We start from the raw sequence: 72,089 nt of genomic DNA, 5'->3' as shown, positions 1-72,089 counted from the left end.
ATTTGAGAATTTTTGTCAAATTTTACTGAGAGAAAAATCATGCCTTAAATACTTTAATTCAGGCAAAACCACGTTGCTTATAAGAAATGTCAAGTATGTGACAAACAAGCCAGTTTCCATGCTGATCTACCTAGTTTTACAACTCTTCTATGTGCCAACCCTTTCTAAATATAGTCTATTTTATCAATTTTCTTCACTAATCAATTCTGATTTCTCATCATCAGTTCTGAGGAATAGCTCACTTACTTTTCTAATCCCTTTTGTTTTGATTTTACCTAGCCGGTCCCTTGTCTCATAGATGTCAAGACTGTGTTTGTGTCACAAATTATCACACAATAACATATACTTACATGAATATGTTTTCTTGTAATACCATATATCATTAACTTTTTACTTCTGAAAAGCATTAAGTACTATGTCTGGAAGAACTACCAACCTAAATATGACTTTAAGCAAATACAAAAATGTGGAAGCAATATTCTGAGGTAGGTGATGCAATATACCCAGAGAAATATTTTAACGAACTGCCCAGAGAAATTCAGAAAAGGAAGCACAGAGTGATGATACTCTCATTTGGATTTAGAACTAAGTCTCACTGCATTACGTATTCAATTCTTGGACTTACAGAATAAAAGGAATTGATATAAGGAAAAGCATAAGATAATTTGGGTTCTAGCATCCTGACACCCCATGAAAGGTGCAAACCAGGAAGGGCTTGTTCCATGTATGGTTCAGCACAGTTCATTGCAATTTGGTCAGCTCTTGTTCTGAATGACACAAATCATCTTGAATGAACATGTTCATAGCAAACTCAGGAGAGAGCACCTATGTTTCTAGCTAGGAAATATATTTTAACTAAAGGAAACTCGGGTATTCATTTCACTGAAAACAAATTTACATAAAAACAAATTTTTTTTTTTGCAATTTAGCTATTTTCTCAGTAAGAAAGTTAATGACTTTTCTTTGACTGCATGAAGATGAAAGGTTGAATGCAAAAGAACATGCTGAAGTCCGATAGAAGTTCCATGATATTTAACTTTTTTATTGACTTCAGGTTTTATAGCCATGCATGCAATTTTATCATACAAATTCTTATACAAATTATCCTGTAAATAAATTAATCAGAGACATAACCCTTAGAACTTAATAAGTTTATGGTTTTTGCTTCTTTTGGGCAAATTATAGAATCATGGTTCTGCTCGGCTCATCTCTACATTTCTATTATCTGATAATTCCCCATTCTTGAAAAAGAATTGAAATAACAGAAATATAAAGGACACGATTCAACAAAAAACAGTCACATGAATCTTAAATTTCTTTTTCTGTATTGCTGTGCAGGACAGGATATTTCTTTGTTCTAATACTTGTTGAATCACGATACCTATGTGATCTTCACATTACAATAATTACACGAAGGGAAGAGGAAAGGGCAATCTCAAATCTATTCTACATTAAAGCAAAAAATTTTGAAAGTATTGCTTTCCCTTGCAATCTCATATAGCCACCAACAAAAGCACCATTTGTGGTGGTGGGGGGGGGGTTGTTTTAAGAAAAGAAAATAGCTTTTTCAAAGGCTGTTTATTGCTTTAAATGTTGTTTAAAAGCTTTTTAGAAAGCAGCTTTTTTCTTCTCCTTAGGCATCAACAGGGGATAATTGCCTTAGCATGCTTTTAAATAATCCTGTTTAAGACACACAGTAGCATGGAAGCCTGTGCTTAGCAAACTTTTTACTTAACTGGCTTGTGTGGGTGCGGATCTGGGGTCAGCCACAGAACTTCTCTACAAATAACAACACTTTAGATTTTGTTAGAATGTTTTATGTTTTGTTTTTTTTGTCACACAGTAAAATTGATTTTTTTTGGTGTACACATTTATGAATTTTAACACATGTATAGATTCATGTAACTACGATCATGATCAGGATGCAGAATAATTCAATCACCCCAGAAAAAAATCGCTGTGCTAACTCCTTTATAGTCACACCTCCTCTTTCCCCTGAAGCCCTGGAAACCATGGATCCATTCATCACTACACTTTTGTCTTTTTGAGAATGTCAGACAGTCTGCAACACATTTTGTCTGTAACTAGGAAAACGACCATCTTAGGAGCTGAAGGGGGACTTAGGACTCTTTTTGCACAGAAGATGAACCGAGGCAATGAAATCAGCTGTGAAATACAAAATTCTCGAGCCATCTGTGGCAGCTGCTCACCCAATGTCCTTTAAACTCTCTCAGCCAAGTAGTTTGTTCATCTCAGAAGGATATATTGGGACCTCGGCAAATCAGAATGGGTGAAACCTTTCTCCAGAGAAGGAACATTCAAATTCTGGACTGGCTATGAGTTATGACATCAGGACTAGAAGCACCAGTCCCTTTCCTTTAGAATAACTATTATATTAATAAGTAGAATAAACTCTGGGGTATTTTTGTCACCCAAAAGTGAACTAAGCCCTGTCTTATCCTCAGCAAACCGGAAAATGTTAGAGTGCTACATGGATACGAAAGGAGAAAATCAAATAGTTTCATCTTAAAGCTGAAATCTAAACTTCCATCTCATTTAAATATAATTCACCCTGGGATTTATTCATTCTATACTTTGAGAAATTTTAGGAAATGATATAAACCTAAATTAGCAAAAGATATTCAACTATTTTTAACATAATGAAAGAGCTGTTTGGGTTACCTCAACAGTATTTTATGATTTGAAAGTGAAAACATTTTGGATTCTACTTGACATATGCTTCCCCAAAAAAAACTTAATAGTGTAATGATTCTAACTAGCCTGTATGAATTTTAGCATGATAAAACGTTATGCATTCCTTGCTTTAGATTGTGCTATGGTAAGCAGATGTTCAACAATTTGAACTCTGTTTAGAATCTTCCTACCTGCTGGGTTTAATTTCAGAAGCAAGCAACATTCCTGATGATAGACAAAATGTTATTTGTTCTTTTATCCATGCACCACGTTGCACTAATTTTCATCACTTCCAGCTCTTTTCATGGCAGGTCATTTCTAGAATACATAAAACCTAATTGTAATCCTTAGACAGAATGGGTAAATTTTGTTCCTGTGTCTGGTAAATAAAATATTATAAAATCATTTGAGATATACACAGTGTACATACTGATGCCTGATTTTGAAAACAAAAACTCATAGATTTTTCTACTGTATTCAATAAATGCTAAGAACTTGGGGAAAGTGTATATTCACCTTCTTTACAAGTTTTAAAATATCAAATAAAATTACTTTGTATTAATTTTATATATAGTTAGATACCAGTGTATTCTAATTTTCTGTGCTAAAATTGTTGAAATAATTTCTATGTACACATTCATGTTAACAATGACTAATGACTTCAATGTCTGCATTACTCGATTGGTTAAGTTCTCCATTACTATGTTGAATGAAGGGATGATAGCAGGCCTCCTTGCTTTATTCTCTTTCTCAGCATGAAATCATTCAGTATTTGAACATTAATGATTATTTAGGATTTTGTAGATTCTATCATATTAAGGAAGTTCCCTTCCACTGATACTATGCTAACTGTTCTAAACCATAATAAGTATGGAAATATTAAATGATTTATTCATCCACTGAGGTGAGAATGACACTTCTCATTAAGAATGTCAAATCAACTTTACATTCCTGGAATAAACCTTACTTGTTCATGATATATTGTGCTATTTATAACCACTTGATTTGATTTACAAAATAATTTATTTAGAAGTTTGCATTTATATTCATGAAATATATTTGTCTATACTGTTCCCTTTTCGTAATATTTTTGTCAGGATTTGGTACCAAGAATATACTAGATATGATTTAGGAAGCATTTCTTCCTTTCCTTTTTAATGGAATAATTGGCATAGAAATTGCAATATTTCTTCATTGCATGTTTTTAAAAACTGGTGAAACTATGCAGGACTAAAGACTTTTTTACTTAGGGTTTTAATTTTTCTAATCATTACTGCACATGCATATTTCCTTTTTGGTTTTAGTTTTGCACATTGTATTTTTCCAGGGAAAATTCTAGAAAATTTATTTTACTTGAATTCTAAAATTTATTGCCATAAAGTTATTCATAATATTCTTTAATGAAGTTAAAGACATTTTCATAATTAGTTATGAACTTTCCCTTAGTAAACTTGGAAGAATGCTAAGGAACCAACTATTATGATAAATAAAGGAAAAAATATAAAGTTTTTCCTATATAAACCATATCTTTGAGTAGCCAAATAGTTAACAAAGGAGATTTTCCCCCTTCAGAAGTATTTCAACTAATGTTTGGAAAGGGAATAGCAGAATTAAAATATCACTATTTTGCATGTGACTGCTAACATCAGGGAGAGGGTGAGAGGGGGAAGAAGTAGAGAGAGATTTGTTACCTTGTAATGGAAGTACACAAGGCCTTCTATAAAGCAATTTTGCCCAAAACTTCTAACTTGAATTTGATCACACCTGTAGAGCTCATTTCCAATTTATAGAAACACAGAGAGGGGAGGAACAATGTTAAATATCAACAGAAATATGCACTATTCAAAATCAAGACTGTGGAAAACTCTACAGAATAATTACTTGTTACTTCCATTAACAAGTTGCATGGAAAGAGATAGCATTTGTAGATTAAAAGATACTTGAAACTATTTAAACAATCTGCAATACTTGAATCTCATTTGGATCCTAATACATAAAGTTAAAAATTATACAGTTGGTACAAAATCCCAGCAAGCTATTTTAAGGATATGGACAAACTAATTCTATTCTAAAGTTTTTATGGCGTAGCAAAAGACCTAGAATAGCCAACATAATATTGAAGAAGAATAAAGTTGGAGGACTGACAATACCCAACTTGAAGACTTACTATAAAGCTATAGGATTCAAGATAGTGTGGTACTGGAACAAGAATAATCAAATACATCAATGAAACACAATAGAGAGCTCAGAAATAGACCCACATAAATAAAGTCAAGTAATCCTCGACAAAGGAAAAAAGAAATACAATGAAGAAAAGACAGTCTTTTCAACAAATGTTTCTGAAACAACTGGATAGCCACATACAAAAAGCAAACTCTAAAATCTAGACACAGACCTTACACCCATCCCAAAAATTAACTCAAAATTAATCATAGACATATTCGTAAAATAAGAAAGTATAAAACTCCTAGATGATAGCATAAAAGAACATCTAGATGACCTAGGGTATAGTGATGACTTTTTAGATACAATACCAAAGCATAATCTGTGAAAGAAATAATTGGTAAGCTGGACTTTATTAAACTAAAAAATGTCAAGAAAATAAGAAGACAAGCCAAAGACTGGGATAAAATATTTGCAAAAGACATCTAATAAAGGACGGTTGCTCAAAATATAAAAAGAACTCTTAAAACATAACAATAAGAAAATAAACAACTTGGTTTAAAAAAAAGCAGGGGGCAAACACCTTAATAGATACCTCACCAAACAAGATATATAGACAGGACGTAAGCATATAAGAAATTTTCAACATTTCAACATCATATGGCATTAGGGAATTGCACATTTAAACAATAATGACGTACCATTATACAACTATTAGAATGGCCGAAATCCAGAACACTGAAATCACGAAATGCTGGTGAGGATATGGAGCAACAGGAACTCGCACTCATTTCTGATGGGAATACAGCACTGTTGAAGACAGCATTGTTGAAGACACTCTGTCAGTTTCTTACAAAACTAAACATCATCTTACCATATGATCCAACGATTATGTTCCTTGGCATTTACTCAAATGAATTGAAAACTATGTCTACACAAAACTTATGTCCTACACATACCATTTCCCCAAAAATAAGACCTAGTCAGACAATCAGCTCTAATGCATCTTTTGGAGCAAAAATTAATATAAGACCCGGTCCATATTATATTATATTATATTATATTATATTATATTATATTATATTATATTATACCAGATCTTCTATTAATTTTTTGCTCCAAAAGATGCATTAGAGCTGATTGTCCAGCTAGGTCTTATTTTCAGGGAAACACGGTCGATGTTTATAGCATCTTTATTCATAATTGCCAAAACTTGGAAGCAATAAAGATGCCTTTTAGTAGCTGACTATATAAATAAACTGGTACATCCTGACAATGTACCAAACACTAAAGAGACAATAAAAAAGAAATGAGCTATTAAGCCATGAAAAGACATGGAGAAAACGTAAACCCATACTACTAACTGATAGAAGCCAATTTGAAAAGGCTACATCCTGTATGAGTCCAACTATGTATATGATATTAGGGAAAAGGCAAAACTATGGAGAGAGCAAAAATGTCAGTGGTTGCCAGAGGTTTGGGGGGAGGGAGAAGTAAGCAGAGCTCAGAATTTTGCGGGGTGGGGTGGGGGGTTGTGAAACTACTCTGTATGATACTATAGTAGCTGACACATGTCATCATCGTACATTTGTCCAAATCCATAGAATGTACACCACCAAGAGTGAACCATAATATAAACTATGCAGTCTGGGTGATGATGTATCAAGCAGGTGCATCAACTGCATCAAAAGTACCACTCTGACTCCGTCTTGAATCTGGGGGTAGAGGCCTGGAGGATCTCCATGTTATGTTTCCGTCGCCCGGGACAAGCCTTGTATGTAAAATTCCTTTAATACACTCTTAATGTAATGAGGGAGTTGTCAGCCTCTTTCTTTGCTCTCTCGGCCCCAGGAAATTTTATGTAACACTGGTTCAAGACGTTGATAGTGGGAGAGGCTGTGCGCGTGTGGGGACATGGGTATACGGGAATTCACTGTACTTTCTGCTCAACTTGGCTGTAACCTAAAACTATGCTAAAAAATAAAGTCTATTTAAAAGGAAAAAAAGATATATTTGGGGATATTGGACTATTTTTGTGGCATTTTTCATGATACTACAGAATTAATGTTAATTATTTTATATTTGGTAATTTGCTTGTTTAGTTCCCAGAGCATATTTATGCACGAGCATATAAGGATATACATATCTATATATGTCAGTATTGGACTGAGGTGGGTGCTTCATTTTTTAATAAGATGAAAAAGGTACTGCTCATTGTACTTGACACAAATGAGGTGAAAATGGTAGAAAATATTGATGTAAATAGCACAGTTTTACCAGTTAATAATTGTCTTCATTTGTTTTTAAATATGTATTATTCTTCTGAAGATTCTTTTTACACTTCAAGTTTCATCCTTTTCATGGAATACAAAGGACTTGTTTTATTTCAGTTCTCTGCTGAAATGGGTATAAAACAATGTATATTCTTCCTTTGAAGAATATGTATCCAGATTCTAGGAAGAATAAGTTAATCTCCTTCCATTATCTTCATAAATATCTAAAGATTATGATACCTATGAAGTGTCATAATTGTCAAAAGTATAACTGCTCTTAAGAAATCAAATGTATAAAGAAATCTCTTTGCATTTTGTGTTTGAATGAGTTCAATTTCTCCTTCTCTTCCTCAGCTATAAGGGACACCACACAAGGTCCTGGTATGTTCTCCTGGCAGATGCCATTGTTTGTGTCTACTTCTGTGAATGTCCATCCCCAAATAATAACTCATTGTCTGAATTCTTGCTTAGACATTTATTTTTCATATCTGAAAATAAGATGCTTTCTTTTTTAACGTTTATTAAACACTAAGGTCTGCAATTTGCTGCAGCTGTCATATGCTGCCATAGCCAAACTGTAAATCCCCTGACTGATGTTTAGCTGGGACAATACCTCGTTTTCAAAAATAAGGACACTGCACTATACCTTTTAACCAGGCTTCAGTGCCCAGGGCCCTAAAACACTTATGGTAAGGAAACCTCTTTTATTATGTTAAGGCTCCCTCATCTCAATCAGTGTAGGTGAGAGAAAACCAAAAACCCAGGGTTTGTGTCAATCCATCTCCTTATTCATGAAACATCTAGACTGTGTAAGAAACTGAAACATTAGACAATCCAAACCAAAATGTTAGAATTATATCTGAGTCCTTTTCTCCCAATCCAAGAGTTCAAATGTCTAGTTTGAAATTAAAATGAAAACCTTTAACAAACTGGTGGGATACGAAAAGGGAGTATACATTTGAAATTAGGAACTTTCACCATTGAGTGGAAATACAATTATGTTATTGAAACTCCAAAGAGGGAAATGTAATTTGATCATAATGACTGGGCTCTATAACAAATGTTACTTGTAGATACAAATTCATCTAAATAATATTCATTTTTATTCCAATACTTGTAACAATTTCTGACCTAATTTGTTTTGCCTTCACTCCTGCTTACCACTCTTCTTCTCACCTAAGTCTTGCAGCTATCATTTTACATGCCACTATGAAGCAAATTTAAAATATTTGTCCTTGGGTTTCTGGGAAAGACACTTCCCCTATATTACCACATCAGGTTCCTTCTCATCATTCATATTGCAGCCTAACTATCACCTTTCAAAAGCATGTCATTCCATCTAAAGCAGTTCTCATCCACCACCAGTTATTCTGCTTTTAGTACACTGTTTTATTTACTTAAAAGCACGATAATTTTCACTTATAATTTTATCTATTATATAATATATGTACTATCAACACAAAATGTGAATATCAGGAGAGCAAGGACCCAGTCGATTTGTTATACCTCTCACTCAGAACTCTTTACTCTGACAGGCAAATAACACAAAGGAAATATTTGTTAAATAAATAAAATAATTTATACGCATAGTACAGGAGATGTAAAGAAAGGCACATAACAATGTGATTTTTAAAACTTTGCCAAAGAAAAATTAAGGTTACAGCCGACAGTTCTCAGAAGGTGGAAATTAGTAAGGAGAATGAGGGAATTATGGGGCCAATGACAACACCTCTTAAAAGAGGGCATCAAGGAGGCAGGACTCCAGGAACGGTGCTATAAAGAGCTCAGCAAAACCTCTTCCCAAAAAGAAATGATACAACTGGACAAAATTGACCAAAGCAATTATTTCAGTACTCTGGAGATTAACAAGAAGCATACAAAAAAATGAAGAAGAGTACATTCAAGAAAAACTAGCAAAACTGAAGCGAGAACAGCGGGAGTTTATGGAGTTTTAGCTTGGGGCTCTTTTCATCTGCCCCACTCCTTACCCCACCGGCTGGCTAAGCAGGAACCAGCACTTTCCCAGTAGAGGACACTGACTTAATTTGGATCAGAGTGTAGGTAAATCCCAAACTCCTAGACATTATCCATAAACAGTAGCAATCCTAGTTGCAAGCAAATGGAGAGACTAAAATCACAGCTAGCATGAGGTTGCAATTCTAGTTCAGACAGGTGATAGACTACCAGAGTAGCCAGAAATTTAACAAGGATCTTGGAATTAGACAATATTAGTTGTCCCTGATAAGCTCCCGCATATCTCCAGCCACCTGCAAGCCTGTCTGCATGTGCAAAACTGCACAGACACTCAGGATAGACCAGAGAGGGTCCTAGCTATCCAAATATCACTATTTGGATCATGATGCCTCATGTATTCTCAGGAAAAATACAGGGGGACCCAGCAGAAGTAAAAAGCCAGGGTCAATTTATGAACTGCCTAAACTTTGGCTCCATTCATGCAGCCAGCCCCCGCAATAGGTAAACAAATGAGTGTGTCTGTGTTCCAATCAAATTTTGTTTACAGAAATAGGTAGTTGGGCCAGATTTGCCTGAAAGGCCATTGTTTGCTGGTAAATGTTCTAAAAACTGTAAGCTAACCCACTATGACATAAAACAGATCTCTGGTCATGGGGGTATGATGGGGACAGGAGTGAGGGATTATGAAAGGGCACGAGGAAATTTGGGAGGATGATAGAAATAGTAATTATCCTGATTGTGCTGATTGTTTCTCAGGTGCATATATGTATCAAAATCTAATGAATTGCGAATTTTAAATATGTGCAGTTAATTATATGTCAATTATATCCAAATAAAGTTATTAAAAATCAATTAATACATTTTGCCACATTAACAGAATTAGAACAACCATATGACCATAACAATGGATGCACAAAACTTTTTTGTTTTCAAATTTGACACTTCCTCATGATATAGGATACTCAATAAAATTCTTGACACATAGTATATTCAGTAAAAGTAGTTATTATTAGGGAAGACAGTGGCATAACAGAAAAGTATAATGGGAATAACACTGGCTTTTGAAACAGGCAGTCACTTGTTCAAGTTATTTACTAACTGTATAAATTAGTGTCAATAATATTTACCTTACTGGCCTGTTATAATCATTGGAATAGCTTACATATTGTGCCCAAAAAATGTATACACATTTTAAGAAAGGAAAAAACAGTATTAAAATTACACTGATGGTAACCACTCTTGAGCACCTCTTGTAATTGCAGAAGACAAACGTGACTTGTATTCATCCTTTGTTATCGATGTATATTAAGTATTACAATTTTAATAGTTTCTCACTTAATAAAATAGGTATAGAAGGAAAATACCTTGCCATATATGACAGGCCCTCAACTAATCTCAAAATTAATGGTGAAAAATTGAAGCGCTTTGCTCTACGTTCAGGAACGTGATAGGGCTGTCCCCTGTGACCTCTGCTTTTCAACAGTGTTGGAAGTCCTTGCCAGAGCAATCAGGCAACAGAAAGAAATAAAAGGCATCCAAATTGGGAATGAAGAAGTTAAATTATCACTCTCTGCAGATGACATGATGCTATGTATAGAAAACCCTAAAGACTCCACCAAAAAGCTATTAGAAACAATCAACGAATACAGTAAAGTTGCTGGCTACAAAATCAATGCACAAAAGTCCATTGCATTCCTATATACTAACAATGAAATCTCAGAAAAAGAAATACAAAAAACAATTCCTTTTGCAATTGCAGCAAAAAGAATAAAATACCTAGGAATAAACTTAACCAAGGATGTGAAAGACCTATATGCTGAAAACTATAAGACATTTTTGAAAGAAATTGAAGAAAACACAAAGAAATGGAAAAACATTCCGTGCTCATGGATTGGAAGAATCAACATAGCTAAAATGGCCACATTACCCAAAGCAATATACAGATTTAATGCAATCCCCATCAAAATCCCAAAGGCATTTTTTAAAGAAATAGAACAAAAAAATCATCAGATTTGTTTGGAACCACAAAAGACCCTGAATAGCCAAAGCAATCTTAAGAAAAAAGAACAATACTGGAGGTATCACACTCCCTGACTTTAGCTTGTACTACAGGGCTACAATAATCAAAACAGCATGATATTGGCAGAAAAACAGACACATAGACCAAAGGAATAGAACTGAGAACCCAGAAATAAAACCACGTAAATATGGACAGATAATTTTTGACCAAGAAGCTAAAAACATACAATGGAGGAAAGACAGCCTCTTCAATAAATGGTGCTGGGAGAATTGGAAAGCCACGTGCAAAAGAATGAAACTGGACTGCTCTCTGTCACCATGTACCAAAATTAATTCCAAATGGATCAAAGACTTAAGCATAAGACCTGACACAATAAACTGCATAGAAGAAAACATAGGTACTAAACTTATGGACCTTGGGTTCAAAGAGCATTTTATGAATTTGACTCCAAAGGCAATGGAAGTAAAAGCTAAAATAAACGAATGGGACTATATGAAACTTAAAAGCTTCTGCACAGCAAAAGAAACCATCGACAAAATAAAGAGGCAACCAACTGAATGGGAGAAGATTTTTGCAAACAGTGCCTCCGATAAGGGGCTAATTTCCAAAATATACAAGGAACTCATGAAACTCAACAAAAAAACAAACAACCCAATTGCAAAATGGGTAGAGGACCTGAAGAGACATTTCTCCAAAGAGGACATACAAATGGCAAATAGACATATGAAAAAATGCTCAACATCACTAACCATCAGAAAAATGCAAATAAAAACCACAATGAGATATCACCTCACCCCAGTCAGAATGGCCATCATCAACAATACAAACAGGAACAAGTGTTGGAGAAGCTGTGGAGAAAAAGGAACCGTCATACACTGTTGGTGGGAATGCAGATTGGTGCAGCCGTTATGGAAGGCAGTGTGGAGGTTCCTCAAAAAATTACGAATAGAATTACCATATGACCCAGCAATCCCTCTCCTGGGTATCTACCAAAAAAATCTGAAAACATCTACACATAAAGACACGTGTGCTCCAATGTTCATTGCAGCTTTGTTTACAGTGGCCAAGACATGGAAACAACCAAAATGTCCTTCGATAGATGAATGGATAAAGAAGTTGTATCTATACACAATGGAATACTATTCGGCGGTAAGAAAAGATGATATAGGAACATTTGTGACAACATGGATGGATCTTGAGAGTATAATGCTAAGCGAAGTAAGTCAGACAGAAAAAGCAGAGAACCATATGATTTCACTAATATGTGGTATATAAACCAAAAACAACAAAAGAACATGACAAACAAATGAGAAACAAGAACTCATAGACACAGACAATAGTTTAGTGGTTACCAGAGGATAAGGGGAGTGGGGGGTAGGAGATGAGGGTAAGGGGGATCAAATACATGGTGATGGAAGGAGAACTGACTCTGGGTGGTGAACACACAAGGGGATTTATAGATGATGTAATACAGAATTGTACACCTGAAATCTATGTAATTTTACTAACAATTGTCACCCCAATAAATAAAATAAAATAAATAAATAAATAACAAAAAAAAAAAGTTTCTTCCTTTCTCAAAATGTGTATACATTTTTTTGGCACCCTCTGTATATTGTAGAACTCCTGGCTTTCAGTGTGTAGCCATTACTATTGTTATGGTTATCTAAATTTAACATTTTAAAATGCATACAGATCTTGGCATGCTATGTCCAGTAGACTCGTCAATAATTAATAATAATGAGTTAGTTATATTGTAAAACTATTATGTCAATTTTCAATCATACTCTAGAGAGAATAGATAATGAATTTCATGTACTCAAAACACCTTCCACAGTAATCAATCATTTTTGCCATTCTTTATCATTATCCTCTTTTTTTTTTTTGGCTAGAATATGTCAAATTAAATTCCAGACATCACAGCATTTTACTTGTAAATACTTAAATATGTCTGAGATGACATATTTAATAAATATGTCTTACGTAAAGACTTTTAACTGTTAGGACCTTGTATTAGTAGCAATCCTGGTGACAAGCAAATGGGGAGACTAGGTTGCTAGAGCAGCCATAACAAAGCCATAACCATAGATGAGGTGGAGGTGGCTTAAACAACAGAAATGTTCTCACAATTCTGGAGGCTACGAGGCCAACTTCAAGGCGTTGGCAGGGTTAGTTTCTTCTGAGGCCTCTCTACTTTGCCAACTGGATGGCCATCTTCCCCCCGTGGCTTTACACGATCTTCCCTCTATGTGCATCTGTGCCCTAATTTCCTCTTCTTACAAAGACATGAGTTATATTGGAATTAAGCTCACCCTTATGACCTCCTTTTACTCTAATTACTTCTTTAAAGGCCCTATCTCCAAATACAGTCACCTTCTGATGTACTAGGGGTTAGGACTTCAACACGAACTCTGGTAGGCCACAATTTAGCACATAATACACCCATACAATGAGAGAGAATTGTGATGCCATGGAAATTTGTGGCTCAAATCTCCCTTTACAGATCTCCTGCAGTGAACTACATCATTTGATGGCAGTCTCCAGCTGCTGCACCTTGAGATGTGTTGCAGGGTTTGCCCCAAAGCCACACACTCAGCATTGCTCCCAGCCAGTGACTGGGCACAGGGGAGAAACTAGAGCCAGCCATTTCTGCTCTACATGGATCTCCTACAATGGGCGATCAATGCTCTGGGTCACTTCAACGTCCTGGGTGAGAATTTCCGAGCTGCACCACAGTGGGAGTTCCCTTCTACTCCTTCTTCCCTCCCTCCCCCCTTCCTCTCTCTTTTCCTTCCTTCCCTTTCTCTTCTCACACCTGTAAGACCTGCATCGTGGTCTAAAACTCCCTACTTACACCTGATCTCTCTCCCCTTCTAGGTATTTCCCCCAATAAATCTCATACACATCAAATTCTATCTTGATGTCTACTTCTTGGACACAGTAAGCGCACTAATAGTAAAGGCTGAAATCATTAACTAATAAGTAAGTAAATGACTGGTGACCTTGGGAATCAGGTTTCTCACTGTTGGATGGGACATATCAGATCAGCAAGAGGAGGGGGTAGCCTTTGTGGTAATGGAATACAGCTGGAGACACCAATATGGGCTCATGTTTATCTTAATGTACATGCAGATAGTTACATATAACGTATTTATAGATATGTGTATATACATGGGTTAGTATACACACACATATATTTCCTTGCTTTGTCAGCTGAGAAGGCCCAGAAAAACAACACTTCAGTAGCAATGAGCTTATCTATCACTCAGACCTTGGTTTCTATTGTCATTCTTCAATAAAAGGAGCCAGGGCTCCTTGAAGAAATAGTTGGTCCCAGTACTGGGGCAGGATACCTACAAGATGAGCCTGGGGCATCTTGTAGTTACAAAAAGTAAGGAAGTGCTAAACAAATCAAAATCAATAAAAACAAATCAATAAAAACAAATAAAAAAAAATATCCATACACACAATAATGGAGGTACGGCAAAGGGACTTAAGAGCCAACATGAAATAGCCCCTAATGGCCAAAGCTAGAATAATTTGAGCAAAACGTAATGTTGCATTGGATTATAATGCAAAGTAAATATTTACAATTCCATATGGATATACGTATATGACTGAATAAGTAAATGGGAGAAAGAATCTGAGCAGAAGAATTTCAAGTAACTCATGGAGATACTCGCCTCTAAAGGAGGTGGAGCGTAACTCCCCACTCTTTAAATGTGGGCTGAGCGTAGTGATTTCCTTCCAAAGATACAGTACGGAAAAACGGAGTGACTTTACAGTGGGCAAACTGACAACCACACTTCATCCGGATGATCAAGGTGAGCAGTAAGAGTGATAAGTCATGTTGATAGTATGTACTCCTGATGTGCTATGACAAAAATAGCCCTTTACATCTGTGATCGTGCTCTCAAAAACTCAGAGCCCCAGTCTAATCATAAAAAAAAAAAAAACCAGCAGACCAATTCCAAATGAAGGACATCCTACAAAACACATAACCAGTACTCCTCAAAACTGTCAAGGTCATCAAAGACAAGGAAAATCTAAGTAACTGTCATTGCCAAGAGGATCCTAAGAAAACCTAGGAATTAAAGGTAAAGTGGCATCCTGGATGGTACCATGGAACAGAAAAAGAACATTAGGTAAAAACTAAGAATATCTAAATAAAATATGGGCTTTAAATAATGTATTAATATTGGTTAATTAATTATAATAATTATTCCATACCCTTTTAAGATGTTAATAATAGCAGAAACAAGGTGTGGAATATATGGAAACTTTGTAGTGTTTCACAGTTTTTTTCTGTACATCTAAAATTGTTGTAAAATAAAAAGTTTACAAAAATCTATAAGACAAAATGCCATGTGGATTATGATTGCAATAACTAATATTTATTTAGCACTTTCCAGGCTACAAAGCACTCTCTACTGCATTAACTCATTGAATGATAAATCCATTACCTTCCAGGATTTTATGATGAGATCATGGTATGAAGCCTGTCTAAAAAGCACATGAATAAAACATGTAACTGTCATTATTTCAATAAAATCATGTTCTGCTCAGAAAAAGAAAAATGAATCATAAAGGACCTGAAGTTACCAGCACAGCTTTTAATTTCTGGCAAATTTCACATCTTTGCTCTGTGTGTCAAATCTGTTCTGGGTATGTTGGGTTTCTATTTTGCAGATCTCCAGTGATTTTTAACAGCAGTTGTGAATACTTAATGAAATTCATCATGCATTTGCAACAAATTGCTCACCTTTCCCAACCCCAGAGAGAAATGTGGAAGTAGAAGAAAAGAAGCTGGTGATGAATTGTATCCCTCCTCACCAGAGCAGGAAGAAATAATTGACAGGACAGGTGTCTGCCAGAGATCCAGCAAGCAGCACTCTGGTGTTTCAGAGCTGCTCCTCTCCACATGCATCCTTTTGTTCCTCCTCCCCTCCAGTATCATTCTCCCTGTCATGTCACCTCACTCCTTTCCTTTCCTTTGCTCTATGTGTCACTTTCCCCTTTCCTCTTCATTGCTTTAGACCAATGGAGAAAACTCAGAAAAATCCCCACATCCTACTGAGGCGTGTGTGTGTGTGTGGTATTCAGGAAAAATAGGTGGCTAACTGTAAATTAGAGTATTAAAAGACACTTCTCTGATGCCATAAATGCCCTAAAGCTCTTACTTTTACCAAACTTCTCATTTCCTTATTTCATTTTCCTTTGGACACGTAAGAATCAGGCAGCAACCAAATACAGGGGCAATATCAATGTTTGGGATGACCTCCTACCCAAAATGCAGTGAAGTAGTTTGATAGGCCTGTGAGACAAATGGTACGTTTTTTCACTATAATTCATGATAAGCCTATAATATGTCAACTCAACTGAAAATCCTCACACAAAATCCAAATACTCTTAATCATAAGACAACAGGATTCAAGGTGAACATGTTGAGTGAAAGCTCTGACACACGCTAGTCACGTGACCTGAGACTCTCACAGGCTCAGCGTCCTTATTTGTAAAATTTGAATATTAACAGCAGCACTTCAAGGGATCGTGAAATGTAAAGGCAATAATGTGTAAAGGCAACATTGTAAGCGCGTACTGAATATTTGGGCAGAAAAAAAAAATCTATTTGGGATGAGAGTAGCATATGCTACCTTGACTCTGGCTTCCAGGTCCACATTGTAGAAAAATAACAAAAATTCATCTTACTCTCAGTATAGCGCATGTTAAATTTTCTTTTCCGGTATGATTTTGAAATAAATATTGAATAGTAGTTTCAATAAATTATGTAGCTTGGTGTTCCTTAGTCAAAAACATGTAGAAATCACAAATATCTAAACCTTAAATCCGGCATATATTTTTAGAAAGACAAACTCTAACGAAATATGTGTGTGACTTAGAAGTTGAAATTACCAGTGTTCAGCCAATTCTTTGAGAGCAGATCATTTATTTCTGAATCTTTTTAAACCAACCACTGAGCAATATTCTTAGCATACAAGTTTTCTATATATTTTGAACAAATGAATGAAAGATAAATATATTAAAATGTTACATGATATTTAGAGACACCTGATAAATATACATAGTATATAAGTAATATTAACTTTCATGTTGCCTATATGAGAAAAAATTTTTAATCTATGCTGCCCACGTCAAAACAGTTCCTTAGATGCCTCTGTTAGCAGCATTTGGACGGCCACCCCATCACCACCACCAAAAAAACAAATTTAGACAAGACCATTGCCACGCCTCAAAGCATCTGACATAGGCTCTGCTTCAGAGTTCGAGTTGCTTCAAGTTGTGTGTGCCAATTAAGCACATACAATTCAGTGGTGGGCAAGCACTATACAGCCAGTTAGTCTTTTTTTCAAGGAATTGTAATGTTTGGAAGAGAAAGAACAGGAATACCAGGATTAGGAGGCTATTTACTAAAAAGAAAGAAGGGGAACATATAATTTAAGATAATAGGCTAGCTTCCTTTACTCTATTTGTACACGTTAGATCTTAATCTAAAGGCACTTCTGATGCTTAATCTCAAAGGAGTAAGGCAGTATTTTCATACCCCTTGGCTTCAGAGTGGCATCTCAGAGAAAGGAAATGAATATTATATAGCAACTCATATTCTTTCTCAGACAGAATAGAGAAAATTCTTTTCCTACATTCCGTTGGCATGATGAGAATATTCAGGCATTTTTTTTCTTTCATTTTCTTGATATTGTGGGATAAAAATTCTGATTGTAACTTATCCTGTGATAGACAGTTGCCCCCCACCCTTATTTTTCTCCAAAATGCAAGTAGTTGTTAAGGGACGCTCCTTACATCAGCAAACAAGAAAAGTCTGACACTGTGTCCAACTTCTTAATATAGAAACAATTAATTAGGCAAAATTTGTCACCACTCAGGAAACAATCAAACTTCACAGCATTCACTAAATGACAGGTCACATGGAGCGTGATATTTACAACTCAGCTCACCAGCACAGCTTCCTGAATAAATGGAACTGAAAACTACAAACCAACCAATTGGTTCATGGAGAAGCCTTCAACCAGTCAGTAAAATGAGAGCTAGAAAAGAGGTCACAGTCAAGTCACAGTAAAGTAGAGTTCCAGAGGCCATGGGGATGTGGCTTTTTGACCTGCCACAAACAAAGACTGAAATGTTATTCATTTTCTCCATATTTTCATGTAAATGTAATTTTTATGACATTGTTGACTTGCTGACCCTGGAGACTAGAATCTCTCTATTAATCTTCAGAGTGAGTTTTAATGATGAACTCTTCAAACAAACACTTTTTCATTCCCTTAACCTCTCCTTCCATTCAAAATACTACACTGTAGCCCTCTTGAATATATTTGCTGGTTAGAAAATGAAGAGAAATATGAATGTTTTCTACTTACTCCCAAAGGAATGAGTGTATGATCCTTAAAAGCCAGATAATTACTCCCTGAACATGTCATGAAAACAATAGTAAATCTAAAAGTCTAATTCTTTCTCATACAATAAGAGCAAAAAAAACTACCCAAAAGATGTAGAGATTGGCAGAAAACAAAGAATCAAAGGTGATTGAAAGAGTTATAATGTAAGATTGCCTTGAGCTTGGCTTGGTTACTTTTCACTTCTAGAAAATTGGATGTTACATTTTTTCAAATGTTCCTTGAGTTTTCAAAACGTCATGGAAGAAGGCAGTAACTGCTTTTAGTTCTCGTTAAAGTTTCTTTAATTCACATGTGGGTTTATGAAAGAAATCGATTTCTGCAGTCAGTTATGTTGGACCAACTTTCCCATTGAGAACAACTGTAATAGCAAGATACATTTTTTAAAGACTGTTGTTTGAAGGCATCAGAAAGCTCTCAGATCAGTAAGGACTTGAACGGTCAAGAACCCAGGGAGAAAAGCAGAGCAAAGAAGTGAGCTTAATATTTAGAAGTACTTTTACTCGTAAGGTATTTTCTAAGTCCCGAGTAGTGGCAGAAAAACCTAGCATAAAGTGATGGCTGCAAATCTGTCTGAGTTTGGGTTTTTCCAGAAGCAGACCCTGAGATAAAGATCTTAGTAGTAGTTCATTTGGGAGATGCAATAAACATCAAGAGGGACGTGGGAAATGAAGTAGGGAAGGGAAGCAACCAATAAGGGGTATCCTAGTAAGCAAGATACAGAGAATAGCTGTAACTTAACTCTGGAGTAACTCTGGGAAATTGAAAGCAAACACTTCAGACACATCCCACCCAAGGCTTGATGAGTCTGGGGGTTTTGTATACCCTTTTTCATCAGGCGTTGGTTGAGGGATATTCCTGAGGGAGTTAATTAATTACAGAGCACTTCTAGCCTTCCATGGGCATGGCACAGCAGCCTTCTACAACAAGTCATGAAGCATGAAGATACAGGAACTGGCAGCTGTCAATTGTCTAGAACACACACATATGGTAAGCTTTGAGGTACCTGAGAAGGTATTGACAGTATTTGCTACATTCCGCCCTTTGTTATGTTCAGAAAACCCACACCCAAGTTAAGGTTACTCTGTCCTGTCATTTCTTTGAGGTCAAATGCTTGAAAAAATTAACATGCACAGGAGTTTTAGTGAACAAGAGACATGCCTCATTGCAGTTCATCCAAAAGTTGCAACTAATATTCACTGTCTATCTCTTGTAATGTTCAATCAAGATTCCCCTCATGACCGGCCAGTGCTTCTAATGATCTGAGATAAACTAGATCTTTCTTCTTGAGGGATATCTGAGCCCCTGGGTACCACACTCTTGTTAGCTTATGCGTTCTGCTATTACCCATTTCTGGTAAAATACTAGATAGGAAAACACAATGAACCTCCCTGCCTTCATTATGTAACGGCAACTCTATATCCTTGTAATAATAATGATTAATTACCAGTGACAACGTAATAACTTTTCAAATGCCTTCTGTGCTCCTATGTGAGAGCCCAGAATGACGAGGGTACAGTTTTATGGTTAGCTTTTGTGGAACTCCTGCTTTGTAGCCTGAAATCCCTCTCCTGGGAACCGAAGCACAGATTCCTCAAGGGAGTCATTGGGAATACAGTGAAAGGGACCACTGCTAGGTCTACTCTTGGTCTTTAGGCCCTAGGGATGCCCATCTCACTTTCAGGGAGTCTGTGGAGTCTCCGATATTTTCATAATACTATAAGATGCTATTTGCCTTCATCATTGTCTTTATCACTGTTGGCAGTTGCACAGATGCATTAGTTCCCAATAATTGTCCATAATCCATATGATATTTTCAGGACCTAGACTAGTCAATTGAATGGAAATATGATAGGGACCACCGACCTTGCACCTTTAAGTCTACAGGGTGACACTAAATCTACCATTTCTCTCAAAATGCGTTATGGCTTCTCATTTAGTCTCTTGACCAGGGAGGAATTTTTTTTTTTTAATTAAAGTTTATTGGGGTGACAATTATTAGTAAAGTTACTTAGATTTCAGGTGTACAATTCTGTAATACATCATCTATATACCACATTGTGTGTTCACCACGCAGAGTCAGTTCTCCTTCCATCACCATGTATTGGATCCCCTTTACCCTCATCTCCCACCCCCCACCCCCCTTACCCTCTGGGAACCACTAAACTATTGTCTGTGTCGATGAGTTTTTGTTTCTTCATGTGTTTGGCTTGTTCTTTTGCTGTTTTCAGTTTTATATCCCACATATCAGTGAAATCATATGGTTCTCGACTTTTTCTGTCTGACTTCCCATTCTGTATTCCCAGTCTGCATTCCCACTAACAGTTATGAGGGTTCCTTTATCTCCACAGCCCCTCCAACACTTGTTATTGTCTTGTTGATGACATTCTAACTGGTGTGGGGTGATATCTCACTGTGGTTTTTATTTGCATTTCTCTGATGATTAGTGATGTTGAGCATTTCTTCGTATGTCTATTGGCCATTTGTATGTTTTCTTTGGAGAACTGTCTATTCAGGTCCTCTGCCCATTTTTTAATTAGATTGTTTGGTTTTTTGTTGTTGAGTTGTATGAGTTCCGTACATATTTTGGATATTAGCCCCTTATCGGAGGCATTGTTTGCAAAAATCTTTTCCCATTCGACTGGTTGCCTCTTTATTTTGTAGGTGGTTTATTTTGCTGTGAAGAAGCTTTTTTAGTTTGATATAGTCCCATTCATTTATTTTAGCTTTTACTTCAGGGAGGAATTTTACGGATTTCCACTTGTTTTTCCCAAACATTTTGGTTCTTTCTCCATAAGTCAGGTAACCAATGTGAGAATTCTGCCAAATTATAAGTATATGTATCCTTATTCTGTAAAGAGGCACTGGGGAATTTACAAGAGTACACTGATGTACCACTGGATTCACAGTGAGGCAGACTTGGGCCAGGGCTCCATGGATGACCTGACCTCCATATTTCTCTCCCTAACAGGAGTGCCATAGGGCATTTTTCAGTCTCCTGGGATTACGGTAATCTCAGACCCTCAGATGAGGACTTGAGTAAGTGGTTTATGTGGGAGTGAAAGAAACACTAAAGTGGAGGAAGTGGTGCAGGCAAAGGCAGGCATGTATCTTTTATTAAAAGATACACTATTAAACTAGCTAATCCCATAGGGGAAACTTAGGGTGCAAATATGGTGTAAAGCACATGCTCCAGAATTATCCCACCAAAGGGTGGGGAACCATTAAGAATTATACACCTATAATGGCCAGTCATTAGTTAAAGACAGCTTTCAGGGATTTTAAATTCCTGAGCATTTTTAGCACTACCACATGAACAGCTAGAGCAGCCTTCCAGAAAAATCCATCGGGCACAGACATGCAGATCTAATAAAAGCTCTACAACACAGCTCCAAAATCTGAGGAAACTTGCAGAGATTTCCACATTTTTCCGGGTAATGGAGAATTCAATACACACCAAACCATAAATCTTAAAATCAGCTAGAGAAAAGAGACACATCACCCTTAAAGGAACAACAACACTGATAGTTAACACTTGAACAGAAACTATGAAAGCCAGAAATCAATGGAATGGCATCATCAAAGTGCTGAAAGAAAAGTATTTCAACCTAGATACCTATACCTAGGAGCAAACATCCTTCAAAACTGAAGTGAAACGAAAAGAGTTCCAGATAAACAAAACAGAGAATTTGTCACCAGCAGATAAAATATTTTTAAGTGCTAACAGTACTACAAAATATTAGTAAGATGTTAAATATAATCTAAAACATATAGGTATTTAATTGAATATAAAAGTACTAAATACTTCTTAAAAGAAAGCTTATGAGACTGGCTAAAATATAACAAAGCCTAACAATATATGCCTTCAATATAAGGACAAAGAAGGATTCACAGGAAAAGAATAAAAAAATGACATATAATACAAACATTGCCACAAACTGTATATATAGCTATGTCAATAGGGGGAAAAGTAGATTCCAAGGCAAGAAGATTATTAGAGGAAAAAATAAAATATTTCATTGTGGTTAAATAATCCATCCACCAGAAAAATTTATGCAAAGCATAAACTAGTACATGAAATATAGATGCAAATAGATTTTAACATGTTGTTCTCAGTCACTAATAAAATAAGTCAATAGTATCAGTAAGGACAGAGAAGTTTTGAAGAATAAAATTTTAAATTTTTTATCACAGCAACATACCTGGGATGCCAAAAAAATGTATGTAAGTGGACATTTTGGTCGACGTTGCTCAAGTTGATGGTAGCTACTTTGAGCACCTGTTGTAATTGCAGAAGTCAAGCATAACTTGTATTCACCTTTTGTTATCAGTATATATTGAATATCAAAATTTTAATACAGTTTTCCTTTCTTAAAATGTGTATACATGTTTTTGGCACTCTCTGTATATAACACCATCCTCAACAACTGGAGAATACACATATTTCCTAAGATGATGTGGAACATTTTAAAAATTGATAATATACTAAGCCATTAAGCAAGGCTCAACAAATTTACAAGGACTGAAATCACTTCATATGTATTTCTAACCAAGTGGAATTAAATTAGAAGCCAACAGCAAAAATATAACTAGAAAATCTCCCAATATTTAAGTTAAAGTTAATATTGCAATGTAATTTTTTAATCAGTTGAGTGTAAATAGGTTAAACATAAATCATATCCAGTCTGCAGGGAAACATTTAAAGATTCTAGGATGGAAATTTATAACCTTGAAGGCATATTTAGAAAAAAAATTAATGCTGATACTCCATGATCTAAGTATCCATCTGAGTAAGTTATCCAGTGAAAGTAAAAGGAAGAGAATAGTAAAAACAAGATAAAAAACTAATGAAATACAAAGAAAAGCACATATTAGAAAATATTTTTTAACTAATGAGCTTGAAAAATAATAGTTTTTTTAAAAAATTAATATAAGACCCAGTCTTTTATTATATTATATAAGACCCAGTATTATATTATATTATATTATATTATATTATATTATATTATTATTATTATTTATTATATCATATTATACCCGGTCTTACCGGGTCTTAATTTTTGCTCCAAAAGACGCACTAGAGTTGATTGTCTGGCTAGGTCTTATTTTCGGGGAAACATAGTAGGAAGACTTCCTCCCCCGCCCGAAGTTATTTATTTATTTATTTATTTATTTTAAAGTTTATGGGGGTGACAATGGTTAGTAAAGTTACATGGGTTTCAAGTGTACAATTCTGTAATATATCATCTATACATCACATTGTGAGTTCACCACCCAGAGTCAGTTCTCCTTCCATTACCATATATGTGAAAGGAGAGATTAGCATTCCCCTTGACAAGGATGGAAAACGCCCTCAGCCCTAACAATATGCATAAGGTTAAGGCATTGCCACTTACTTTATTTTAACTTTTTAATTTAAATTTTCATTTGTTTATATTGAGGTACTTGTTTTCTTGTATTATAAAGGAATTTTAGCATTTATTTTGTAACATATTATGGTACAAGAAATGTATGTAACAAATAATTACAAAACACAAGAACAGATAAAACGTACAAGAAATTTTATGTACTGGTAACAAATTTACGATACTTACACATCATAAAAGCCAAGAACTCCATCGTTGTAAGTTCAACAAAACCGATTATCAGTATTCCAGGGAATTATTTTGCATACGGATATCATTCTTGATTTCTAGAGTTACACTTTTAACTCATAAGCATAAATAAAAGAATTAAAAACATTTATATAGATACGGAATTAATACTACCCATGTATAATGCACATCCTTATTTTTCCCTCACAACTTTGGGCAAAAAAAAAAGTGTGCATTATACACAGCAAAATACGGCCTTTCTAATGCAACCAAGTGGAAAAACAGCACACACATAACTTTGGATAGAAGAAATCAGACACAAAATAATACATACTCTATTCTTCCATTCAGGCAAAACTAATCTGGCTTTCTTTGGAGGAGGTAGACAGTAGGTGGAGGGGACACAGAAGAACATTTGTGAAAACTGCAAGCTCTATACTTATGATTTGTGCACTTTTCTGTATGTACTTTATAATTTGATAAAAATGACTTTAAAGAAACAGATTAAAATAATGGGAATTATAACGTTAAAGGTAAGATACAATGTCAAAATGAATCGCAAAAGAAAACAGACGATAATTAGTGTTAGGACTTTGTACTAGAAAGTAAATCTAGTTTCTTGACTCATTCTTTACCTAAATAAAGTTTAGAAAATTCTTTGGAAGATCAAATTATTACCATAAAATGAAATGTTATATATTAAATGCAAAAGGAATAAATTGGGGTATTAATTCGATACATCCACAGGGTATTCTGGATTAAATGAGAAAATCTCAATTATAGAATTTTACTATGAAAAATGGAAAGTTTGCATGCTTGATGGACTGTGTATTTGCATTAATGAACTTAAGACTGGTTTGGCTTATCACCAATTGAAGTACCAGCAACTCCTCAAATAATTTTAACCCCAATTAAATGTCTTATCTTTTCCCCAAAGCTGCTTATGCTTCTCTGTTTCTAGTTGCTATAAATGACAGCCTAGTCTCTTAATCATTTACATTTAAAACCTCAGTACTATCCTTGACACTGCCTTCTTTCTTCTATTGATCCTTTAGCCTTATTAACTTTCACATCTATCACAACCTTTACATTCCAGTGACCAACCTCTCATCCAAGTCCACAATTACTCTATCCGAAAATATTGCAAGTAGTCTTTTCACTTCTAGCCTCTTGATGTCAGTCAGCGCTATGCAAACTAGTAGTCTTGCATAATAGTCCTTTTTGTGACAGCACTAATCATGCTATTCTTCATTTCAAAAACCTCCACTGAGTTCCTGTTATCTAGAGAATAAACCCCAGTATCTTAGTTTGACTTCCAAGGCCATCCAAATTCTAGCCTCAAAATGATTTCCAACAAGCATGTTATATTCCAGTAATGTAGCAGTAATGACATTCACTCACTTTTCTGCCTGTTTCTTTGATTGTACTACTCTCATTGTCGAGAATGATTTTTTTTTCGATTTTTCTAAATTCTAAATCCTCCATAACCTTTAAAACTCAATTTGTCATGAAGGGTTTTGCTACTGAGTGAGGTCATGAAAACTCTACAGTAAGAACTTAAGTGGTTTTTAAAATTCATCAGGTTTAGAATCACCTGAGGAGTTTTTAAAATTAACCAATACTGGGGTCATATCTGCAGACTCTAATAGAGCACAGCTAGAGTTACTAAAGTCTATGAATCTTAAAAGAAAGCCTTTCGAGTGTTGCTGTGGCCACCAGCTCAACATCAGTCCATATTAGTTTTGAGGGACCTGATGGACTAAAATCTGTGGGCACAGAGGATGGCGGGACTAAGCAGACAACTAAGGTTACAGCATATCAGACTTCCTACATAGAGAGACAACCATAATTATAACATGAAGACTGAAGTAAAAGCAAACTTTCTGCAGTCCATTTCTGATGATGGTGAAAGCTCTTACCAAACTGACTAACCTATATATAACATTTATAAACACTAGAAAAATTACTACAAAATAAATCATAAAAGCAGTACAGTGAAGAAAATGGAGCAGCTTCTGGAGAAGAGGCAACATTAAGAAGAAGGGAAGGGCAGAGTTCCAAAAATACCATAGGAAAACAATCAACATATAAAAATTGCAGAGAAAATATCGAAAGCAGTCAGAAAAAAAGCAAACATGCAAAAGCAAAACATATTTTACATACAGGAAACAGCGATCTGAATACCACTGACATCCCCCTCAGGAACAAGTGAAGGCAAAGAAAAGTTAGAATATCTTTAAGGTGCTGAAACAAACCAAACACTAACAAAAAACTATCAACAAAGAATTCTATATCTCACAAAATTTTTGTCATGAATGTAGGCCTCCAGTTTCTGCTTAAGATGTAGAAAACTGGTAAGAGTGTCACTCCCACCCTAATGACAAGGAAAAGCAGGGTAACGTACAAAATTATAATGTTCCTTGGACACATCAAAAAGCTGAGATAATACAACAACCAACTATTCTGATATCAAAGGAAAGACAGGGCGGGGGCATTGTCTTAACAGCTGCAGCAGGAGGAGAACGAGATCTTCACACAAGAGGATAAAAAGAACTCGGCTAACGTTGTAGTGAATTGTGAAACTCCCAGTGTGAGCGAGTGTAACAGAATAGAAACCCCAAGAGTCGCAGACACTGGGCACTTTGCACTCACTACAGACTCTTCTCCATGGACTCTCCAGGTGCATAAGAAATCTAGAGGATAAAAAGTGGCAGCAGGAGGAAGACTGGGGAGAGCCTCCCTCATTGTTGTAGGCCACAAGGAGGGTAGCAGCAGCCTCTGGAGAAAAACACAAAGTACCACCTGGTGCCTTCTCCTCTAAGTAAAGAAAGCGTTAAGGCACTAGAAAAAGGGCAAGATATCCTAGGCCTGAGGGCAGAGTAGAAGACCCACTGTGGCTGGGGAAAGTGGAGGAAGGGAAAGTAAAAACATCCCATTCCCTTGAGAAAGGGGCAGGAAACCATCCCGGACTGAGTCCATTAGATGTTTCCTGATACAGGGGGCAGAGGCAAGATCGTTGAGAGAACCCCACCCCTGAAAACCAGGGACACAGGCTCTGCCTAAAACTTAGACTGGACCAGGAAAACAGAGACACCCTTGTCTCTCAAAACAGGCTAGCATGCACAAGAAACAATCGAAAGCAATTTGCCACTTAGAGAAAAGCAAAAACATGGACATAGACCCTCTCTGAGGTCATCTGGTATATCTATATAACACTTTGAAGTGGTGTGATACTCACGATTTAGATAACTAATTAGATGACAAAATAAGAATAATGCATGTCACACTATTTCAGATACAGAGAAGGACAGAGATAGATGACAGATAGATGATTGATAGATAGATAGATAGATAGATAGATAGATAGATAGATAGATAGATAGATAATTTGTACCATAGACAATATCTTAGAAACAAATACAAGAAGTATAGTCAATACTACACAGAGTGAACTTTGGGAAGAGATGGGTAAGAAGCTCTAACTCATTATTTCATTCATCACTAAAATATTTGCATTATTATTTTAGTAAAGTTCTAGTTCAAGTATTTCATAAAAGCTAAAATTATTATATTAATGTTGGTAGAAGTGTGGGAAAGCTACGCCTCTCAAGAATTGCTGGTAAATTGTTAGATCAATATAACCTTTTTGGAAAACATTTGGTAATACACATCAAGGGTACTGAAAATGTCCATTTCTCTCTTTTTTTTTGGCATAATCCAAAATATAGAAACAATTACGTGTGCAAATATATTTTTAAAGTACTCTTGAATTTTTTTTAATTTAACTACAATTTTTAACTTAGAACAATTCAACTTTTATGGTACCTCCACTTAATGGACATGATATAGTCATTAAAAATCATTGTTATAAAGATTACACAGCAACATGAACAATGAATGTAGTATGATTATGTTAATTGTAAAGTGAAGATTAAAAGAGACAATGCTACAAAATTGAGCATAGGCAAAGGACCAAACTTACTAAATTTGTGTCCTAGAAAATTTACCACCCTACACTTCAGTATTCATATCTATAAAATAAATGTAATGATACACACATCATAGATCTTTCTCTAGAACTGAATGAGAAAATAACTGGAGTACATTAACTGAGTGCTCAATAAATATTACTTGTTAGTATTATGATATAATATGCAAATGAATTTTAAATGGACAAAAATACAGATATAAATGACATTGGAGGGAAACAAGCTAATATACATATGTTTTTTGCTGACATTGGAATTTCTTCCCTTTTTGCATTTTCCAATTTTTTCATAGTGGATTACTGTGTTACCCTTATCACTTATAAAAAAGTGATTATACTGGATAATGTGGTTTTGCTTCATAGTTGAAAATTTTCTGCTTAGGACAAATCTGCTCAATCTGGAACTATTGTCAATATTTGGAACTTTTCCTTCAGTGTCCTTTCAAACGCCTAATTTGGAAAAGAACAAAAATGTTTCCTATGTTCTTCTTATACTTTAACTTTAGTTTCCTATAAAAGTGACTCTCTTAGATAAAATTCTCTTTTGCTGGAATACCTAAAGCTTCTAGGAAAAAAAGCCTTATATTCCATGAACATGTCCACATGTACAAACTTCATTTGGGAAAAACTAGGTTCCAGTGTTCTAGAAATTGATAGAAAGACTCCATCGAGGGTAGCAGTGGGCTCTGGTTCTAAGTGAGGCTCATTCTGGAGCCAAAGATTTGTGAGGCCACAAAACAAATCCCTGAGACACATGTGATTGATGACATTGACCTAGATCAAGGACGTGTGACTCTACTCAAATACATCCCTGGACTGCTGACAACACTCAAATCCATACCATTCCAAATGAAGGCTTGAAGAAGCAATTTTCAGGTGAACTGAAGAAGAAAATCATATGTTTCCACCAAGGGAGGTAGAAAATTTATGAAAACAATATGGGTGAAATGACAGGTCTGTGGAATGATTTTGGTATACCTGCATGTGCACTCTCCCTCAACAGGAACTGTGAGGACAAAGTGAGGAGAGAAAAATAAAAGTTCAATTCTTATCCATAAAACTGAAATTGTTGTAAATATTAGTTTGGTGCAAAAGTAATTGCAGTTTAAAAGGTTAAAAATAATTGCAAAAACCTCAATTAGTTTTGCACCAACCTACCAGAAGTTTGGAAAAGAGGTGTATGTGTATGTACACAATTTCTCCGCAGAAAGAAATTAAGGGGAGAAAATTATTTTGTTTTTATTTGAGTTCAAAATGAACACCGAAGAAAGTGTTGCTAATCGTGTGATTGCAGCTTTGAAAAAAGCACCTACAAAGTCTTACTTGATAAAAACAAACTTGTGTGTTGACTATTAAAATAATCAAGAAAGTTCATCAAATAGATGAATTACTGGTAGTTTTCACAAAAGTAAAAATAATAAAATAATGAAAGTAATAAAATAGTAATACAAGAAAAATAATATTTTCTACTGTATAAGCAGTCTGTCTCATTTGGTTCCTCTTCTTAGAACTGGTCATTCAAACACTTAGGTTTAAAACAGAAATAAAGCTATCCTATTTAAAATTTTTGTCAATGCTCTTTTTCTAGTCCACTGCTACTATCCACTCCTTCCCTTAAAAACCATTCTATAGATGTGCCACAATACATTAAAAATTTTAATGGCACTTCTTATGACTGAAATTTTGTAATTGTGGTTCTATTTGATAGCAAGAACTGACTCTAGCCTTTCTACACACACGTTCCAATCAGCAAAGCTAAATTACAAGAGAGTATTTGGTCCTATAATCTTCTTAGGGAAGTTGTAGTTCAGTCAAGTTGATCGCATGCAGTGTGGATGAAGGAATCGGAGGAAGATTCTGTCATAATCTGCAATACCATTTTAAGGGCAATTTAGCAGTAACTGAAAAACCAGTACTGAAAACTTGGACTATTTGGCTTTGTGATTCCATTTCTATTTATTCATACAAAAGTACACTTAGTGTACAAAGATGGATATATGGATGTTCATAGTAGATATGCTCACCACAGTGAACCACTGGAGATATTGGGAAGCAGACAAATTATTATTCTACAAACTGTTCTGTGAAATACTGTGCAGTCATTGAGAAAAATAGGCTCATGTGCCTGGCATTGAAAAATGTATAAGATATTTAAGAAAAGCAAATTGTGTGGTAAAATATGTACACTGTAATACAGTTGTGTAAAAATAACTAGATCATTATGTATTCATTTGTGTGCCAATTGAAATGTACAGGAAAAATGTCAGGAAGAGTGTATACCAAAGTCAAGAAGGCTAGAGGTTAACCATGGGAAGTAAGCTGGGATAGCACCTCTGTGCATGTGTGTATATGTGTGTACGTGTGGGGGCATGTGTGTGCACGTGTGACAATTCTTTATTCTGTATTTTCCATGTTGTTTGTTTGTTTCAGTGGGAATGTATTCTTTTAATATTACATAATTGAAAATAAAATGTCATATGTTTCAAATGAGAAATACTTTACATACGCAAGAAACTACTAGAAAGCAGTACATAATAAAGAGTAACAATATCAAACAAAAGAGACTGTGAACACTTACTCTGTGTTAACATTAAATTACTGGTTTTCAGAAAATCAAGAGATCACTTATAGCGGAAGAAATACTTCCTAAGGTCAAAATTCTAAAGAAATTAGAAATAATTTAAAACTAAACAGAAACAATAAAAATTCCTAATATCTAGCATAGTGCCTGGCACATAGTAGCTATTTCATAGTCACTTGTTAAATGCCAATAATTATCATGAGATACTAGATAGATTACATCTCTGCAGCAGAGTTCTCTTGCTTGTCAAATAAACTGGTTCTTCTAAATTATTTTAAAGATTCCACTAAGGTATAAAAATCTTCAGATAATGGATACCATTTCTATGCCAATATATTACATTCGAATTTGTAAGAGATTTTCTGGAAATTTGAATTCGCAAAAAGTCCATCCATGTTTGTAGCAGTAGCAATAAGGTATTTGATTTCTTGTAATACTTAACCTAGAAAATATGACCATTATATGTATGCCTCCTACTGGTAAGGTATATAATTTCACTGAGAAGGCATCCATTTCAGACCCACAAACTTGGAAAACAAGCCTTAAAACTGCCACTAAAAGTAGGCCTAGGAATTACCACTTTAGAACTGAGCCTAGTTTTTGTTTTTTTTTTTAAATTTATTTTTAATTTATTGGGGGTGACAATTGTTAGTAGAATTACATAGATTTCAGTTGTGCAATTCTGTATCACATCATCCATAAATCACATTGTGTGTTCACCACCCAGAGTCAGCTCCCCTTCCATCACCGTACATTTGATCCCCCTCACCCTCATCCCCCACCCCCCAACCCCCTTACGCTCTGGTAACCACCAAATTACGTTCCCCAGATTAATTTTCAAACCCCGTGGCCATCCTGTGGTCACCGACTGCCCTCCAATCCCCTCACCCTCCCCCCCACCCCCCACCCTCCCCGCCCATCTAGCAACCCTCAGTTTTTCCTCATTGTCTCCCAAACTGTTTCTGATTAGTTCATTCACTTATTCTTTTCTTTACAATCAGCAAATAAGTGAGATCATATGGTACTTATCTTTCTCTGTCTGACTTATTTCACTTAATACAATGGAGTATTATGCAGCCATAAGGAAGAAAGAAATCTTACCATTTGCAACAACATGGATGGATCTAGAGAACATTATGTTAACTGAGCCTAGTTTTATTAAGGCAAACAATCACAGTAAGTCAATAGAAAATTTAAAATCTATTTGTCAGTGCGGCCAGTTGGCTCAGTTGGTTAGAACACAGTGCTCATAACACCAAGGTCGCCAGTTCAATCCCCACATGGGCCACTGTGAACTGCACCCTCCACAACTAGATTGAAAACAATGATTTGACTTGGAGCTGATGGGTCCTGGAAAAACACACTGTTCCCCAATAAAAAACATTTCTTTAAAATAATAAAATCTATTTGTCTACATTAAAATAGTAAGAGAAAGAAATACTTCCCAGAAGAAACGTATTTCTTTTCAAGCAGACAGGATAAGTTTAATAAAAAAATAAATAAAATTTTAAAAACATGGTAATAAATATGGTGAGGTTTACGATTTTATATGAGAATCTATGAAAGGAAAGCAAAATGTTACACAAGGTAATTACTAAATTTGTGTATTGTAACTGATGTTTTTTCCCAAATGGAATTGTAACTGCAAGAAAAGAAATTAATATACTTTGCTTTCTTAAAAAAAATAATAAGTCAAAGAAAAGCATACAAATGGAAGTAAAAATTAGATATAAAATGAATGATCCCGCCATCCACAGATAACCACTGCCACCATTTTGTTCTACAGCTTTCCATTAATTTTTTCCTAAAGTATCTGCATATACTTTACATGACTGAATTCATAGTATTTTACAATCTGCATTTTCACTTTAAAATACAGCATTATGCTTTACGAATATATCATAATCTACATCATAATCTATTGGGAATGCTTAACTTCTCTCCAACTTTTCACTACTGAAATGTTGGAAATACACATTTTTCACATGTCTAGAAATACACATTTTCACAATTATTCTAAATTCCCAGTTAAGATTCTGAAAAATAAAACAGACATTATTTCTCTAAGGATGAGATTGCTGAAATTTCCCAGAGAAAAACTACAGGAAATAGAAGCAAAGCAAAGCAGAGAACTTGCGTAGAACACTCCAATTGGACATTCCAAAGGGAGACTGTATTTCTCCAGAAGAGAGGAGTAGAGAGAAGCAAACACAGGTACATGTAATCCCCACTTTACTGCGAAATACTTTTGCAATCAACACAGTTCTGAAAAAGATGTATCTGGAGGTAATAAGGATTTCAAGGAAGAAGGTAGAAAAGATAGGCAAGTCTCTATAGTTACAGAGGAAAAAGTTGATTAATTTAGTTCTTTTAAACTTTATTGACATGTAATTGATAAACTAAAATTGCGCATATTTCATGTATCCATCTTGACGAGTTTTAATATATGTATATACCCATGATACCATCACCACAACGAAGCTACTAAATATACCCATCACCTCCAAAAATTTCTTTCTGTTCTTTTGGCGCACACGTGCAGGGGCAGGGGTGCAGGGGGCGGGTGTTTGTTCTGGTTTGTTTTTGTGGTAAGAAAATAACCTGAAATCTATCCTCTTTATATTAAAGTGCACAACACTGCATTGCCAGTTACAGGCACTATGTCACACAGCAGATCTCTGGGAAGTACTCACCTTGCCTAACTGAAACTTTACACTCCTTGAGCAACATCTCTTCCTCCCTGTCCCTGACAACCACCATCCAATTCTCTGCTTCCATGTGTCTATTTTAGATACCACATATAAGTGGAATCACACAGTACGTGTCCTTCTGTAACTGGCTTATTTCACTTAGCGTAATGTCCTCTGGGTCCATCCATGTTGTCTCATATGGCAGAATTTCTTTCTTTTTAAAGGCTGAATAATATTCTGTTGTATGTAGATACCACCTTTTCTTTATTCATCTGTCGATGGGCATTTGAGCAGTTTCCCTATCTTGGCTCTTGTGAATAATACTGCAGTGAAGGGAGGAGGGAGGAAGACTTCTTTTTGAGATCCTGATTTCAACTCTTTGGGATATCTACCTAGAAGTGGGACTGCTGGGTCACACAGTAGTTCTATTTTTAATTTTATAAACAGAACAAAAAAATAAAGAGTTTCAAGTATAACTGAAATAAGAATGATCTTGAACATACAAATGAGAAATACTCCCAGGGAGATAAAGTACATCACAGAAGAGGGAATGTTGAAAAAGGAAAATGTTGAAAAAGGAAAAATTAAAATTTCAAAGCAATGAATTCACACAAAAAATAGATTTGCAGTGTGTAAAGGCATACCTTTGCTTTATTTGGTGAGAAAGAAGATGTAAACTATAACATAATAATATTCTGTAATTAAAAAATCAATGTCAAATGAACTCGGGTGAAGTCATCTAGTGAAGTGTTGTCAATAAGTGGATCACATTTGGCTTGCTTCTATGGGAGGACCTATAGGCACACAGGGCTTCTCTCCTGAAGAAAAACTGGGACTAAGGACACAAATAAAAACTTGTGTCTGGATAAAACTGAAAACTACAGAGCAAAGAATATATGAAATTTAGAAAACCATTAAAGCTTTCTTACACATATAGCCACCCCCAGCTACTTCCAAACTGATCAAAATAAAACATCCTGTACTCTCCCTGTGAACCTCATCAAGGAAAATGTCCCCACATGAAATCGTATACCACCAGGTAGAGAAAATACACAATGGAATTAAGTATAGAAAACCTTTAAGTGTCTAACCTAACATCTTTTACTGCATCTTTCTTGCATGGTCTTTAAAAGAATAAAATCTTCCAAAACAATGACAGTTCAGAACACCTCTCTGAATTGTCTATGGAGTGCCAACTCTATCCATCATTTGGAAACAAAAGAGAGGTGGACACAAAAGCTCTGACAAGCAGTAATAGGACACAAATTAAAGTGTATTCTACAAGGAGGGCTTCTGAAGTATATTCCAGCGATTTTAAAGAAACAATGCTTCAATTGTTCTTGCGCCCAGAAATAATCTTACTGAAAGTGAAGTTTCCCTGTGTCAGACAGCTCTTCACAAAAATGAAACATGTTCTCTTCAAGTACCTCCAAAGCAAGATAGTGAGATTTAGGCCAGGCTGCCAGAGTGACTATAATAGGCCTCAAAGAGAAAGCATCTATTACAGTTTTCTTTCATCCAAATTCTTTATAATCCCAAATGTGTTTTAAAGAATTTTTCTTAGTGTCTTGCAAACAATTTCAGCAAAAACGAAACATCCACTTTACCAAATAAGCTTGGACAGTTATATGAAAACTATGCAGAAAATAACCAGGCTCCTGGCAATAGTCTGACCCTCTGGCAGCATTTCAGCATTTTTTTTTTTAAATTATCAGTGTCATCCTCTTGTTGCTTCATTTGTTACTATCACATTAGTCGGTGAAGAAAAGTGTTGTGATTTTCTCTTCCTATTTATTTAAAAAAATTTTTTTCATCAGAAATACCAAAAAAAAAAAAAAAAAAAGGTTTCCCATGAAAATTAAACCCACATACAACCAGATTGATTTCATGCTTACTTTGCTAACTTTGCTATCTTTTATTTAGATTAATAAATGCTTAAAAAAAAAAAAAAAAAGACACCTGTGGTTGAGTAGAGAGGCGGTCTTGCCTTCATGGAGTAAAATGGATCTGAGTACATTATGCTCAGAAAAATAAAAGGGGCTCCATTTCAAGTCCCTTAAATAAACTTATTTCCAAAAATAATGATTATGAACTGATTTTCCATGAGGCAATTAAGTATCAAAGAAAAGACCTGCTAGGACACGAAATTAGTGCTTCAGTTAAACTTCTTTCTCAAGAATGTTTCCATTTCATTGTCATTTAAAATTTGTACAAGATATTGTGTAAAAAAACAATAATAATATTTAGCAAATTTATAATCACCTCCATCATGAGGCTCTTCAAGCAACTTGCATGCTTTTTATCATTACTAATTTACTTCATCCTTTTCAATAGTGTATTTGTTCCCTATTGTTGCTATAATGACTTACCACAAAATCAGTGGCTTAAAACAATACAAGTTTATTATCTTATGGTTCTGGAGGTCATAAATTTAAAAAGAATCTCATGGGGCTAAAATCAAGGTGTCAGCAGGGCTGCATTCCTTTCTGGAGAATCCATTTCCTTAACTTTTTCGGTGGCCTGCATTGGCTGGTGGTCCCTTTCCTCCATCTTCAAATCCAGCAACATCTAGTTGAGTCCTTCTCAGGCTGCCACCTTTTTGATTCTCTCTTCAGATTCTCTCTTCTACTTTAAAAGGTCCTTGTGATTATAATCCAGGAATAGCTATCTACTTCAAGATTAGTTGGCTACCTTAATTCCATCTGCAACCTTAAATCCCCTTTACCACGTAACTTAACATGGAAGTTACTAAAAGCAAGAGAAAATTATTTTAAATCAAAATGACCAGTCTATTGGTTGTTAACCCTAAAAGCTGAGAGAGTAAAGTTAACCTAAAATCCCAAAACAGTTAGAATGGCAAATTCTGTAATAAGCAGAGGACTTCTTGATTTATGTATAACTTTAGAAGCCCCCATGTCCTCTCAGAAGAGTAGATACTAGTATTAGAAAGGTGCTCTGCTTACTGGGCTAGATGAACATTTGGGACATGCAAGTCTGCAAGTAGTCACCAGGCCAGCGTGAAGTCTTCTATACAATGAAGTTGTAAGAACTTTGAACGGCCTTGCCAGTTGAGGATATCAATATGGAAATGAAGAGAAATCAAGTGGACTAGTGCTGAATGGCGTGTAGAGATGTGAGAATCACCATTAGTCACAAGAGAGAAGGGAAACCTGGAAGACACGATTAATGAGGGTTAGTTAAACCCAAAACATCTATAAGGATATGACTACAATAAGGAACTCTGATAATCAGTGATAGGGTCCCAGGTGGAGACTATTATCTTTCCGATAAAGTCACCTTTTGTTCCACTCTGAATGGAATTCTGGGCATGTCATTTTCTGCCTTATCCCTCTCCTGCTTTTACTACAACTCCTCTAAACCTTTGCCATTGCACCAGCCAAGATTTTCAGTACCATCTTGCAGAGTGGTGCAAAGCTTCAAAAGTGACCTGGGAAACTTTAAAATATATTGGTGTCCTAGCCCCATACGAGACCAAAGTCAGGATTTCTGGTCATGGGGCTGGCATCAATGTTTATTTTTTAAAGCTGCTCAGATGTTTCTTGTACACAGTCAGGGTTGAGACCTAGACCCCAGGGTTGGGGATGCAGAGGGAGCGGCAGGTCCCTGCTGCTCCTCACAGGAATTGGGTGGCAGGTCTTTCAGATTCTTCCATGTGAAGCATCAATAAGGAAGATGAGGTTCTCCTGGCAACCACATCTCCGAGAATACCTGTGAACTTCCCACTTCCTTTTCTGTGTCTTCACAAAATGTAGAACTGAAAAGAAGAGAGAGAAATAGAGGAGGTAAGAGAGAAAGATACCTGTTCCTATAACACTTCCTTCCCCTAGCTGAATACGAATTGCCTCCAACAGAAAAGGCAGCTCTCTCCACAGTTAGTGTGCTGGGAGAAATCAGAGGCTATTCCTGTACCCCTTATCAAAGGAGGACACTGATTGCTCTCTCAGATGAAACTAAGACCCCAGGAAATTTGATGGCTCCCTCCAGCTTTCTCAGCCTAGGCACCTCACTTAATGTTATATTTGCATCTTGTGGTAAGGGGAACTCCTTCAGGCAGCCCATCCCACACTCCCAACATGCAGCAAGGTACAAGGTTTTCTGTGTGAAGGTCCCACACCCCTCGAGAGATTGTCTCAATTTCCCCTGTGCTGGCCAGCAGGAAGTGAGGACAGGAAAAAAGAAAACCATTGGTCTTGTTTTCATTTCAATCTGATTTCTGGTTTTGGACTCTGGACAAAATATTGGGAGTGGAGTGGGACTTCCCCTGTCATAATATGTAATCCCCTCAGAACAAATGATTATATAAAATATTTATCCACAGACTTGGTTTTTTCATTCACAAATCTTCTCTTCTATCAAAATACAGGAGCCCAATCTCTGAGTTTCAAGAAGGGAACTGGAGAAAAGGGCAGGGAGGGGACCATGAAAGATGTTAAGTCTTGACTCTGTGGTGATGTAGCACAGGCTACTGTGGAGAAACTACAGAACGAGAAGACAGTATGGACACGAGGAAACTTGTACTAAGTAAGTGGAGCTCCTGAGGAGAACAGAGGGCGCTGTGGATTGTGCTCTAGCTCTATAAGGAGGTACATGTGGCACCCGTGGGTATGGGGGCTTTCACAGAAGCAGCCTGGGAAGAAGACATAGAGCTCTGTTTTAGTCTCCATTCACCTCCATCCCTCCCACACACAGTGCTTTGCGACAGCCTTGGCCCAACACTGCCGCCAGGTATCCCAGGGTTATCAGAACACAGCACTGCTGCACCGCTCACAACAGACTGATGGGCTATTGTGTTGCCATCTCCCATTGATTCCTCCTTCCCTACTCTAAAACTCTCAACTGCAAACCTAGAGAGATACCTGCTCCTTAACTTGGAGGATCAGCAGGGGCAGAGAGCCTTTCAGAGTGTGAGGACAACAGTTCCATGATGCATGCAGCTCGTTTCTTCTTTACGTCCAAACACACCAGGAGAGGCACAGCTCAGTATCTGTCCCTGGCTTTGCCTGCCAGACAGGGTGGCGAATAAGTGAGGGGAATATGAGCAGCTCACAGGCCATAAAAGTGGGGGAAAAGGGCAATGAACGCAATAAGAAATACAAAAAGTGAATAATGCATCTTATGTGTATTAATGAAACACATGGCAAGAATTTAACATAAATTCAAAATGGAGAATCGTCATTAACATGAAAGAGGAATAAGAATACAAAATCCCAAGTAGGGGTTAAATGGGGTTACAACTGTTACACAATAATTGCATTATTTTGGAAATATAAAAAATACTAATTTTTTTATAGTAAGCTTTAACAAGTCAAGGATAAATATCGTAATCAACTGAATAAGACCTAAAAATCAGAAAGGAATGGCGATAACAAAAATATTTGATTAATCCAAAGATGTACCAGCAAGGGGAGGAAAAGAAATAAAGAAAGTGAAGGGGAAAGTACAGAAAAAGCCAGATGGCAGACATAGTAGTAAGTAATTACAGTAATAACTGTAACTCAATAAAATGTTAATGAAATAAACATTCTATAGAAGGCAAAGATTTTCAGATTGGATAGAAATAACAAAACTCTACTACATGCTGTTTACAAGATATGTTTTCAAGAACTAAAACCTGTCTAAAATAAAGGGATGGGGAAAGATACCATAAGATCACTAAAATAAAGCGGGTATAAATGTATTAATAGCAGACAAAGAAAAGTTCTAAGAAATATAACTTAAATATAATAAAAAGGACATCAATTAAGGATAGAAATGTCATAATACAGAGTTTAATTGAACTTATACTAAATTTATTTTCAATACATTGCTAATTTCTATTTTCTTTAGAATTTGTAATATATATAACATAGGCATATGAGAAATTAGGCTGTTAAATAGTATTTTTCTTTATATTTTTCTTTATTTCTTTTTGTTTGTTTGTTTGTTTGTGTCCAGTGGTCAAGCTGCATAATGACATAAACAGGAGAACTTCATGAGCCTCCTTTAGAATAGTATTAAAAAGCACCACGATAATGAAAGCTAATATGAAGCTCCTTTGGTGTGCTAGACATGGCAATGAATGTTACATGTACTGTCTCATATACTGGCAGGAAATCCTGCTGTTCAGACCTGGAATTATCAAGCTAGCATGAAACCTCATTGCCTTTATTAATAATGAAAGAAAAAAAGAGAGAGAACTATTTATCTGACCTGTAGGATTATTTCAAAGGATTTTACAGTATTATGAAAATGAAAAACTGGATTAAGAATTTCAAAATCTTTCTTTTGAAAAATATACATTGAACCGGGTGATTCTTAAATTTACAAACTCACCAGAATCCCCTGGTAGACTTGTGTAAACAGATTTCTGGGCCCATCCTGGGAGTTTCTGAATCAGTAAGTCTGGAGAGGGGCATGATAATTTGCATTTCCTACAAATTTCCAGGTGATGCTGTTGCTGCCGGTCCCAAGACCACACACTGAAACAGCCACCACTTTAAACAAATGAATAGACGCACCTGGGAATTACCTCATCTCCAGTATCTGTGTAATTCTTTGTTTTTTTCTATTCAGAAACATTGTATTAGTTTAATGTGAATGAGATTTCTTCCACATGAAAGCTAACAAACACTTAATTGGATATTTTCCATAAAACGACTGTTAGTACTGACCCCTTATCCAGAAACCCTCCATGTGTCTCAAAATCACGCCAGCTCAGGGACCTGCAGAGCCTAAATATAATAGTTCTCACAATCCCCCTTCAAAGTTCTAGAGTCCCAAAAGGTGCATTTTATTGCGGTGTTTGGTCTTTCAAATCTGTTCGCATCATTGCCTTTTATGTTGCTCCTTATTCCCACGAACACTGAGTCCCATTAAAGCAGGAAAACATTGCAAATGAAACTACCCAAAAAAATCAAGAGTATCCACAAGACATTGATACTTGCCTTCTGCCTTTTTATATGAAGTTTAGTGTGTCTAACTTACGACAGGGAATGGATATAAACAAAAATCTTACCAAGAGCAACAATAAGTTGGAAAGAAAATCTAATGCGACATAAGACACAGTATCTTGAATTGGGTTGGTATTTGGTGCAGCAGCAGAACAGAAAGAGATGAGTTCCTCTAGAGGTGTACCTGATAGGACATGTGCTATACAAAAAAGTATGCACGACAAGAACAGGAATCAGAGAGATCAATCAACACAACTGCTCCCAGATCATTAGGGGGATATAATTATAGCAGTACAGACCAGGATGAATTAAATATGTTCTAAAGATCTGCTATACAACATTGTACATAGGGTCAACGACATTGTTTTGTATACTTATACATTTGTTAAGCGGGTATATCTCACGTAAAGTGATACTACCAAAATAAAATAAAATTTAAATACATGTGTATGTAAAGACGAGACATCAACATGAAACGACATAAACGCTTTTTTGTACATGGGGTCTTGGCAGTGGCACATGTAGTTATTTCACTCACACAAGGTCTGTGTTCTGTGGATCTGATAGAATAGAGAGGAAGGAAGACAAGGTGGCTTGTGAATTAGATTGCTTTGAGGAGAATCTGTTAAGGATGTATTTGGCTAAACATTTGCATTATAGGGTAGAGCCTACCCGCGCATGCATGAACATGCACACACAAACACAGTGATTACATTATTTATACTCAAGTTGTCTTACTTTTCAGCAACATTGCAATGATGCAAACTCTTAAATATTATTTATTATCTCAGTTTCCCCAATTTCACACTTGAGTTTTTTCAGGTACTTGACAAGATACAATCACATATGATATAATTGTGACAATATTAAAACAATTAGAACCAAAAATGCTCTTGGTTTGATTAAATTAACAGAGCAACTATCAATAATATGCATTAGAAACTGTATTATGTACATCTCAAATATAGGTAAAATTCACAAAGAGAAGTGCTTGAAATCAATTTACAAAAACGGTAATTCAACACAAAATTGAAATACTCCTCTTTTTTTTGTGACTGTATCTGAACAATGTCTAAACAGTTTACATCAGCTCAAAACATAGCCAGATTTGATCTGATTATGCCACCGTGTCTTCAAGTCCTTAGTGATAGAAAATACAACTTTTTCAGTTACCATATTTTTGTCTGTCATAGGGTACTCATGTTTCCCTTTACACTGAAAATTTTCAAAAATAAACAGAAGTACAGAGAACATGCTAATCAGCACTTACATACCCAGCTTTAATATGCATTAACATATGGCCAGTCTCAACTCATCTACTGATCCACATATTCTAGCCAGAATATTTTAAAGCAAATCCCATACATCGCAACATTTCAACTGTAAATACCTGAGCATGCTTCTCTAACCAAGACAATTATTTTTAAATAATCACCATACTTTAAAAGTCAATAGTTTCTTAATACCATGAAATTTTTTGTTTACTTGATTTACTTGAATCAGGACCCCTCCATGTCCACATATTGCATTAAATTACTATGTCCTTTAAGTCTCATTTATTTTATAACATTACCCTTTATTTATTCCACTGATATGTACTATCAAATGTCCCACATTCTGCATTTGACTGAATACTTCCTCATGGTGTGTATATTAACTTTCCTCTATCACCTATATTTTAGAGGACTGAAGATAATCAAGCTCAAGTATTTTGACAAACATATTTCACATGTGGTGTTTTGTACTCCTATTACTTCACATCATTGAGACTCCATAATGTCTGGTTTTCCCATATTTAATCATATTAGGATTTATCAGGGGAGATCCAAGATGGCAGAGTAGATGAACACTGTTCCTGCTTCCTTCTGTGAACACATTAAAATTACAACTAAATTATAAAACAATCAACCTGGAGAGTCAACTGAAGTCTGGCTGAACAAAAGTTTTATAACTAAGGATGTAAAGAAGAAGCCACGTCCAGACCGGTAGGAGAGGCAAAGATGCGAATCCAGCTGGTTCCAAATATCCATGGGTGGTTGAAAATAGGAAGGAATATATCTGCTGCAGAGGTTCCCCCTGGAGGAGCAAAGGACCGAGCCTCACTCCAGGCTCCTCAACCCAGAGTACTGGTGCCAGGAAGAGGAACTCCCACAACATCTGGCTGTGAAAAACAGTGTAGATTCCAACCATCTGAGTGGGACAAAAGCCTGCAGGAAACCCAGACATCCTCTTAAACAATCCGTGCACAGACTCCCTCATTCGCAGGCACTTACCTTGGGCTCCAGCAAAGGGATAGTGTGACTCGGGGGCATCAAGGCATATGGGGAACAGACTGAGGTGTGTGGCTTCGAGGCCAGGGCTAGAGGACAGTCAACATTTTCCCTGTGTGGGGTCCTCTTCCCGTGCAGGTGGCCACCCTCTTTAATGTGTTGAGCCTGCCCCCTACACTTATGGCCAAATTTGAACCTGATTGGTCTGATGAGATCCAGAGCTCCACCTTGCTAACTCACTAGGACCCCACCCCATCCAACTCCCCCAATACAGGAGGCACTCTCTCCAAGAGCAGCCAGCCCTGACTGTATTGCACTCTTTCTTGGAAGATTATCAAAGTTCATGGGCCCCAGGCAGATGACAACTTGCCTTGGTGTGCTCTGAGACTGTTGCTGGATAGTTCCAGGCTCAGCAATGGCACCAAACCAGAACCTACATTAGCCTGGTGAACACAACTCTTCCCACTCTAGTTACTCCCTGAGATCCTGCCTCACCCAACTCACATACCACACGAGGCTTTATCAGTAGCTGAACATTAAGGGAGCCAGCAGGTGGCAGCAGGCCAGCGGAGCTACCTCAGGCCAGGTACTGGTGGCAGCCATCCTCAGTTCACAGCCTGAATTCTCCCACATGCCTCCAAGTTTAGCACAGGCAGCAAAAAACCAAGGACTGCTTTGTAGCTCTTACCAGGTAATCCCCAGCTGGTCATAGGCAGTAGGTGACTGCAGCCTGCACCAGAGCCTTTCCCAAGAAGCCCCAGAACCAACATACTAGGAGGTTGGCTTCAGACCATAGCAGAACACTGCCCAATTAGCCCCACAAATGGCAGACCCAAAAGGCAGTCTCAACAGGCACCAGAGCCCACTGGGATGAATCCCACTCAGTGGGGTAAGCCCCCTGCATAGCAGCCATAAGCTATAGACATGGCCAAACCCTACAGCCAATCAGTCTGAGGGTCAATTCCACCCACTGACCTGCCAATGTCACACACGACTCACACAAGGGACATTCCTGGAGCAACCGGAGCAGGTGGCCATGGAGACGGTGCCAGAGACCCACAGAGCACCTACTACATAAGGCCACCTGGCCAAGATTGGGAGACACAGTGGATCTACCTCATACATGGGAAAAGGGGAGACAGCCAAAATGAAAAAAACAAAGAAATATGTACCAAATAAAACAACAGTAGAAAACTCCAGTAAAAGAACTAAACAAAATAGAAGCAAGCAAACTACCAGAGACAGAATTTAAAACAATGGTTATAAGGATGCTCAAGGAACTCAGTGAGAACTTCAAATAAGACATAGAAAGCATTGAAGAGGACATAGAAACCATTAAAAAAAGAACAACATGTCAGAAGTGAAGTATACAATACTGAAATGAAGAATGCACTAGAAGGAATCACTGGCAGACTAGATGAAACAGAGGATCAAATCAGCAATTTAAAAGACAAAGTAGCAGAAAACACCCACCAGAACAGCAAAAAGAAAAAAGAATTTAAAAAAATCAGAATAATTTAAGAGCCCTCTCAGACAGCATCAAGTGTAACAACATTTGCATCATAGGGGTACCAGAAGGAGAAGAGAGAAAGCAAGGGACTGAGAACCTATTTGAAGAAATAATGACTGAAAACTTTTCTAGCCTGGTGAAGGAAATGCAGAGTCCCAAAGAAGATGAACACAAATAGGCATACACCAAGACACATTATAATTAAAATGGCAAAGGTGAAAAACAAAGTGAGGACCCTAAAAGCAGCAAGAGAAAGGAAAGTAGTAACTTATGAGGGAGCTCCCATAAGATTGTCAGCTGATTTCTCAACAGAAACTTTGCAGGCCAGAAGGGATAGGCAGGCAATATTCAAAGTGATGAAAAGCAAGGATATACAAGCTAGACTACTCTACCCAGCAAGGCAATCATTTAGAATCAAATGACAGATAAAGAGCTTCCCAGACTAGAAAAAGCTAAAGGAGTTCATCACCATCAAAACAGTATTACAAGGAAAGTTAAAGGGACTTCTTTAAGACGGGGGGTGGGGGGTGGGGGTGGAGATCAAAATTATGAATAATAAAATGGCAATGGCTACATATCTATCAACAATTACTATCAACAATGTAAATAAATTATATGCTCCAATCAAAAGACATAGGAGGACTGAATGGATAAGAAAACAAAATCCTTATATATTCTGTATACATGAGAATCACTTCAGATTGAAAGACACACACACACAGATGGAAAGAAGATGGAGAAAGATATTTCATGAAAATGGAAACACACAAAAAAAATCTGGAGTAGCCATACTTATACCAGACAAAATAGACTTTAAACAAAGGCTATATAACAAGAGATAAAGAAGGACCCAGTAATGCTACTTCTGGGTATTTATCTGAAGAAACCCAAAATGCTACTTCAAGAGAATGTGTGCATCCATATGTTCATTGAAGCATTCTTTGCAATGGCCAAGATGTGGAAGCAGCCTGGGTGTCCGTCAATGGAAGAATTGATAAAGAGGAGGTGGTACATATATGCAGTGAAATACAGGTCTGCCATGGAAGGGAGTGGGATCTTGTCATCTGTGATGGCATGGATGGACCTGGAGAGTATTGTGGTAAGTGGAATATGTCAGATAGAGAAAGACAGATGCAATGTGATTTCCCATATATGTGGAATATAAAGAATAAAATAAACAAACAAACAAATCAGAAACAAATTCATTGACACAGAGAACATTTTGAATGTTGCCAGATGGGAAGGGATTAGGGGTGTAGGTAAAAAAAAAAAGGAAGGGATTAAGAAGTACAAATTGGTTGTTACAAAGGAGTCATGGGGATTATAGGGTATAGCATAAGAAATATAGTCAATAATATTGTAATAACCATGTATGGTGTCAGATGGGTATTAGATTTGTTGGGTTAATAGATGGTAGGGTAGTTGCGGATGGGTGAAAAAGGTGAAGGGATTAAGAAGTACAAATTGGTAGCTACAAAATAGTTATAAATAGACACAGGCAAAACTAGATATAAAGCACAGGGAATAGAGTCAATGATATGGTAATAACTATGTATAGTGCCAGGTGGGTACTAGTCAGGGGGATCACTTCTTAAATTATATAAATGTCTAACCACTATGCCGTACCCCTGAAATTAATATGAAGTAATACTCAATGTCAACTGTAATTTTAAAAAAACAGGGGGCAGAAGGGAGAAGGTGAAGGGCAATAAGAGGTCCAAATTTCCAGGTATAAAGCAAATAAGTCATGGGGATGTAATGTACAGCATAGGGAATATAGTCAATAATACTGTGATAACATGGTACGGTGTCAGGTAGTTGCTGGACTTACCATGGTGATCACTTCCGAAAGTCTATAAATATTGAACAACTATGGTGCACACCTGAAACTCATATAATGTTGCATGTTAGCTATATTTTTAATAAAATCTTTTTTTAATTAAAAAATAAAATAAAAAACATTTATCAGGGGATTCAGATAATGTTAACCTGATCCTTACCATAAAATTTCCACTCGAGCTTTCCTTTAATGATTTTAAGAATCACTGTGATTATTGCCTAGACCCATTATTTCATCCAGAGTTGCAAAATGCTATTTTAGAGTTCATCAGTCTTTCATATATGTACTTACTAGCAGAATCCTCATAAAGAAGTTTCCTTTCCTCAACTAGTTGTTGTGTCCCATTTTAAGATCTTTTTTTATTCTTCTAATTTGAAGAATATTTTCCTATCTACAGGAGTCAAAAATATTTTCGTTTCCTATTTTTGGATGTGAAGCCATGATCTACTTCAGTGCCTGGGGAATGTTAAATAATGTCAATAATGAGCCAGATCATCCCAACGCATAAATTATCCTCAGGCTTACATCCCTTACTTTAAAAGCTTCATTAATTGCTTTAGCAGCATTAACTTTTAAAGGCCATTGGGGTCCCATTAAGTTACAGTTAGCTTATGTCTCCATCTGAGTTGCTTATCCCCAGGGAGTTGTTTGTGTGCTAAGAGAACTTGGGGTGACAAAAAAGAGAAGGCATCCTTTTTAGTTGCAAGTTAAATCAGAAAGCGTAAGTTTTGCAAGAATAACCATGAAAACCCATTTACTTAAAGCGTCATAAAATTTGACTGAAGTACTTTTACTAGGGCTAGCGACACTCTTTAAAACTGGGACCATTTTTTCGCAGCCTGATGAAGCACGGTGCTCAGGACGCCCAGCTTTATTCCCAATGGATGGGCTAGTTGATATCATGAGGAACACAGGAAACATCTCCGGAAATTCTACAACTTGACTCTGGTGGCTGTCTTGAAAAATGCATGCCATTAAACTTGGAACAGTGGAGAAAGATAGTGCATATTTCAGTAAAATAACTGCTTGAAAAAGATCCGTCTTTCAGAGAAAAGAAATGAACACATTTAAACAACAATAACAAAGGTCTGGAGGCACGACAGTAAGTAAAATACATTCAGTATAACAGAATATGCCTTTAGCTCCTGTGAAGCTATACCTCTGCTGGATTCATGATATTTCTTCTGAATATGTCGACATACATCTTCCTTCTCTAAAAAATACACTCCTTCCAAACTCACAGGATTACTTTAATATCATACCACCTCAAACGCAATTATTTTCTCCTTCATTAATCAGGCTTCTCAAAAGGATAATTAAGTGTCTACTTAAAAGAGAGACAGAGAAAGAGGAGAAAGACAAAGACAGAGAAGGAGGGGGAGCAGGCACATTAGAGAGAGAATCAGAGCAAGACAGAGAGTCAGAGAAACAAGAGGTATTGTTTTAAGGAATTAAAGATTTTTTATTTTTTCATCAAAAGGCAAGGAGGGAAGGGGGTTGAACAGAATGGAAAGTTGAAGTCTCTGGGCCTACAGAGCCTCACAGAAAGAGTTAACTCTGCAGACCTCTGCAGAGAGAGGTTCCAGATGTGGCAGGGGTAGCTCCTCCCAGAAAGGGACTTGTTTGAAAGTTTGTCCACAGAGCAACTGGACTCTCAGATTTTCTCCCCCATCTACAGCAGCCTGGAGCTTACTTCCCTTCACCCCACAATAGTCGGAGATATATTTTTGGGAGAAATTAAACCTGAGAGTTCCCATAAAATGTTGCGGAGTTCACTCTGAACTGGAAATACAGTGCTTCTTTGCTGTCTTTCTGAGCTTCACAGTGTACACGACCCTGGTCCTAAGCAAAAGCAAATGATACCCATTGGCAATGGGATAGATGGAAGGAGGGTTACATTTTACCTATTTAGTGATCGACTGGCTAGTTGTATGCCTCCATATTCTTCTAGGATTTCATTTGTTTTGGTCCTTTGGAAATAAAACATGGAACTCTTTCTGCTTATCACACTGTATTTTGGTAAAGAATCCAAAACCACATTTCCCCTGCATTAATGCATTGTATTTTCTCCATTATCACTTTAGTTCTTCTATCTAAATGAAAGTTTTCTTTTCCAGGGCAGCATAAAGCTTTTTCACAGCTGTACTGTGTGATGCAAATAAAAATAACTGTAAAATCTAAATAGCAATAAAACATATTTATTATTAAGCAACTATCCATGTGTCAAAATTTCTATTGAGAGAAAGATAATTCTGCTTAGCCCAGTGACCAAGAATTTCAAAGGGGACACCCAGGCAGACAGAGTTTGTCTTCAAGTATTTATCAGCTTTAAATTTCACATATCATGAAGCCAAAGTGTTTCCCGTTAGTATGCAATTAGGATATCCATCTTCAAGTTTACATTTTGCAAATGCATGTTAAAGTGAGTGAGAGCAGGTTTTACAGAGGTATATAGGACTCTGAAGAAAGGGGTAAATCAAGACAGTAAGCCAATATTTGCAAAATGTCCTATCTAGTAGAAAATCCTGGAGATTTCAGTTTAAATGTGAATTCAGAGAAGACAATGCATGCCAGTAGATTATTTGCAAAGATCAATAGTCTGGTTTTCATGGGCTTGAGCAAGTCACAGGGGGAAAGCTGGCTGGCATCAGGCTACACCCAGTGCTGGTCTGAACGTTTGTGTCCCCCAAAATTTATCTGCTAAAATCCTAATACCCAATGTGATAGTTTTAGGAGGTAAGACCTTTCGGAGGTGTTTAGGTCAAGAGAATGGAGGCCTTATGAGTGGTGTTAATGCTGTTATAAAATAAACCCCACAAAGCTCCCTCGCCTCTTTTGCCATGTGAGGACACAATGAGAAGTGTGCCACCAACAAGGGGACCCTCACCTGACTATGCTGGCACCCTTATCTCAGATTTTCTCTTAACTGTAAAAAATAAATTTCTGTTGTTTATAAGCCACCCAGACTGGAGCTTTTTGGTATGGCAGTCCAAAAGGACTAAGACAGCCATTATAAACTTTAGCATCACCATCTACCCAAACCCAAGTCTCATCTTCAAGAAAACAGGACCTTGCACCAGAAACAATTTTTTTCTGACTGACTAATATTTTCCAACGCTTCCATTGATTTAGATCCTTTTGACAAGTTCGATTTGGGTTATTTTGGCTCAGGGCAAAAGAGAGGTGACACTGCACAACACAATAATGTTAATTAAAATGACAATTATAACCAGAACATGTGCAAGCAATCTTACACGCAGACTCTCTTCTGAATATGAGTTGTTTTGTTTGTGTTTATTTGGTTGTGCTTTCTTTCTAGGAATGGAGAGTTAACTAGAAATAGAGGAACTTTTTTGTTTCCCTGCATTTGTTCGTTATTGAAATTGGTGTTTTAAAGAGAAATGGGTCACTCTTATTTTAGAGATCTGTTCTAGTTGAACATAGACAACTTCCAGAAACCATCCCCTTGCATATTACCCTTTGCAGTTCTCCCTTTCTCTCCCACCAACCCAAGTCGATCCATGTAACAACAACTTTCAAAACAGTTTCATTATAAAGGAATGGCTAATCCCAAACATTCCTGTTCTATGATGATTCTGATAACCACTTCAGACCCTGTGGAGTGTGTGTTTTGTGTGGGAGTGTCCTCCATTATGTTATTTTACCCACTGGAAAACCTAGACTTCTATTTTTGAATAATTCTAGGTTATTGTCACCTTGTCTTCTTATCTCCTCAGACTGTAAGCAATTCCCCCTCCATCTATATGGTTATCTTGAACGTATTTATAGAGTGACAGTGTGTTTCCCCTGAGCTTCCTTCTTTGTACCTGATGATTGCCTTGCTGGAGGGAGGCAGACGGAAAGGAATCATGCATTCTTCACCCTTTAAAAAGTAAAGCAACTCAGATTTAAGATGTCACACTGTTTTAATGGAAAGTATAAAAAGAACTGTTTTATAGTGTCATTACAATGACATGGTGGCTCTAAAAAATACCTCTGCCTTGGGACACCAAATAGTTTAAGGCAGAAACTATCAAATGATCTCAGGCTAAACTGTTTATCTATCAGTAGAGAACAGAATTATTTTCTCTAATGGAGTGTCTTGTCTTGTTATACACTTATTGAATATTGAAATCACCATTGTGGAAATTAATACTTGAGGGGAAATTCATGCGGTATCTGATAATCTAGTTAAGGATACATGTTCCAGGCTGAGCAAACTTTAACAGATAGAGACAAAATCACTATTAGAAGACTCTATGTGTACCCTAAGGGTTTAGCTACCCCAAAATACATAAACCTAACAAATACGTTTATTTACTTCTGTTTATTTAATAATTACTCTCTTGGACTGACCAATCAAAAACACAAATAGACAAAAATCTCTTAATTACCAATAGCGTATACCTTAAAAAAAAAAGATATTTGGGTTTGTTTTTTTTGCGGGGGAGGGTTAACACTGTCTTGATTCACATATACAACTAGATTCTTAGAAACATCTTTTACACATGCATCTTTACATAGTGTATTTCATGCACCACAGTGTGGTGAACATATTCTTTCACTGAACTAAAACTGTCCTTATTCAGACATACAACTAGCATTCTTAGAAACATCTTTTATACATGTCTTTATATCATTTAGTCCATTCACCACGTTGTGGTGAACATATTCTTTCACTGAATTAAAACAGTCCTTATTCACATATATAACTACCATTCTAAAAGCAAAAGTAGACAAGCGGGACTACATCAAACTAAAAAGCTCCTGCACAACAAAGCACACAGACTAAAAAGGTAACCTATGGAATGGGAGAAAATATTTACAAAGTGTCTATGTGATAAGGGGTTAATGTCCTAAATATACAAGGAAGTCCTACAACAAAATGGCAAATACAGCAAAAAAATTAAAAAACAACAAAATGTTTTAAATAGGCAAAGGACTTAAACAGACATTTCTCCAAAAAAGACATACAAATGGCCAACAAATATATGGAAAGATGTTCAACATCTTTTTTCATCATCAGGACAATGCAAATCAAAAGCACAATAAGATATCGCCTCAGACCTGTTAAGATGGCAATTACCAAGCAATAGAAAAAGATAATCATTGGCAAGGATGTGGAGAAATTGGAACTCTTGTGCATTGTTGGTAAGAAAGTAAAATTGTGTAGGCACTACGGAAAACGGTATGGAGGGTCCTCAAAAATTAAAAGTATAGCTACCACATGATCTGGCAATCTTCTGAAAGAATTGAAATCAGGAATCTTAAAGAAATATCTTCACTCCCATGTTCATGGCAGCAATATTCAAAATATTTGGGAACAACCTAAATATCCATCACTGGGTGAATGGATACAGAAAATCTGATCAGTACGTATAATACTATTCAGCCTTAAAAAAGAAAAAAAATCATGCCATATGTGACAATCTGGATGAACATGGAAGACGTTATGATAAGTAAAATAGCCAGTCACAGAAGGATAAAGACTGCACGATTCCACTTATATAAGGTATTTAAAATAGCCAAGTTCATAAAAGCCCAGAGTAGAATGGTGGTTGGCAGATGCTGGGGGGAAAGGGAAATGGGGAGTTGCTATTCAATGGGTATAAATTTTCAGTTATGTAAGATGAAAAAGTTCTAGAGATATTGTACATCGTGCCTATAGTTAATAGTACTCTACTATGTACAGGTATCCCCCGTGTAACACGGCACTTCTATAACACGGTTTTGCTCTATCACGGTTCGAGAATTGGGGAAAATTCTCGCACAACACGGCATCCTAGAACACGGTTTTACTCTAACACGGTTTGAGAATTAGAGAAACCCCCAAACAACACAGAGCGTAATAAGAGCTTTTAAAAGCAAAAGATATCTCATTCAAAATTAGGGAAATCCCCAAACAAAATGGAACGTAATAAGATCTTTTAAGAACAAAAAATATCTCATTTGAAATTAGGGAAATCCCTGAACAACACGGAGCATAATAAAAGCTTTTAAGAGCAAAAGATATCTCAATTGAAATTTTTAATTTGAACATGGATGTCGTATCAGATTTGACTACCAGAATTTTAAAATTTATTAGAATTTATTAGAATTTGACTATCAGAATTTTAAAATTTATTAGAATTTTAAATCCATTTTGTTTATGGAGAATTAAGTTCAGAGGATGAAGATACCTTGTCAAAAAGAAAATGCCCTCAGTTAATGGTGCTTAGTAGTGATGACGAAGAAAACATTTAATACATATTACTATGTTATACTTTTGGTGAAAATTGCTTTAATAAATATATTTTAATTATCAAAATATAATAGTATGTTTTTTTAATTTTTGGAAACTAACCCTCTTGTCTGTACTAGCTCTTTGCTTCATATAACACGGATTCGCATAACACAGCATTTTTAGGAACCTAACAACCGTGTTATAGGGGGGTTGCCTGTACTTAAAATTTTGTTAAGAGGATAGATTTCATGTTGCATTCTACCTCAATAAAAAAAATGTAATTTAAAATTTTACTTTTAAAACAAGTTTCTAAAAATATTAATTGTATATGTGAATAAGGACAGCCTTAGTTCAATAAAGGAATGTATTCACCACATTGTAATGCATGGAACAACAGACAGTTTTTGGAGCAATATGTATAATTGAGATAACTTTTTTAGATTTCCAGTCAAGATGTTGGAGTAAGTAAACACTGTGCTTGCCTCCTCTGATAACCACATCAAAATTGCAACTAATCTACGGAACAATCATCATTGAGAATCACCTGAAGTCTAGCCAAACCAAAACCCTACAACTAAAGACGTACAGAAGAAGCCACATCGAGACTGGTAGGTGGTGCAGAGATGCAAAACTGGCTGGTCCCATATCTGTGTGTGACATTAAAAATTGAGAGAAATATCACGGCTGTGGAGTTCACCCCCTAAGAATCAAAGGGTCCCAGCTCCACACCAAGCTTCCCAGCCTGCCGTTCCAATACTGGAGAGTGAAGGCCCCACAACTTCTGGCTGGGAAAAGAGGAGATTGTGGCTGAGTAAAACAAGGGCAGCTGGAGTCCCAGGCGCTCCTCTTAAAAGGCCCATGCACAGACTTACTCACTGGCGAACTCACTTGCTCTGAGCTCAGGCATTGGGGTAATAGCTCAAAAGGCATCAGGGACATGCGAGGAGGAACTGAGTTGTCTGCCTTCTGGGCGAGGGCTGAAAAGGCAGTTTTCTCCCAGACAGAAGTGCTGGCAGAAGCTACTGTTTCTTTGTTGAGCCCTCCCCAATACCAGCATGCAGACGCAGGCCACCATATCTGAGTTCTCCATCAACCTGGCTAATACCGTTCCTCTGACCTGCACTAGTGATTCCCTGAGAACCCCACCCCACCCAACTTTCAGGCACACCCAAGTGCTTTCAGTGGTTTTTCTGTACAAATGGCCTGTCTTGGTTCATGCTGCAGACCTTCCTAAATTCTCTCAAAGGTACACAAAACACAAACAAGCAGCATCTAGCTTTAGTGTGTCCCATACCTCTTGCTAAGCAACCCTAGGTCTAATACTAGCAACGGCCAACCTCAGTTAATCACTTGGTCTCTAGAGGCATCTACAAGCCAAGCGCGAGTGGCAGCCCTATGCAGATTGCTTAGTGGCTCGTGCTAGGTGGCCTGGGGCAGGGCACAGGCTGTGACTGAACTTGGCTTGTGGTGGAGTCCCTCCCAGGAGGCTCTAGGCTGGCACACTCGCTGGCCAGCTTTGGACTGAACCAGAGCTAAATCCGACCACCTCTGAGGATGACACACCCATAGGAAAGACTGGGCAGACACCAGAGTCCTGCTAAAGCGAATCCTGCTCTATAGGGTCAGCCCCTGCCCAACAGCTCCTCCATTGTAGTCCACATCAGTCCTCACAACCAATCAGCCCAAGGGTCAATTCCTCCCACAAACATGCAAACAGCAACCAAGGCTCAACTACAACAGGAGGGCACACATGGTACACACCTGCAGCACACGGCTCTGGTGACTAGAGAGACTGTGCCACTGGGCCCCAAAGGACACCTACTACATTAGGCCACTCTGCTAAGAATGGGAGATATAGCAGCCCTACCTAAAAGTGGGGGGGTGAGCAGAAAGGCAGCCAAAATGGGGAGACAAAGAAACATGTCCCAAACAAAAGAAAAGAACAGTGCTCGCTTCAACAGCACATATACTAAAATTGGAACAATACAGAGAAGATTAGCATGGTCCCTGCACAAGGATGACACGCAAATTCGTGAAGCGTTCCATATTTTTCAATGTCAGAGGGGTAGTGGATGGGGGGAGGGAGTTTTTCACTGTGTGAGGGATATAAATGATAAATGTCTATTACATTGTTTTGTACACCTGAAACAAACAAACAAACAAACAAATAAATGAAAGAAGAGAACAAAGCTCCAGAAAAAGAACTGAACAAAATGGAGACAAGCAATCTACCAGATGCAGAGTTGAAAGCACTGGTTAAAGGATGCTCAGTGATCCAGGGAGAACTTCAACAAAGAGACAGGAAACATAAAAATGGAGATAGAAAACATATGGAAGAACCAGTCAGAAATAAAGACTACAATAACTGAAACGAAGAATAAATTAGAGGGAATCAACAGTAGATTACATAAAGAACAGAACTGAATAAGCAATTCAGAAAACAAGATATCAGAAAACACCCAGTCAGAACAATAAAAAGAAAAAATAATTTTAAAAAATGAGGATAGTTTAGGGGCCTCGGGGACAACATCAAGTGTACCAACATTTGTATCATAGGAGTACCGGAAGGAGAAAAGATAGATCAAGGAACTGAAAACCTATTTAAAGAAATAAAGACGGACAACGTCCCTAACCTGGTGAAAGAAATAGACATACACCCTCGGAAGAAGAGAGGCCCAAACAAGATAAACTCAAAGAGGCCCATACTAAGACACATCATAATTAAAATGCCGAAGGTTAAAAACAAACAAAGAATCCTAAAAGTAGCAAGAGAAGAGCAGTTAGTTACCTACAAAAGAGTCCCAATAAGACCACCAGCTGATTTCTCAACAGAAGCTTTGCAGGCCGGAAAGGATTAGCAGGAAATATTCAAAGTGATGAAAAGCAAGGACCTACAGCCAAGATTACTCTACCCAGCAAAGATAGCATTTAGAATCAAAGGACAAAGAGCTTCCCAGACCAGAAAAAGCTAAAGGAGTTCATCACCACCAAACCAGAATTACAAGGAATCTTAGAGGGACTTCTTTAAGACAAAAAAAAAAAATCAAAAACATGAGTAATAAAATGGTAATAACTACATATCTATCAACAATTACTTTAAATATAAATGGGTAAATGATCCAAACAAAAGATAGGGTGGCTGAATGGATAAGCCAACAAAACACTTACATATGCTGCCTACAAGAGGCACAGTTCACATTGAGAGACACACAGAGACTGAAATTAGTAAAGGAACGGGGAAAAGATATTTAATAAAAATGCAAACAAACAAAAAGCTGGGGTAGCAATACTTATACCAGACAAAATGGACTTTAAAACAAAAGCTATAACAAGCAACAAAGAAGGACTCAGTATTCCCATTTCTGGGTATTTATCTGAAGAAACCCCAAAACACTACTTTGAGGGTATATGTGCATCCATATGGCCACTGCAGCACTGTTTACAATGGCCTGTGGAGGAAGCCTCGGTGTCTGTTGATGGAAGAATGGATGAAGAGGAGGTGGTACATATATACAATGGAAAATTGCTCGGCCAGGGAAGGGTATGGGTTCTTGCCATCTGTGGCAGCATGGATGGACCTAGAAGGTACGGTGCTAAGTGGAGTGTAAGACAGCGAAAGACAGAGGCAATGTGATTTTGCTTATATGAGGAATAAAGAACAAACAAAACAAATTCATAAAGAGAACATTTTGATGGTTGCCAGATGGGAGAAGTGTTGGGGGGCCAGGTTAAAAGGGTGAAGGGATTAAGAAGTACAAATTGCTTGGTACACAATAGTCATGGGATGTAAAGTACAGCATAGAGAATATATTCAATAATATGGTAATGAGTATTTATGGGGTCAAATGGGTACTAGAGTAGTCACAAGGATCACTTCTTAAATTATATAGGTAAATGTGTAACCACTATGCTGTACACATGAAATTAATATAAAATAATATTGAATGTCAATTGTAATTGAAAAATTAAAAGGGGGGGGAAGGTGAAGTGGAATAAGAGGTCAAATTTCCAGGTATAAAACAAGTAAGTCATGGGGTTATAATGTACAGCATGGGGACTACAGTCAATAATAGTATGATAGCATGGCATGGTGTCAGATGGTAGCTGGACTTAGGGTGATCACTTCTTTAGGTATATAAGTTAAATGTTGAGTAACCGTGGTGTACACCTGAAACTAATATGATACTGTATGTTAGCTATATTTTAATTAAAATCTTTTTTTAAAATTTTAAAAGATAACTTTTTAAAAAATATTATTTTCACTGCCAATAATCAGGAACGTGATATCCTTATAAACCAAACTGGAGCACTATTACAAATTCTTCAATAGTTTCTATTACACTTAGAACAAAATTGACCTTTCTACCATGGTCTACATTTTCTGCACTATGTGGGTTCAGGTTATTTCTCCAAGTCCCTCTGCTGGGTCCCACTCCATCCCACCCACTCTGGCTCACAGTGGTTTCACCAAACTAGTTTTGTTTTAGTTCCTTGCAGAAATCAAGCTTTTCTCCCACCTCAGGGCATTTGTACATTCTGTTCCCCTTGCCCAGAGTGCTTCCCCTCCCCACTCTTCACTGGGGTTAGCACTTTTCTCTACCTGAATTCTCTGTCTGGGCCCTTAATTCACTTATTCATAGCTTTTAAATCTCATAATCATTTTATAGTGCTTTTATGTCTGCCTATGCTCCAGGAAGTTAACCAGCACAAAGACAGGTGCTCTGCCTGTGTGTGCCCAATTATCTCAACACCACCTAGGACAGTATGTGTAGGCACCCAAAATATATCTAAAGAATGATTTTAGGGAAACTTGTAAAAGGTGCGTCTTATTCTTTTCCTCAGTATACAAATTCACAAGACAGTATTTAGCCTCCATCCATAAAAACCAATAACCACATATTCTCCTTTTCCCAAAAATATATAAACACCTTTCTCTCTCCTTTTCCCTCATCCTTATCTTTCTTCTTCCTCTTCTTCTTTTTTGAGCAGCAGGAAAATCTTAAAATTTGTGAAGGGAAACAACCCTTTTCATGAGCATGTGATAGGTACATTTATGTATACACTTTATTCCGCATATGACATTTTTTCTATAATGTCTCCCTTAATAGCAGCTTTGTCTAATCCCAGATATTTGGATCATGATCCATCCAGTGGGGATTACATAAGGGTGTGAAGGAGGTTGTGCAAATCAATCCTTAATACTCATAGCACAAAGGAGGGTTGTTTCCTTATTGATTTGATAGAAAGCCTAGAATTATCCCAAGATATATCAAGTCTGTAATTAGAAACTTTATCTTTAGAAATCTACAATCCAGTCTTCTAAACTTCAAATGGCATTCTACTTCCTCAAACTGCTTCACTGAAGCAAAAGAATGTTCTTATATTTATCTAAAAAGATACACCCTAGGTTACTAGCCGTATTCAAGACTATTTCGATTCTGGACTAGACACTTTAGTAGAATTCCCTTAATAATAAATTCTTAATTACACAGCTAATATCTTAACAAATTTCTGTGACAGTATTTAAATTAAGGTAAGTAAACCAAATTAGTTCTTTTCCACAAACTCACCCCCTCAGTCTCCCCTGACTCATTTACCATGTTTATCTCTGTGATGCTGACCTGCAAGACATTCTGTAGCAAATAGGAATGCACATGTTGCCCTATATTGATACAGACTTTATTTTTGTATTTTAATGCAATACTTTGTATATTTTTTCATATTATACCTTGTAAATCAGTCAGTGACAGAATGTCATACTTTGTAATTCTTCCTAGTCATAATAATATGGTTGGTCTTTAGTTACTTTTTCATGCCCTACTGCTGGATGATTCTTTTTCATCATAAAGAATGTCAATGTTATACAGCAAGCACATTTAAAACAATATTAATGCTACCAAACGTCCCTCGATAGTAGCTATACCAATTAATAACCACACTAGAACTCAAAATATCTGATACATGCTTTTACCCATAGTTAATATTAGCAATATTTTTTAACTAACTGTCATTCTATTTGGTGGGGATAAAATTTAATAAATTTTTATGATAAAATATATGATTGAAGTCTATACATCTGCTGAACTTTGGTGTTTCATCTTTTGTGAATTGTCTTTTCCTATCCTTTGTCCATTTTTACTGGGTTATTGATAATCTTCTTAAATATTTGAAATGTTTCTTTTTAGCAATCCTAGATGTAACTCTTACCTGTCAACACAGTAAAATTGTTTTTCCCCTGTTATCACTTACATTTAACTCTGTCGGACTGGTTTTTCATATACTGTTTATCTTAATAGAATCAAATTTCCAGTTTGTTCTCATAAATAGACAGCCTGTCAAATTCTATTTAATATCAATTAGATGTTTTATTGGAACCACATGAAAATTATAAATTAATTTATAGAGACTTAATTAAAAAAAAAAATACTGTTTTCCATCCAGGCAAAATGGCATATTTTTACATTATTTGGCATGTTTATACATCCTTCAGCAATTTTTTTTTAATCACAACAATATTTATGTGACTTTGTAAAATACCCCAAAAAAACACAGTGTATGAGTACAGCTAAGTGAAGAATGATTATATTTTTTTTCTTCAAGAAGCTATGATTCTCATTTCTAGTAAAAATAGACATGAACTGATACACAGAGAAACAATTTGGTCATTAGCTTCACAATTTTGCCCTAAAATGACCTATAGGTGCATTATTTTCTGATCATTCATAAAGTCTAAAGACAGCTAAAGGAAAACTGTACTCACCGGTTCTTACCACCTGAAAGATGTTCTAGTCTATTGTAGCAGGTCCAATATAGGGAAAGATGCTTATAGGAAACAGTATTTCAAAAATGAAGCAGTAATGAGAATCTTCCTGTTAAAGAAGTCACTACATAAGGCTAACATAATTTTTATAGATTCAAATGAAAAAAAATAGTGTTGTAAAAACACTCTAGGTATAATTTATGCATATAGATTTTCCCTTTATTTTGTGCATTTTTAAACAACAGAAGGCTCAAAAAATAAAAGCAACCATCACAGACTAAATTACATTATTGTATATATTGCATTAAATGGAATATTTGAATCATAATTATCCTACAAAACATCAGATTGCACCATAGTAGAAAAGTGCTTCCTGAATTAAAATATCCCGGTGTACTTTTGTTTAGGAACATCATGTAAACAACCAAATCACCAAAACATAAAGTAAAGTTATAAAGTAAAATGTGCTTTTGTGTTAAATTGAAGATTGTTGTTAATTTAAAAAATAGAAAGGGAAAGTAGAAGTGGCAGTTAGTGTTACTTTCGAAGTTTGCAACACTCTACAAAATTCAAGATATCTTATTCTCCTTATGAACAACGTCAAAAGCAATAATAAATTCAGCCTTACCAAAGAAAAAAAAAGAAGGAAATCCTGCCATGTATGATGAATGGATAAACCTGAAGGACATTACGCTAAGTGAGATAAACCAGTTACAGAAGGACAAATACTGCATGATTCCACCTGTATGAGATACCTGAAATACCAAGTCATACTCACAGAAACAGAGTATAATTACAATTGCCCGGGACTGTGAAGAGGAAACCGGAGGTTGCTGTTCAAGAGCTGTAGAGTTTCGGTTGTATAATCTGAATGAGTTCTGGAGATCTGCTGCTATCCGACATTGCGCCTATACTACACGATACTGTATTATGCACTTAAATTTTTCTTAAGTGTTCTTACTACAATTTTTAAAGAAATAATGATTGTAAATTAAAGGAATAATAACTTATTTATTACCCATGAGATCAACACAAAGTTTAAAGAGTAATAATACTCAATGCTAATAAGGTAACTCATCCTCAGACTTGATTCATCTAAGTATGAGTTGCTACAAATTAGGGAAAATAATCTGGAAATGTGTATTAAAATTTTTTAAATTTGCATAATTTTTAACAAAGCAATACTACTTTTGGGACTCTGTCCTATTATAATAAAAACACATGTATCTAAGATAAATGTATCAAGGTGTCTGTTACGGCTTTTTTTTTTGTCACAGTACATAAAGCTAGAAATAAAAATAGATTTTTTTTTTTTAAAGAAGAGATTCAATGTGATTGGATTGTCTTGAGCAGTGTTTTCAATTCTTTATCCAGCTCTGAGTCCAGGATCTAGAACAGAGGATGAGATCAGCTTCTCAAGAAACAGATAAACTGGGGACCACTACAGACACCTAGAAAGCCTGGGTACTATTAGAAAAGAAAGACACGATTGTATAAACAACAAAAATACACACTGGCACCAAGAGGCCCTCTCAAAACAGTAAGAACAGAGGGAAGCTACCACTTACACTACAGCTGAGCCCTGAGTCTGATGGGATCTTTTCAGTGGAGAGTTACATCATGTTTTTTCTCATGGAGCCCAGCAGAATGATGGAAGAATGGGAGGGAAACTCAGTCTTATTAAGCATCTCCTATGTACCTGAGTATTTAAACATATATTTTTAAACTTAATGTGTGAAAAACTCTATGCAGATATTAATACCCCTTCCAAATTATTACAGATTGAGAAACTTGAGTTTAGAGATTTGGCCCAAGGTCACATGATTTGTTAAGGGCAGAGCTGAAATTTAAAAACTGTGATGCAGGTTGAGAGAGAAGAGACTACAGTAATTTTACTTGCTGTGTGAGTGCAAATTACTACAGTGTTTCCCCGAAAATCACACCTAGCTGGACAGTCAGCTTTAATGCATCTTTTGGAGCAAAAATTAATATAAGACCCGGTCTTATTTTACTATAAGACCGAGTCTTATATAGTATAATATAATATAAGACTGGGTCTTATATTAATTTTTGCTCCAAAAGACGCATTAAAGCTGACTGTCCGGCTAGGTCTTATTTTCGGGGAAACGGTAGCTCTGATTGTGGACATCAGGTATTGGCTATACCTTCTTACAGGTTCCCTGAAAGACAAACTCACACAAAAACACCACTGGGCAATGTGGCTTTTATTATATATCTAGATAAGGAGAAGAATGAGAATATTCACTAAAAATAATTGAAACCCCCTTAGTTAATTCTCTAAATGCCCTCCTTGGCCAAGCATTTACAAGCTTTCCTCTCCGTTTTTCCTATATGAGCCCTGTTTCATCAGCTCCACCTGGCTTCCTCTAGGTTTTGTTTCACTGAAAACCATACTTATTTACCATCATTCATGTAAAATGGCATTCCTCCACCTGGGGGACCTGTGTGTGGGTAGATCTCAGCCCTGGAAACTCAGTCTCTGCTACCAAGGATCCTGGCTGAAGCCACTCTGAACATAGGAAAAGCTCTCCTCCAAGGAACTCTCCTCCTAGCTGGCAAGAAAATAAAACTGTCTCCTTAGGTTGCTTTAATTCTATGCTCTCTAAAAAGTAATTTTATAAGAAATATTGTGACCTTAAAAGAGAGGCGTGGGGGGGTTTCAATGTGAAGAAAGAGGAGTATAGCAATTATTGGAAACCAATCTATTCTTCTAGACCATAATAAAGACATAAAAATAAAACAAAACATCTCAAAACCCCATGTGTGTCAGAAAGTTAAACATTTCTCAAAAGGGCTATTAAAATGGGTTCTTTATTTCACCTAGGATAAGCTTTATCATTAAAGTATTTTGGCCAGTATTTCAGCTTTTCCCACGAGAATACTTCAAGCATCATTTATAGAAAACTTATTAAATGCAGGACTATCCAATGTGTGAATGGAACAACTAATCACAAGCAAGTTATAGTGCACAGTTCAGCGGTAACTCAAGCTCACTAGAGATAATTCCAAAATGGATGTTAAGGGTAGACGGCACTCAATAAATATTAGATATTACAATTATTAGCATTACTCTTGTTGTTCTTAGCCTTCTTATTCCAGATTTAATACTGTAGTAGAAGTGCTTGACATACAAGGTTATAGATTAATAATACATAAGTATTACAATCATACTACAAGTGAAAAGTAATATAGCTCTGGAATTTTAAAGGCACTCCATAAACGTTTGGTACATAAATGTTTACAGACTCGATATGCTCTCTGTGAACAGAAAATTGACATTTGATTTTGTCTCAAATTGTGAATTAATTTTAAATTAATAGATAGTAAGTAAGCATGGCATGTATTCTTTAGAGCTATTTCTGAACTCTCCTATTCTTTTATTAATTCCATCACCCATTCACACTCTGTCTCATTACAATTTCTATTGGGAATTTGTTTTTCAGTACACCACAGGAAGTACACCAAACTCTGTTTTCAATATTGTGGACATCCTCTATTTCCCAGGGGATATGAAGTCCTCTGAGAAACCCTTTTAGAACCTCCTGATGATTTAGATGTTTTTCTTTGTTGCTCTCATGGTATCTTGTGGATACAATGATGTTGGTGTTTTCCAAACTGTGGTTTGGAACTAATTAGTGGATTATGAAATCAATTTAGTGGACAATAACAATTCAGTTTTAATGGAAATAGAATAGTGTAAAAAATGTCAGAGAACATCATATGTGCACTTGTGTGAAATTTTTGTTTGAATTGCATATACTTATATATCTATATATGTATAAGTATGTACCACGTTTCCCCAAAAATAAGACCTAGCTGGACAATCAGCTCTAATGTGTCTTTTGGAGCAAAAATTAATATAAGACCTGGTCTTATTTTACTATAATATAAGACCGGGTATAATATAATATAATATAATATAATATAATATAATATAATATAATTAATATAATACAAAATAATAAATATAATACAATATCATATAATACCAGGTCTTATTTTACTCTTATATAATGTAAAACTGGGTCTTATATTAAATTTTGCTCCAAAAGATGCATTAGAGTTGATTGTGCGGCTAGGTCTTATTTACAGGGAAACAAGGTATGATAGGTGCTATCAGGTAAAATATGTCTTACTATATGTCATGAACAAAATAAAATTTGAAACGCTGATGTATAATAAGTTTCACTTTTCCTTACTGGTAAATCTTCTTGAAGAAGTAGGTCTCTGGTTCCCATAACCAACGATAAATGACATATGTTGGTTATCAAACTCATCTAATGAGTTCCAACTCTATGTGTACCATAATATATATTTTAATTTACAACATAGATAATTAGCACATAACCCCACACTGGCCATACTCCTCCCAAACCCCCCTTCCCCCCAGAGGAGGAGGCATAGTGCTATAGATTGGTCAGGTTCAAGGATATTTTTACTACAACTCTACAATATGGAGCTTTCACCATTCTGGAAAAATGGAATATCACAATTTAGGGTCCAAACAGAGGTGGCTTCTTGTCAAGATATTCTTCCTTCAGTGTGGGAGGAAGACAATTAAAATTTTCTCTTGAGTATTTGAGGAACAGAAAGAAGGTCAATATGCCTAGAGAATAGAATAATGGGAAGAGTGAAAATAAGAGGTCTAGATATGAGCTAAATCATCTAAAGTTTTATTTTATTCCAGTTGTAATGGGAAGATCTCAAATGGTTTTAAGGAGAGTCTTGTAACATAAGAATGTCTTAGAAAACTCTCTCAGACTGCTGGCTGGAAACTCAGTTACAGGAGAACAAGATTGGAGAGTGTTTAGAAGACTGGTACAGTGGCCCAGGTAATTGACAATGGTGGCTTAGACTAGTCATGATACAGAAGATGAGAAGAGGTTATCACATCTCAAATATATTTTGAAGATTAAGATATTTAAGCTTACTATTGAACAATCAAGAGTGATTCGTGTTTGTACCAAGCAACAGAGGTGAATGGTGGTGCTGTTTGCTGGGACAGGGGGAGACATGGGGAATGAGAATGTCAGTTTAGAGGAGGGTATGCAGTAGTTCACTGTGAGCCACAGGAAATATGGCTAATCTAAATGGAGACTCATTAACCAACAAATGGGATTGGATGAGATCATTTACAAAAAGAGTAGATGGAGAGAAACACTGAAGACAGAGATGATAGGTCCTCCAATTTCAGACTGGATGAGTTAAGAGAAGGAAATTAGGAAAGAGCAGCAGGTGAGGTAACTGTGATGTTACAGAAGTCATTCAGGATAGGATTTCAAGAGGGAAGTAAAGTCAGCTATGTAGACTTTTGAGCATATTTATTACAATGAGAACTCAAAATTAAATACACATTTTGCCAAGACTTGAGTTACTAATGCCTTTGAAAGATGATTTCATTGTTTTGTGCAGGGTAGAAAGCTTGATAAAAGCGGGCTAATCAATACACAATCCAAATCCAATGGATCCAGTTTTCACTTTTGAGCTTCTTTTTTTGAACAAGTCTGTTTGTAAGGATTAATATTTCATTTTTCAGTCTTTCTGAGATCTTCCAAAAATAAAACAAAAAAAAGTTTACTATTTTTAATAGAATAAAATCCATTATGTTTCAAAATTACAATATGAATCTATTGGATCCTTTTATAAATTTAAGGTATACGTTGGGATCTCAGTGATCGTATGTTTCCTATCTCTTTGAACATTTTGCTATTTCATAATCCTAGATTTTATTTAATCACTTTTTATCAATTATTCCCATGCATACTAAAAAAAAAAGACTAAAATAGAAAAATGGAAGAATACTAAACTCACCTAAAAGGAGAATACAATAGTGAAGTACATCATCACTCTTCAATTTTCTTACTGGTACCTAAACTATTACATCATTATTCAAAACAGTATTTTACAAAGACTGGAAAAACTATCTTTGTAGCCTGTTTTTACTTCTCGGTGAACACAGTTGAGAATTCAGATATTTTTCCTGCACATAATGGCAAAGAAAATATACAAGACATTTCACAATTTTTAGAAAAATGAGAAGATGAATACAAAGAGATAGCAGCGCTCTGGATCTAATGATAATGATAAAATTGATCATATAAGTGAGATATCAGACTATGAGCCTTCAGATGATGACATCTTATAGATGATTTTCTCAAACTCCATGATCAGTACGTGAGCAATGTTCTTCTAAGGACCAAAAGGAAATACAGTACTCTCCTCCAGTTTGTCATGTAATAGGAAGGATGTCATCACACAATTTTTTGTGACCAAAAACCTGGACCATCCCATTGTGCTACAAGAGCGTATGACATTTTTTATCTTTAATGAGGTGCATGGACCAAAAATTATTTGATATAGATTTTGATGTTTAATGCTTATTAATTTTAAATATTCTTCACTATTTATTCTTCTTTTTCTAATTATTTCAAACAATAACTGGTAAATATTTTAAATAGATAATAGTCAGCCCATTAGACCCCAATGGTAAATGATGACAACTCTTTTTCCTGGTATACTAAGAGTTAAGAAAAAAATGTGAAATGAGGAAATGAAGATCATAAGAATATTTCTCTGAGGAATAACAGAGAAATGGGCAGTAGCTGGAGAGAGATGTGGGTTAAAGGAATATTGAAATGGATGCTATAGTTCAATAAATAATGCTGGATAATGCTAAAACCCAGCATGGGAAATGGGCCTGTGCCCTGACCTAACAAGGCCTCTGGACTATTTTAATACAAATGGAAGCTGAAGTGGCTATGGAGCAACTGCCCTCAGTCCTAGCTTCTGAGTCCCAAGGGTACACCTATGGAAATCTTATGGCCCTCCAAACACATGGGAGTTCTCTGGGGGCACTTGTAATTTACACTGATGTACTAGGACTGCTCTCACTGCCAGAGTAGGTCAAACTAAAACAAATCCTGTGATACAGTTAGTAAGTATAGGAACTATTCTAAATACCACTAGTTGCCTTTCCATAGGAAAGAGGTGGGCCCTGCTATGTAACAACACACAATAGAAACCAGTCTCAGTATAAACCTGAGAGATGAGGCACAGTGAGTGGCTTTGTCCTCAAGTAACTTGGAATCCAGAAATAAACAAGTCACAGCCAGTTGTAATGATGCCTGTCCTTAATAGTATCTTGTATATGGGCAAAGGCAGATTCTGTTAGGAAGACAAGCAAATAGCTCAGTAATTCTTACTGATTTGTTCTATAAGGAAACTGAATGGCGCTATTGATCAGACTGTGATATGGTGTAATACTGATGTTAAGACTCAACTCCCTCATGTAAATAAATTTTATGATAATACTGACACTGATGATCAAATGTATTGGTAGAATGAGCAAAAGCCTCCAGAATGTAATACCTATGGAACACGTCTGGCTTGAAGAAGGACTGGATCTAGCTCACCATGAGCTGATTTTTGTGCTAAATAGTTCTGTACAAACTTATGAGGTACAAATAGCAGTACATTAAAGGGGAGAATAATCAAATTGGGTAAGAATATGAAAATGTATGCGATGGCTTTATAAGACAAAGTAGCAGTATTTTTAAATCCATCTATCCCACATTGGCTTCTCCCAATGTTAGGCATATTTTTGTTGGTACTCTTGCTATAAATGTTCTATAAATACTACACTAAATGAAAATGTTCTGAAAAATATGACCATTTTTGTTGGAAAAACTGGACAGATACATGCAAAAAACAAAACTGGACCACCTTTTTATTCCATATACAAGAATAAATTCAAAATGGATTAAAGATTTAAATGTAAGACTCGAAACCATAAAACTCCTAAAAGAAAATATAGGCAGTAAACTCTCGGATATCGCTCTTAGAAATATTTTTTTTCTGATATCTCTCCTCAGGCAGGGGAAGCAGAAGAAAAAATAAACAAATGGGACTACATCAAACTAAAAAGTTTTTGCACAGCAAAAAAATCATTAACAAAAGGAAAAGACAATCTACTGAATAAAAGGAGATATTCGCCAATGATACATCTGATAAGGACTTAATGTCCAAAATTTATAAAGAACTCATACAATTCAAAACCAAATAAACAAACAATCCAATTAAAAAATGGACAGAGGACCTAAACAGACATTTCTCCAAAGAGAACATACAGAAAGCCAACATACATATGAAAAGATGCTCAATGTAACTAATCATCAGAGAAATGCAAAGTAAAACCACAATGAGATATTACCTCACACCTGTCAAAATGTCCATCATCAATAAATCAAGAAACAACAAGTCTTGGTGAGGATGTGAAGAAAAGGGAACCCTCATGCACTGTTGGTGGGATTACAAATTGGTATAGCCACTACGGAAAACGGTTTGGAGGTTTGCCAAAAAATTAAAAACAGAACTACCTTATCACCCAGCAATTCCACTTCTATTCATCCAAAGAAATCCTAAACACTAACTCAAAAACATATATGCATCCCTATGTTCACTGCAGCGCTATTTACAATAGCCAAGATATGGAAGCAACACAACTGGATAAAGAAGATGTGGTACATATATAAAATGGAATATTACTCAGCCAAAAAAAATTAAATCTTACCATTTGCGACAACATGGATGGACCTAGAGGGTATTATGCTAAGTGAAATAAGTCAGACAGAGAAAGACAAATACCATATGATCTCACTTATACTTGTATGTGTAATCTAAAGAAATAAAAATTACAAGGAAAAAAAAACAGAAACAGACTCATAGATACAGAGAACACACTGATGGTGACCAGATTAGAGAGGGGTTGGGGGGCGAGGTGAAAAACGTGGCGGGACTGGGAAGAACAAATCGGTAGTTACAAAACAGTCATGAAGATGAAAAGTACAGCACAGGGAATATAGTCGGTAACATGGTATTAACTATGTATAGTGCCAGGTGGGTACTAGACTAGTCAGGGGGATCACTTCATAAATTATATAAATATCTAACAACTATGCTGTACACCTGAAACTAACATAAAACAATATTGAATGTCAACGATTAAAAAAATTACATGACCATTTTGCTGTAATAAGGCCATGGTCTGAGAGCAGGAGATGGACTGTGACATAATAAGGAATATATATGTGAGTCTGTGTAGACACACTGCTCCTAAAACCCTTGTCATTTCCAGGGTGATAGGAGAATCTTTTGTTCTAATGAGTAACTGATGGTGGGCTGCTGGGTGGGGGCTGTCACCAGAAAGACCAAGCATGACTAGAAACGTGGAACGTTCAGCCCCAAGCCCATCCTCTGAGAAGGGAAGACAGGCTGGAGAGTAAGTGGATAATCAATGATGCTTCTGTGAGGAAGCCTCCAGGGACACCCCTAAACCAGGAGGTGCAGAGGACTTCTGGGTTGATGAACACATCCACGCGGCAGGATGGTGGCACACCCCAACTCCGAGGGGAAAGAAGCCCTCGTGCTTGGGACCCTTCCAGGCCTCACCTTCTTCATCTTGCTGCTCATCTGTATGCTTTTTTATATCCTTTATAATGAAACAGTGAATGTAAGTAAGTGTGTTCCTAAGTTCTGTGAGCCATTATAGCAAATTATGGAACCTGAGGAAGGGGTTGTGGGAACTCCGGATTTATAGCCGGTTGGTCAGGAGCACAGGTGACAACCTAGCACCTGAGACTGGCATCTGAAGGGGAGGTAGTCTTGTGGGATTGAGCCCTAACCTGTGACAGCTGGCTAGTGTCATAACAGAATTGTAGGATACCCAGTTGGTGTCCAAAGAGTTGGAGAATTGGTTGGTGTGGGAGAAGCCCACACACATTTGGTATCAGAGTGCTATGAGTATAAGAAAATGTGTTTTCCCTTTAGCTAGATACACATTCCCATGGATTTATAAGTAGGAAGAAGCAGTGGAGCTTGTCTGATTCCACATTAAGGAACATACCAAAGGTCACACAGCTAATCAGCGGTTGAAAAGACTTGAAAGTAAATCTGACTGCAGAGTTCAAACGCTTAAGTACTGTACGACAACTAAGGAAAGGTAACTGCTTATCTTACGGAAATGTAGTCAACTGTGTGCTCAAGGTCTTTTTCATGTTTCTGTTATAACATTCACCATATAGTTTGTGATCTGTCTGTTTATTGTGTGTCTTTTAAAACTACATCTCAGTGCCTTCTATGGCAAGCAATGAGTCTGTCCAACATTTGGTGAATGAAGTTAAGGAAGGGAAGGAGGGAGGAAGGGGAAAAAAAGAACAGGGATGAGGAGAAGAAAGGGAGATTAAGATGGATAAACAAGTACACAAATAAGTATCTGGTCCTGATTCTGCCATACTGGCTGGTAACCGGGGAGATGTATGTACATTTCTTCGTGTCCTAGTTTCAGTATGTGTAAGCTGAATGCTTTGTACTAGGTCAACATTTTTAAAACTCTATTTTTATGTGCAAACTTTCTTCAAGTAATAGCTGATCCACACTGTAAGCAAATAAAATACTTAAATGTTGTTGTGGATGATAGGGTATGAGGCAAGTCTAGTTACTTCCCTCTGCCCTCAGCTCACCAGAGTGATTTTACGCAATCACACATCTCCGAGAACTCCCACAAGAGCATTAGAAAAACACTGAATAAGGTGGTTTCCATCTTTAAAGACGGGTCAACCCCTGAAAGCTGCTGGGGGCAGGGGTGATTCTCCTCCTATAAGCTACTGACTTCTCCAACAAGACATTTACCTGACTAATACATTATTTAAAAGGGCATTAAAGAGAAATTTTGTTTTATATGATGTCAAAAACAATTCTATTAATGTAAAATCCATCAGCTTCATTATAGTAACTCATATATTAATATCTCTACCTCTTATTAGACATATGTTTAAGGTAAAATTTGCACAACTGTCGATGTGGCAAAAATAAACAAAAAGAAACCATGCTATACTAGAGCACTATGGCTGTTGGGGTTTTTTATCTTTTTGTTTATTTCCATATTCCTCTATGTATTCTATATACAGATAACAATTTTATGGTTAAATAAACTTTTGTACTCTTTGACATGGAAAATTAAGAGCAATTTTTCATTATCTTTCCTTTTTTCTGTTATCAGTGTTACTCTATTAAGAGTTTTGAGGATTCCTGTCTGTTAAAGCATCAAATCAAACTAATTACTCTGAGACAGGCTAAAGTTAAAGATAAACTGAACAGCTCCAAAGACAAAAAACAAAAACAAAAACACCCACATTCTCTTGGGAAACCTCTGTTGATCAGATTTGGACTGGCTCTTAGCTATAACAAAACAGCATCTTGAAATAGCAACAGACAAGAGTACAAAAGAGAGCAGGTCATTCATGGAAGGGTCTTCTTTTGAGATTACTCTACATTTATTTCCGAAGCTTTAGGCAACAATAAAACTCTCCCCACATTTGCAGCAGCATTAACTCAGAGTCCCCGTTACAATAGGATGGTGTTACAACTATAAATTCTCTTCATTAAAAAGTTACTGATTCAACTTTGTGGTAGAACATGCACTGAATATAGAAGCTCACTTTTCAATTCTCTCAAAAAAAAAAAATAATAATATATCAGGTTCCAAGAGCATTTCCTGGACTCGTTGGCTGTATAGTTACAAAGGCCATGAGCATTACCTGCCCAGAGGGGGCTGTGTTCTCTGTGTCGTTTCGACATCATTGTGTAATTTGGCAGAATTTATATTTTACTTTGGAAATTTATTTGCTAGGTGCTAACTTGAAGAGCATTATTTCTGTACTTCTCATATTTCATTAGAAAATAATTCAAAAAGTGACATCAAAATACATTTGTAGGGCAGGTATCAGTACTTTTTAGGCAAATATTTATATTTTATAACCTAGTATTTGCACTTTCTTTCCTTAGCCACCCTGTTCTAAGATAAAAGATGAGGAGATGCCCCAAGATGTAGGAAACAATTGTTTTCAAAATTATGTTTCATGGTGGTTTCCCAGGTGTATCCTTAACTTTGAACTCAGTAAGTTGTTTATGGTAAATATGTACATCTTTTTGTGTGTCAACTGAACCTCAAGAAAGTGGTTTAAAAATTATGTTTCATGGAATGAGGATAAAGATTTCTTTAGCTTATCAGATTATCTTTGATGATGAGCCAGGAAAATTGGCTGAAGGGAGAGGTTATAGGCAGGATTTGAGAGAAAATATTGTTTGTCACCTACAAAAACCTTTATTATGCTTTCCTTACCAGTGACATGAACCAGTGGTAAACTCTTCAGTTTATTCTGAGAGGGGTTTTCTCCTGTGAAAGTATATCTGCATCAGTGGAAAAACGGTGTCCCAACACCCTTTACTTTGATGCTCCAGCATATTTAACAGATAACTTTCACCTCACGGTCCAGCATGACTGCTACAGCTCCAGGCATTCCACCCATATTTCAGGAAGTACCAAGAATGAAGGAAATATGAACTTCTTCCCCTTAAGAACACTTAACAGGAATGTTCATGTATCACCTCCACATTTCATTGGTCAGATCTAGTTACCAAAAATTCAGAAAATGTAATCTCCATTTTGAGTGGCCATAGACCAAACTAAGATTAGGGCTTTCTACTCCTGGGGCCACTAGACTTTGGGGAACTGTTAGCAGTTCTATTAATATAACACTTCCCAGATCTATTTCCCTTCTGTTCTTCCCCAGGGGAGTGAATCTCGTAACATCCAAACATTTGCTCAAGCCAGGAACCTCCCCAATAAGCCTAACTTTCTGCAAGTAAAGTTAATTCTATTACGAAAACATATTGTGAATCCCTATACTTAAGTCTCCGCTTTTATGGCCACCACCTTACATTCTGTCCACCATCAGCACCTGTCTGAGCTACTGTAACAGACATCTAAGTCGTATTTCTGCTTCTGCTCTGGTCCCCTCTAATCTAGTCTCCACATCTCAGCAAAATTAATCTTAAAAATTGCCCCTCTTCTTCAAGACACTTGAATTGCTTCCCACTGTGCGAGGATATAAACTCCTTACTATGGCCAACAATATCTGTGTGATCTAGCCCCTTATTGGCCTCTAACAGCCCCTCGTATTCCTCCTCCTCACTACAGTTTGTGCTCTAACACACTGGTCGTCCTCGGTATCTTGAACGCCCTACACTGTTCACAGCAGGCCCTCTG

General features: G+C 36.4%; 1 non-coding gene and 1 pseudogene across 1 annotated transcript; both read left to right on the top strand.

Annotated features, from left to right (window-relative positions):
- Nucleotides 1-23,856: 23,856 nt before the first annotated feature.
- LOC117035691 (uncharacterized) lies at nt 23,857-23,975 on the top strand (annotated as a pseudogene).
- A 30,173-nt stretch (nt 23,976-54,148) lies between these two features.
- LOC117035652 (U6 spliceosomal RNA) lies at nt 54,149-54,255 on the top strand. The gene has a single exon (XR_004425224.1). It is a non-coding gene; the product is annotated as a U6 spliceosomal RNA (small nuclear RNA).
- Nucleotides 54,256-72,089: the final 17,834 nt, after the last annotated feature.

Source organism: Rhinolophus ferrumequinum, chromosome 15, assembly GCF_004115265.2.
Source record: "Rhinolophus ferrumequinum isolate MPI-CBG mRhiFer1 chromosome 15, mRhiFer1_v1.p, whole genome shotgun sequence".
NCBI lineage: Eukaryota > Metazoa > Chordata > Mammalia > Chiroptera > Rhinolophidae > Rhinolophus > Rhinolophus ferrumequinum.
This window is presented reverse-complemented; position numbering and strand designations above follow the sequence as displayed.